The sequence below is a fragment of the Gastrolobium bilobum genome, unplaced genomic scaffold, assembly GCF_033153095.1.
Source record: "Gastrolobium bilobum isolate Gb01-03AN ecotype WA unplaced genomic scaffold, APGP_CSIRO_Gbil_v1 utg44336, whole genome shotgun sequence".
NCBI lineage: Eukaryota > Viridiplantae > Streptophyta > Magnoliopsida > Fabales > Fabaceae > Gastrolobium > Gastrolobium bilobum.
In genome coordinates, this window is record NW_026896514.1 from 150,845 (window position 1) to 222,050 (window position 71,206).

Sequence of the window (71,206 nt, forward strand, 5' to 3'; positions counted from 1 at the left end):
CAACCTATAATAATTAAAGCAATAAATGAATAACCAATAAGCTAAAAGCAAAATACCTTGGCCCTGCCAACAACAGGAAGGCGAAGAGTGCTAGCCCTTAGCGCTTCAATAGCTCCTGAAAGAGAACTAGAGTACACCCGATCCAAAATGGCCCAATCTTCCAAATACATCATCTGCATAAATAGTTTCCATTAAGAACTTACAATGAAAGCTGAACACCAAAAACCAGATGCCATGGGATGACAGCTGCACCATGAAGGACTGAATGACATATTGACATGACTTAACTACTGGAGAAAAAATAAATTCTGTAATCAAATCAAGCCAAAAATACACCAGTCAATTTAGCTCAGGGTAGCTATAGATCTTACTTGCTCCTTCAGGATGGATATTAGCTTATACTGTTGCTTCAGCAACTGTAACTCTGTTCTTTTGGCTCTAACAGATTCTCGTAGTTTCGAGGTAGCTATCCATGCATCATAGAGGCTTCTCTGATACAAGGAAGAATATTTCGGCAAAATTAAAACAAAATAAACTAAACAAACACTAGCAAATAGTATGATAAATACAAAATCTCTCTCTGATATCTATGATTGAACATTTACATTGCAACTACGAGGCTGGTGTTTGTTGTCGGATACGGAAATATAACTAGAATCAACATAAACATATCTATTCACTATCTTTCTTCTAACATCCATACCATCAAAATAAGACCCAATACAGCTTTCGAAGAGTGATGCACCGGCAGGTAGATTATTACTAGCGTTTAAATACAAAACAAAATTTCAAATTTTGAAATACCTCGGCATTCAATGTTTGTGCATAGAGGGTAACATCGGCTCTGGCGTTTATAAAACGCCATTGCATGAGCCTGTTATGAAGGAGTCTCAGTAAATGTGCATCATTAATCCGGTTCTCCCCAATCTTTCCCCTTGGAACATCAACAGCAAAACTCAAAACAGAAGGCTCAATGCCGAACCTATTACTCAGACTACTAGCCACCCCGTTTCTGGCTCGAGAGGGGCTCACCCCTCTGGAAGGAGACCACGCAGAAGGCGTGGCTAGCTTATTCGGAGAAGCAGGACGAACAGCAGAACGAATAGGAGAACCTTGTAACCGGCTATTCACAACTCCACGTGGAGACGATACAGGACTATCCAACTGTAACTTTTTCGGCGCCAGAAGCTTAGGAGGAACCATTGCTTTATTTCCAATTCCACCATTTCTAGATGATGGAGGGTCCGTTTGGCGCCTCAATCGATTGTTAGCCTCTTGCCAGAACCTCGCTGGCACTACAATCGCTCGTTTGGCTCCGCATTCCTGTGCTCCTGAAGAACTACCAGAAGTCACACTTTCGTTATCAGAAGGAACAGCCTCAGGCTCAGGCTGCAAATTAGATCCGCCATTTTTGTTGCTCTCCGATCTCATTGTCGAATCAAGAGAAGCTCGAACGTCCACCATTGAATTCTGCAACGACCGAACCACATTCCCCGGTCCATCCGATTTTCTCACGGCATCAGCACAATCCAAGCTTCTGTTCATGCAATTTGCCTGCTGCTGCTGCTGCTGCAATTTTCCCGGCCATCGGTGCCGATCCAGCGTCCTCGGATTCTCGGTCTGAACCGAATTGCCGCCGTTACCTCCTCCCCTTCCCGGCGTCGTTGTCGTGGCCTTCCTCCTCTCCGGCGTGTTCTTCCTCAAACTCTGCGGCGGCTGCGGCTGCGGCGCCGGCTTCGCCTTGCTAACCTGGATCGAGAACGACTCACCCTGGAACGAAACGGACAAACTCCTCGTCGAAGTGAAAAGCATCTTCTGAGCAGCCGTTGCGTCTGTTCCACCAACACTAGGTCGAGGAGTGCCTTGCCGCCTCCGCTCCACAGACTGTGACCGCTTGACCGCCGGCGTCGACGGCGGCGTCGGCGTAGCCTTTTGTCTAGTTGAATTCACCGCCCTGGTTACCAGCGGCGCATGGCATCGTCTCGGAGGGGACGAAACAGAAGAAGAAGAGGAAGAAGAAGAAGACATGTAGCGAGAAGTAACTTCTCGTGCTTTGGGCCTGTGAGGAGCGATTGCATTGTCCGTTTCAGAGGGTAACAGAGGAGGCCTCGTTGGAGTTTGAGCTCGCTTGGGGTTTATCGCAGTAGAAATTGCAGCTACCATTGTTAATTCCAAAATTCTAATTCTAATATTCCATAATCATCAACAACAATAATAATCATTTCGAAACTCGAAACTCATCATTGGAATTCACGCTCAGTCTCAGAACCCTAAAAATTAAAGCCCTGAACCCAATCGGAAAAGAATCAAGGTAATGATGGCCGTTATTAATTTATGAGTAAGGTTGAACGAATTGAAAATCGGAACGTAAATATGACCGTTACGCTTCGCCGGTGCGTGTGGCGAGTAAGGAGTGTAACTGTCGTGTTAGTGCGAAAATTAACACCGAAAATTTGTGGGATGAAGCTGAGGCACTATGAGGGTGACGCTGACGCTGACACTGAGACACACGTACGCGCGGTGTTGAAGAGAATAAATGCCACTCGCCGTGACGTGAGGGGCAAAGTGAGTTAGTGAGGTCTAGGAGGGTAGTTTCGTAAATAGAATCATAAGTTCACGTCATTTTGTGGGGCTAGAGGCTTCGTTGACACGCCATTCTTAATTTTGATAAAATAAAGATAGTAAACGGATCAAAACGACGGGAGACGGAGGAGGAGAGTAAAGTGCAAACCTTTAAGTGGAGCTTGGATATTTGCGTTTCGCCGAGGGAATGAATCTTCGGAGAGACGTTACGCAAACGACATTGCTGAATTTTAATAAAGGGCCGTTAGCGAGACAAAATAAAAAATAGCCGTTTCACTTTTCAGAGTATGGTAGAGGACCAAGGTACAAAAGTTCGCATGAACTTAAATAGCGTCCATTAATCGCCAAAGTGGGTATAAAATTTGGGTTAATGAAAATATTTTTTCTAAGAAACACAAAATAAGGTGTAGTTCACTTTATATTTTTTCTCTCTTTTTTTTTTTCTTATTTTTTTTCTTACACACATAAATCAAAGGTAAAGTTTACTTTATATTTTTTTTTTCTCTCTTCTATTTTTTCTCCTCTCTCTTATTTTATGTGTATAGAAAATTAATCTTTTCTTATCTAACCTGAGAAAAAATTAACCCATAAAATTTTCCTTCATTGCTGTTTGTTTCTTGAGTAAATACTTTTTTGGTCCTCAGAAAATTTCACAGGGCCCGTTTTAGTCCCTAACAAATAAAAAGGCTCATCGTGGTCCCTAAAAAATTTAAATTGGACACATTTTAGTCCTTTTGAGGACTAATATGGGTCTTTTTTAAATTTGTGAGGGACCACGATTTCAACTAAATGAGTTCTTTTGAATTTTTGAGGGATCACGATGAGCCTTTTTATTTTCTAGAGACTAAAACGGGCCTCGTGAAATTTTCTGAAAACCAAAAATGATATTTACTCTTGTTTCTTTGTCCCGTGGTGGATTGCATTACGGTAAACATAATTGAAAGATTATACAGTTTTTGTTTTTATCTTGAAAACTTAACAGCTGCATGTATTTATGTGTTATTGAATTTAATTAGAAAATAGTTTATATGATACACATAAAAAGTTAGTTTTTTCTAAAGTTATTTTAGAAAAATTTATCTAATGTACATCAAAATAACAATATTTTAGAACAAAAATTATGATATATTTAAAATTTTAATTTATTCTAAAGGTATAATAATCTTTATCATTCTAATTTTTTAATCTTTTAACTCTAAAACTACATTATTTTAATGAATATTAGATAATTTTTTCTAAAATAATTTAAAAACTTTATTCTATATATAAAAGTACACTAGAAAAAGTAGATTTAGAACATACTAATAGTACTTCCTATTGTATAACATAAATTATTAGGTTCTTTTTCAAAAAAATAATAATAATTAGGTTTGTTAACAAAAAAAATATTGAATGAAAAATTAAATATTTAATATATGTTGAGAATTCAAATATTTTCCTTTGTATTTTTATTTCTTTCACTCTTTAAAGCACTTGTCAGTCAAATTTTAAATAATTAAACCGTTTAATATCGTATATAAGTTAAAGTTTACATTGTTACCAAAAAAAGGTTTAAATTAACATTTATTCCTGTCATTATAAACTTCTCTTTTTACCTGTGTGTAATAATTATTACCTTATATAAAAAGTAAAATTGAAGATAAATTGTGTCATTTCACTCTCATAAAAATATGGACCAAACTTCTTTTTTATCTACTCTCTCTCCTCATGATCTATCTCTTTCTCTCACTTAAAAATGACAAAATTTTACCTCCTTTAAAATAATAGCGGTCCTAGAAAATTTTATTTATGTCTGCACATTTAGTGGCGTTGATTTTTTTTTATATTTTTTAAATGCATTAAAAAACAAAAAATATAAACAATAAAAGAAAAAAAACTTCAACTTAACATAAAAAAATAATAATCAAGAGTCAACTAAGCTATCATAATTTCAAGCAATGATTATTTGTAAAGTTTTTTATTTGTATAGCAATGCAAAATAATCTTGTCCTATTTTTTATTATTATTTTAATATTAAATATAATTATAATTGAGGGTGAAAATTTTTACATTATGAGTTGTACAACATTTCATAGAAACTCCAATAAATTTCAATATTTTTGGGTGTAAAGTCAACTTTATACCTAAAAGGTGTATGGCTAGACATTTCCAACAGCACACTAGCCAACTTAACAGCACACTAGCCAACTTTTCCATGTGTCTTTAACACTAATTTTAACTTTGACATATTTTACATTATGAATTGTTCAAAGGGATAGGTTATTCTACATATTCCTATTTTACCTACCTTTGCCTACTTCTTTCAACATCGTTAGATTACAATCTCATCTAACGGTGGATATCTATGGAATAAAATAAACTATTTTTTCCTTTTTTTTTCTTTTCATTTACTTTCACAACCTTTCTCTCCATCCACGACTAAGAAATCTCTTTCTCCAAAAACAAAAAACACATATAAAAAGAAAACAAATAAAAAACAAGCCCTCAAAATTGGGAGATTGTTTCAGGGAGATTGTTTCAAAAGCGATTCATGAGATTGTTTCAAATAAAAAACACAGATTGCTTCAAAAGCGATTCGTAATGAGATTCCTCAACATAGGCATTCCTTTCTAAACAAAAAACAAATATCTTAATATTATCAAAAGCGATTCCTAATGAGATTGTTTCAATGCTTTCTGAATATTTTTATTGTTTTTCAGATTTGACTACAATATAAATCGGAATACAGTTTTGACTACAATATAAATCTGGTATTTTTCTGGTACAATATAAATCTGATTATGTGTTTATCATTTTGAAAGAAGTGATTTTCGTTTCCAAAATTTTCTGTCTTGGTCGTCGAAGAGAGAGAAAGGGGAGTAGAGAGAAATTGTGTGGGAGAAAATGATAAAAAAAGGTTTATTTTATTCCGCAAATATCCACCGTTGGATAAAATTGTAATCTAACGGTGTTGAAAGAAGTAGGCTAAGGTAGGCAGAATAGGAATAGGTAGAATAACCTATCCCTTGTTCAAATCACCCCTTAATTCTTTGCAAAAAAAAAATTTCCACAAGAACTTGTGTCTGCAAGTGCCCACACTTGTAATAGTGTGGGTTCGTCATTGCTTTAAAATGATGTACATTTTTCTCTAATAACCCTAATACATATTATTCATAATAGGTGCAATTAATGCTTTACTATACGAGGGAGAATATTCATACTACCTCATTTTTATTTTTATTTTTGATAACATACTACCTCATTTTTTCTACTACTATCTACTATTATATATTATAACTATGTACTTCGGAAATTACATAATTATAATGTTAAAGTTATTCTCTCTCTCTCAAAAATTTACTTCTTGTCTTGATCATAGTGAATCTTACTTCTTTCATCCCTCTCACAAAATTTTCTTGCTACGCCATTGTGTACTTACCTCCCTAAGAAATGCTAGGCTACGTACAAAGTAAGATGCAATACATATTTTTCATATCCTTAAAATCTTTTGGCGTTGTTGGGGTAGAAATACTTGCTACCATCGAGTACCAACTAGGACCATAACGGTTCTGCCTGTATTTGTTTGTTAAAATGTAAAAGTGATAATTAATTGTAAGGTATGGAGCTAGGTTGCAAGATAAAGCCAGGGATAGCCACTTTAACATTTAATAGCAGGAGCAAGAGTCACTGGCTTCTGTCCTTTGTGATGTCTAAACTTTACTTATTCTTTAACTTGTGACCATCATCTTCAATTGCTCAGCATTTCATTCGCAGTTAATTAGAAATACGAAATCTCTTGTGTGGTATATGTATGTTACAACTTTCTTGGCCATAAGTTAATGGTTCCCTGTTCCCACCGGTTAAAATGAAGGACCATCTGCATGCATTTTGGATGTGGGGGTAAGTATGGCAAACACTTGAATTGACAAAAATATTCGAAAACCATAATTTAATAGAAATAATATGGACCGCTACACATGCATGCCTTCACTTTTAACGCGTATATAATGTATTGCCTTTAGGACCACTTCGAAAAGCAACTTCCTTCTTGAGCACTCAATTTCATTATGGTTCCTTTCTTTTCCTTGTAACAATCAGCAAAGAAATGTTATACCATTTATAAAAATAAAAATTCTTCAAGGTAACCTTTAGCTTTCGTAAGTCATTGCAAATTTCGGTTAATTTGAGAATGTCTGCGTCAGTAAGTAGTACTCATTCTACTGGCCATTTTGTTTATTTCGTTGATATGTTTGAGTTTATAAAAATAACAATAATAATAATGTTGTGTACGTGAACCTAGTCATCAACCACCCTCACAGGCCCATCACCTGCACGAGACGGGTATTAATGAGAAATGATGATAGCTTTCTAGAATATTTTGTGACAAGAATGTGCATAAACGGATCAAGAATGGAGAACTTGACCTTCAAAACTCTAATTGTGTACGAAATAATTATGGCTGTTTGTCTAATGAGAATGCTAATGATGGCGTTATCACTGTTTTATTGCAAAAGCAAATCATGTGATCATTGTTTACTTCAATTGCAATTGTCATTAGATAAATAAGCACCCATTTTTCCAACAAAGGGACATCTTTGATATGATTTTGCAAGCTAAGCAAAAAGCATCACTTTCCAGAGTATGCGCCGGCCTGTATTGTCTTTGTTCTTCCTCTTTATATCTTTCCCTTTGCTTTAGTAAGGCTTGAGCTCAGGTAGGTCCTCGGTATTTCCTAAAGCACTGAATTGATTAACAAGTTCATACCTAAAAAAGTTTTCATCCTAAGCAGAAGCCCCAGCCTAAAAGTGGAGTGCACTTTCAGTAATACGGTCGTATCTGTTGCTGTACATAGTATAGAAGTCTCACATTGTGTATATGTCTTTGTATTTCTTATTTGGTTTAATATATAAATGAAATCTCCTTCGTGTAGTTGACACAAGGATTACAGTCAAATGCCTTTTGTATTTCTGATAGTTAACATCATATCCAGAGCCAAACAAGAAGAATCCTAATCCGCGTTTTTTCGGTGAACCACTACTCGCTGCGTAATTTTTTTTTTTTTTCGGAAACTGTCATCTCTGTCAGTTTCCGGTCATCATCTTTCCGATCATCGTCACTGTCAAGAACCACCGTTGACCACCGTCTCCGGCGACTTTTCCGGCGAATTTTCCAGCAAACCATACACGGTTGTGATCGTCCGGACAAGGCGGTCTTATCTGTGCCGGACCCATCCCCATCCTCTTCTCCACGCGCTCTCACGCGCGTGCCAAAGGGGCTGCGTCCAGATTTTTTGCAGCGACGCGTGGAGGCGCGTGCGGCTGCTTCTTCACGTCCGACCACCACCTTCCATCTCGTTCTGACCTTGCGCACCTGGATCTGTCCTCGTTTTGTGTTTTTTGACTTCGTTACGGCTTCCCACAGAGTGTTTTACTTCACTGGTTACTGTTTACACGATCTTTTTGTGCTTTCCGCTACTGTTATTTTGTTTCAGATGACCTATGGCTGATTCGTCACCCCACGATGCATCCAAGGGTTTTCAAAAGAGTGACACGCCTGTTTTTTCTAATTATGTTAATGTTCAGTTGCACGTCGACAAGTTGGATGGCTCTAATTATGATTCTTGGGCTTCTGATCTCCGACTTTGGCTTGATGGACATGATTATGCTGACCATCTCATTACTAAGGCTGAGTCCATCTCGGTAGATGTACGCCCTCATTTGAAAAAGGTTGATGCTCAGTTATGTAGCATCATCAAGTCTACCATCCACTCGTCGTTGAAGCAAATTTTTCGTGCTCACGTCACTTGTGAGTCTGTTTGGCGTCAGACCAAGTCACTTTATACCAATGACACTCAGCGACTCTATGGTGTTTGTCAAAATTTGATCACTATTATTGCTGCTCAACACCTTGATGTCTCTATGTCTGCTTATTTGGGAAAAGTTCAGGGTCTCCTTCATGATTTCAATGAATTTTTGCCGCCTACTGCAGAGCCTACTAAGGAACTTGAGCAACGCAGCACATTCTTCATGCTCATGGATCTTTATGGCTTGCCCCCGGAGTACTCTGTCAACTGGGATCAGATCTTGGGCTCTACTACTGTTCCATCCCTGGACTCTGTTTGGTCTACATTGCTTCGAATTCCACCTAAGTCTGCTATGGAGCCTACCGTATCTGCTCCCTTTTCAATTGACCCATCTGCCCTTGTCTCCAAGGGTTATGCACGTGGACGAAAACCCTCTACGAGACGCTTTCTCTGCACTCATTGCAATAAGTCGGGCCATACTATTGATCGTTGCTGGGATCTTCACGGTCGCCCTCCTCGCTCAGCTCATTTTGCTCAGAGTGCTGCTTCTGCCTCAGACTCTGCTTTGATTGCTGGGCCACAACCACCTCCGTCTGTTCTCACTGACTTCTTGCAATGGTATGAAGGAAAGCGTCCTTCTGGTACCACTGCCTCTGGTGCACACACGGGTAATTCCTTTGCTGTGTTTCTCACTCGCTCTCTCTTGGTCCATAGATTCTCGATTCTGGTGCATCTGATCATATTTCTGGTAATAAGTCTTTATTCACCTCTCTCTATACGTATGGTCCCCTGCCTAGTATCACTATGGCTAATGGGTCACTGGTTCCGTCCCAAGGGATTGACATTGTTCTCATTTTTCCTTCTATTCCCATTAAGAATGTGCTTTATGTTCCTAATTCTCCTTTCAACCTTATTTCCATTAGTCGCTTGACTCAATCCCTTGACTGTATTATTTCTTTCATTAAAGAGTCTGTCATTTTGCAGGATTGTAGCTCGAGGAGGACACTTGGCGCGGATCTGAGTCTAATGGCCTTTATCAGCTTTCGACTTCTGTCCCAGTGTGCTCTGTTGTGGATTCTCCGCTTACTATCCACGCTCAGTTCGGTCATCCAAGTCTTGCTAAGCTCCAGAAGATGGTCCCACGTTTCTCAAATTTATCTAGTTTGTCTTGTGAGTCATGTCAGTTAGGGAAGCACACTCGTAGTTCGTTTCCTGATCGTGTTAGTCGTCGGTCTTCGTCTCCTTTTGCTTTAGTTCATTCAGATATTTGGGGTCCTAGTCGTACCGTTTCCACTATGGGGTACAGATATTTTGTAACTTTCATTGATGATTATTCTCGATGTACTTGGTTATTTTTAATGAAAAATCGGTCTGAATTGTTTTCTATTTTCAACAAATTCTTTAATGAAATCCTTACTCAATTTGGTGTTTCGATTCGCATTTTTCGAAGTGATAATGCTCGTGAATATTTGTCTCATCAGTTTCAAACCTTATTTGCATCTCACGGCATCCTTCACCAGACATCATGTTCACACACCCCTCAACAAAATGGGGTTGCTGAACGCAAGAACCGTCACCTAATTGAAACTACTCAGACACTTTTGTTACATGGTTATATCCCCTTCCAGTATTGGGGCGATGCTGTCCTCACAGCTTGTTATCTCATTAATCGCATGCCTTCCTCCATACTTAATAACCAGGTACCACATTCTGTGTTGTTTCCCCATCAACCTTTGCACCCACTCACTCCTCACATATTTGGTTCTACTTGTTTTGTCCACAATCTCAGTCCTGGTCTTGACAAGTTATCTGCTAAGTCACATAAATGTATTTTCTTGGGTTACCCTCGCTCACAAAAGGGTTATCGTAGTTACTCTCTCAGTCTTCGTCGTTATCGTAGCTTCCTGGGTTACCCTCTTCCTCCTTTTCCAGTGATTCTGTTGCTACTCATCTACCTTTACCCCCTGTTTCAGTTCAATATATACCTTCCCCATCTTCTTCTTTAGATGTCCCCATCCCTGTTCCCGCCCCTGTTCCCCCCTCCAGGTCTATCATCGTCGGCAACGTCCACCTGTTCCCCAGGACCCTGCCCCCCAAGACCCTGCCCCTATTGTTACTGAGGCTCCTATGGACTCACTTCCGTCATCATCTCCTCCGGCAGCTCTGATCCTTCCGCCTGACATTGATGTACCCATTGCACTCCGGAAAGGTACTCGTGATTCTCGTCCCCCTCCCAGGTATTTAATAAATTTGAGTTATCATCGTCTTTCACCATCCCATTTTGCTTGCCTCTCTTCTCTTTCTTATGTATCTGTTCCTGAGACTACAGGTGAGGCGTTATCACATTCTGGATGGTGACAGGCCATGATCGATGAGATAAGTGCACTTTAGAGCAGTGGTACCTGGGATCTGGTTCCCCTTCTCTCTGGGAAGTCTGTTGTTGGCTGTCGATGGATATACACGGTCAAAATTGGTCCTGATGGTCAGGTGCAAGGTAGTCAAAATTGGGATTTTACCTAAAATCGAAAAGGGAATAAAAAATCGTAAATCGTAAAATCGTAATAAAAATCGTAGATTTTACCTGCACTCTAAAATTAAATTTTTATACACATATGCTTATGTATAAAAAAATTTAAGAAAAATAGACTACCTGCCACCATCCTTATACATTTGTATACAATTGTCACACTCTAAGGGTCTAAGCTAATAAATCATTCAAGTTATTATCATCGAAGACATTCTGTTCCACGTGATCTTCAACTACATCATTCAAAATTGTCTTCATCTAAACTTTCATCATGAGATAAAGTTTCTTCATTTTCCACAATCCATTCATCTTCGGATGAAACATCAGCAATGTTATATTCAACAATTTTTCTAACTTACTTAACATCATTCCAATAGTTAAAATCGGGATTTAAATCTTAAAATCGGACTTAAGTAAATGTCTAAATCGGGATTTTATATTGGAAAGGATTTTAAGTGAAATCTAAATCGTTTTAGCAAAAAAATCGTTAAAATCGGGATTTTAAGATTTAAATCCTGATTTTAACTACCATGGTCAGGTGGACCGTCTCAAGGCCCGCTTGGTGGCTAAAGGTTATACTCAGGTATTTGGCCTTGACTATGGTGACACATTTTCTCCCGTGGCGAAAATGACTTCTGTTCGCCTCTTTATTATTATGGCAGCTATTCATCACTGGCCTATGTATCAGCTGGACATAAAGAATGCTTTCCTCCATGGTGATCTGCGGGAAGAGGTTTATATGGAGCAACCTCCTGGGTTTGTTGCTCAGGGGGAGTCTAACCTAGTTTGTCGTCTCTGAAAATCCTTGTATGGTCTCAAGCAGTCTCCCCGGGCTTGGTTTGGAAGGTTTAGCACTGTTGTACAACAGTTTGGCATGACTCGAAGTGAGGCTGATCGCTCAGTCTTTTATAGACACTCTGATTCAGGTTCTACTTATTTGGTAGTATATGTTGAGGATATCGTCATTACAGGTAATGATACTCATGGCATAACTAAGATAAAACAACATTTGTGCCATCATTTTCAAACAAATGACCTTGGAAGACTCCGATATTTCTTAGGGATAGAAGTGGCCCAATCCAAAGATGGCATTGTACTATCACAGAGAAAATATGTTATGGATATTCTTGAGGAGACAACATTGTTGAATGCTAAGCCTGTCGATACTCCTATGGATCCAAATGTCAAGCTTTTGCCAAATCAGGGGGAGCTATTTTCTAATCCGGAAAGGTATAGAAGATTGGTTGGGAAACTGAACTATCTCACAGTTACTCGACGAGACATTTTCTTTGCAGTCAGTGTAGTAAGTCAGTTCTTGAATTCTCCCTGTGAAGATCACTGGAATGCAGTAATCCGTATCCTCAAGTACATCAAGACTGCTCCTGGCAAAGGTCTTCTCTATGAAAACAAAGGTCATACCAGAGTTGTAGGATACTCAGATGCTGATTGGACAGGTTCTCTTATTGATAGAAGATCCACTTCTGGGTATTGTGTATTCGTTGGAGATAACTTGATTTCCTGGAGAAGTAAGAAGCAAAGTGTAGTTGCTAGATCAAGTGGTGAAGCAGAATATCGCTCCATGGCCACAGCTACCTGTGAACTCATCTGGTTAAAACAGCTACTGAAGGAACTCAAGTTTGGAGACACTAGCCCAACATCTCTCATTTGTGATAATCAAGCTGCTTTTCATATTGCTTCAAATCCAGTGTTTCATGAAAGGACTAAGCACATTGAGATAGATTGTCATTTCTTTAGAGAAAAAGTTCTCTCAGGAGATATAGTCACTCGTTTTGTCAACTCAAATGATCACTTAGCTGATGTATTCACTAAGTCTTTGAGAGGACCTAGGATAGACCAGATATGTAACAAGTTTGGTGCATACGATCTATATGCTCCAGCTTGAGGGGGAGTGTTGCTGTACATAGTATAGAAGTCCTACATTGTGTATATGTCTTTGTATTTCTTATTTGGTTTAATATATAAATGAAATCTCCTTCGTGTAGTTGACACAAGGATTACAGTCAAATGCCTCTTGTATTTCTGATAGTTAACAATATCTATGTACTACTGGTAGTATATAGTGTAAATTATACACGTCACTTTTTTTTCTTCAGTACAAAAATAGCGAAGGTGACATACTTCTATTGGCTGGGCACACCTACGTCGGTTGTATTATAGATTTTTTGCTAAAAGTGATGGGCTACAATTTTGACAGAAGACCACTTCACTATTGTGGGCAAAAAAAACAAAATATGCTTATTAATTACTTCATACTATTTAATTTGGTTAATACGATCAGACATTCGGCTCAGCTTACTACATTAATCACTAGAGAATGTCGCTTGGATTGGATAAAAGGAGGAGGAAATTTCTGAAACAACCAACTAAAGCAACCATGATTTTCCAACTAACACCAACTCTTTCATAATGTGGATAATTTAGTAATAAAATATCAATAGTAATAGACTAAGAACCCAATTAATGGTTGCTACCGGAATATCTTCTAATTAACTCAAATTGACTAATTACCCACATCTTGCAACATAATAATAGTAACAAATAACAAAAACAAATATACTTTCATCAAATTCAAATATAATTTTCTCCTCACCGATTAAAGTATATATTTTTATTTAAGTATAACTTTGCCATTTTCCTAAACTTTGTGAGTTTGAAAGCATATCAATATGACTAGAATTACTAAGGAGAACTGAACTGATTTGACTAAGAGGTTGAGCCTATCGTGAGAAAAGGAAAATAAAACCACATGGGCATAGAAAAGTAATATATGCGTAATTGTTAGTTTAGAGGTCCACCTAAAAAGCGTGTGTTACTAACATTATGATTCGTTAAAACCAAACTCAAACTACGAAATTACATTAGTTAGAAGTTCTGAAAGCATCATTACTTGAGAAACACTTCAAACAATAATTAAAGAGTCTCTAAAAAAGTGACTTTTCCTTAACCTTAATAAATACTGTTTGCGAACTTAAACATGGTCCCATCCCATTGATATCAGTTGGATAATTGAGACGGCACGGTAGGGTTTGACCCTACAGCTGTCATGTCTTTAGAAGACCAAGTCACCAAGACCTGCTAGGTACTATTTGAGAGTCAAGAAAAGCGAATGAGAAAAGAAGAGGCAACTTGATGGGATGGGAATTGATGGGCCTCTTTACTTATAGCATTCATTGTGGCTGATGACATTTTTTGGTGATCAAACTATATGAGCGGCAATAATTTTAGCTTAAGCAACAAGAAACTGAGCAAAGTCTAGCCCAAGTATGGTATCATTCTAACCATTTAATGACTAGAAGTCCTATTAGATTAGACAATGATCATCTTATTATATTTGACTTATTTTATATTATATTTCTAGCATTCCCGAAAGATGAGAGCTCATTGAGTTTGATACGAAATGAATAATGCAAAAATTTATCTATTTGTGTGTTAAAGAAATTCTACAATACCTTTTTAAAGAAAGGTGGACGATCATTTTAAACAACCATCGAGCTCTCAATCACTTGAATCATGGAAATTTTGATACCATATCACACCACTAATTAAAGAGTCCCAAAAGTTAGGCGATGTGAGATAAATGATCTTATATTTATAACAGATATTGTGTTAAGAAATCATCTAAAACTAAGGGTTTATTGTGTGTCCTTTTAAAGGATGTAAGTTATGTCATTTCAGTGATTTATAAAAAGTCTGACCGGTCATACTTTGTGTAAATCTGAAAAAAAAAATTTACTTTACACGTCAGCGATGTGACTGAAGAGAGAAAAAAAAAAAGTAATTTTTCATATTTACACAATGACCCGGTCAGAGTTTGTGTAAATTACCTAAAAGAACACAAGCTTGTGTCCTTTTAAAGGATACTTCATTTTTCCTGAAACTAAAGTTGTTATATGTAGGGGTGTGCAAAATAACAAAAAAATTAAACCGAATTATGAATCGAACTGAATTGCACTTAAAATAACCAATTTTTAAAAATGAGTTCATGAACCGAACGAGTTTCTAGAATCAGTTTAAAAACCAACCGTTTTGAACCAAACCAAACCGTTTGTGAACTGAACTGGACCATTTTCGAACCAAAACAAATTGATTTTTCTAACTTTATTTTTTATATTTTTAATTTTTTTTTTCAAAATAGAGTCAACTCGAACTTAACCGAAACGAACCATTTTCGAACCAAACCATTTAAATCAATTCGGTTCGGTTCGAACCATGCACGTCCCTACAGTGATCTGCAAATCCAAAATCATTTTTATCACCAACGCTATCATTAAAAGCCTTCATTGTCTCCTTGATGATCTTGTGCAACTAAAAATAAGACAAAGCAACCAAAGTTACTAGCTATCCCATGTTGATAGAATTCCAGATAAAAGTAGTAGTTGTCAAGGGTAAAGGCTGGCTAGCTATATCAGATTCGCCAGTTTAAAAGTATGCTTCCATTGCTTTTGGGACCATCTACCTCTGTTTTAATGAGAAACAAACAGTTAAGAAAAAAAGGAATCATTGCTAAAGTTGCATAAACACTAATTAAAATTAACATAGGGATTCGTATGATCCTTCCAAGTACATACAAGGCCACTTAATATGATGCTAAAAGCCACATTTTTTTTTTTCACAACAAGCACATGAGAAAACAAGGATTACAGAGCCTGCAAAGCAGAATAAGCATGAAAATGCACAAAAAGCTGACTAAACAACCTGTCCAAACTAATGAGCATGAGAAATGCTAACAACATACTCTTTTGAACATTCTTTTTTGCCTAATAACAGAGACTGCGTTAAAAAAGAGTGTTCAAAAAGGGTGTTTAGCAGCATTCCTCTTTTGAACATAGCCACTAGCATTCTTGAAGAGTAAGGTAGGTGGTTACTCAGAATCTCCAGGCTTAGGATGATTATTAGGTGGCGGAGGTTTTGGAATATATGGCATAAGAGGAGTTCCATGCTCAATAGGTCCTGGATTTACACTGGCCTTGGCACTTGGTACAGGATCAATGGGATTGTAATCATCTAGAGTCACGTGACCAATATCACCCTTATTTTTACTTCTTATATTACTGCCATTTTCCTGAAATTTTATGAAAGAGAACACTTATAAGATACAATTTAACTGAAATAAACTGTCATCCCATTATAATTAGGTCCATTGATTATACTATAAGCATCAATACATACCTTCAATTTCCTGCTTGTTGCAATCAGTGTTGTTCTATCACCACAGTTGGTAGCAACCAAATCTGGGATGGCATTAAAAATGTAAGACGAGGTAAATACATGAAGGCTTCACATTGTTAAGAATCTAAACAATAGAAGTATCTAATAAAATCTACTCTCGTTAGGCCAGCAATGTAATTAATGCATGCAATATTTGAATTGAATTACACTATAAGCATAATCAAATGCGGAAGAAGCTAAGAGGAACTCAATCATCAAGTCACTTTAACCAACTAGTATGAAAGATACAACACCTAATCGAGTCTTATATTTGACAGAATGTCCAAAACAAAAGAAACGCATTAAAAATAGGTGCAAACTGGAAAACTAGAAAATACATTTCACTATGCTCTGTCAAATCAGAAATTTCTTGTTCCATTTGAAAGACTCAATTCTTGAGCTTGAAGATTTTGCGGAAAATTGTCTCAAGTCAGTGTTTTCTGTTAGAATCAACATAATAATAACATAAACAAATAGTAAACTACGGAAAATCACACACATGGGAAACAAAAGTTATCTTTCTTTGTACCCAAAAAAAAAAAAGTTATCTTTCAACAAAAAGAATTAAAAATTCCGAGAAGAAATTTTTTCTCTCAAAGGGTGTGGATTGGAAACTGACATCCCCAATGCATGCAACCTGTTCTCCTCAAAGATCAAGTGAAAAGAAAATTTTAGAGGAAAAACAATGCTCAAAACATTCCATGGGTTTTTTAAATCATAAACTTGACCTTTAAGTAGGGATAATAATGACATATTTGACTAAGACTGAAAAGAATTCCGTTGTTGGAATAGATATGATTTTCTCAAATGAAATAAAGAATGGCAACAAAAAATAATGATGGATAGAAGATATTACCGGGAAACCAGGAGGCACCAGTGGGACTTAAGAAGTTAAAGAATGTTAACGCTGTCCCAACCAACAAGAACAAAGCACAAAAGCCAGAAACCTTCATGATATCAATTATTGCTTATCAGTTATAACAAAAAATAACCTCAAGTGAACAATGTCCTGGATTTGGAGTGACTATTATCACACTATACTAAGTTATAATAACTTTCTCCAAAACAAGGAAGCAAGAAGCGGGTTCTGGTCACTGCAGATTAATGAAACCAAAGTCTACCTCAAAACAAGTAAAAGATAATAAGTTTGAAGAGGAGAAAGATGAGCTTCCCAAACAAAACCCAACCATGACCATCAATGTTTTTTGCATTATTTTATTATTAAACACTTTCGTATAGTTGCTTTTCTGTCAGCATAACGTGACCGAGGGCTCGCATTTCACTACAACCTTTAGTGACTGCATTAAAGACTGATCAGACTCTTCATTCCCCATTGTCATGCACAAAAGCAATAACATCTGTACAGGTCAGCAATGAATGATATTGAAATCCCATGCTGCCCTTTATTACTTCTACTTACCACGATTAACCCCCCCCCCCCCCCCCCCCCCGTTATTATTATTATTGGTCCATAGTTTTGGTGTTAATTTTTTCTTTCCACTTCTGTGCCAAAACAATCATAATCGTATTCATTTTCTTTCTTCTTCTCGGCAAGTAACAAGCGTGCATGTTTAAAATTATTATCCATTTATTTGTATTGTTATCTATTCCCATTATTCCTAAAATACCAATATAACTGTTCTGACAGAGATGTCCAGGCCCGTGGCTGGTATATTTTATGTAGGATTTATGTGTCCTCTCTCAGGTATATATGAACGAGATACCCTTTAATGGTAGGCTAATCACTATGCACAATAATAATCGACATAGTCAAGACGTGGAGTCGACATAGTCTAAGACGTAGGGTGTGTGCACAATGACAAGCTAAGAGAGAGAAGGTTGTGAGAGTGTGTACCTTATTAGTTTAACCCTTTATTTATAGAAGGGTTACCTGATAGGAGTGTATTGTCGAGCCTCTTAAGAGCCTGTTTGGATCCTCTTATTTTTAAGCTAGAAGCTAAAGCTAAAAAAAAGAGCTTAAAAAAAGAAGCTAGAAGCTGTTTGGAAATTATATAAAAGTTTTAGCTTAAAAATGACTTAAAATCACATATTTCAAGAAAATTATCTCTCTCTATCTTTATCACTCTTCATTTAAAAAAAAAGCACACAATTCAAGAAAAACAGATAAGAGATTAAAAAAAGCTCCTCCTAGGAGCTTTTAGTTTTCAGCTTTTTTCTTCATTATAAAAAAAAGAGCTTTTCGTTATAAGAGTTTTTCCCAAAACCTGTTTGGCCTAGCTTATGCTTATAAGGAGCTTCTAGCTTTAAAAAAAGAGGATCCAAACAGGCACTAAGAATATTGAAGGCCCAAGTTCAACTACTTAGCTGTCTGGATAAGATTGTCATTAATAAAAGATTCTCTTCATTTTGTGTTGTCCTTTATTGATCCTTCTAGAATATGGACATTTGTCATGTACATAACAATAACTATTTAAAACAAAATAAATAATGCACACTAATACCTGTTATAAAAATGTTCAACATCTATGTACCCAAAAAAAATGTTCAACATCTTACATAATTATCATCACAAACAGATTATTTTAATATGTAATAATACATAATTGAATTATAACAAAAAGAAATGCCACGTGTTAGTTTAGTATAAGATGAGAATTTGATGTATGAGTAAGTAAATTTTCACATATTTGAATCTTAATTACCAAATTTCTTGAAATCAACTTATAAGAATTATTTTATAATTTTTTGTTTCAACATAAATGACCAATCATTAATGGGATTAAAAATACATTAAAAAACTAACCTTAAAAAAAAAACAAGAAAAAATATTGACCAGCATATACTAGTCTTATTTACTTATAGGAGAATTATTTTTTTGCAAGCGTAGAATCTAAAATTTAAATTAAAAGTTTAAATATTTTCTTTCTGAACCGCTAAATTTCAACGAGTTTGGGCCTCGCACAAAACAACACTGGTTTTCAAAAATGAAAACCTAGGCCCAGAGGCCCAAAATAGGAAGGCCAAGAAAAGGGCTAGAAAACTTGACAAGGTGCGCAAGTTCATTTGTTACAGGGAAATAGATGTATCATGTTGTAGGAATTTGGTTGTGTCATGCTATAGACACAATCAATGTGGATCCCACCACTTTTAAAAAATAAAAATTTCTCTTCTATCAAACATTCCCTTAAAGCTTTGTAAAAAATGCATATAACAAACGGAAATAGATGTATCATGTTGTAGGAAATTGGTTGTGTCATGCTATAAACACAATCAATGTGGATCCCACCACTTTTAAAAAATAAAAATTTCTCTTCTATCAAACACTCCCTTAAAGCTTTGTAAAAAATGCATATAACAAACGGAAATAGATGTATCATGTTGTAGGAAATTGGTTGTGTCATGCTATAGACACATGGATCCCACCACTTTTTTAAAAGGAATTGGTGGGATCCACATTGATTGTGTCTATAGCATGACACAACCAATTTCCTACAACATGATACATCTATTTCCGTTTGTTATATGCATTTTTTACAAAGCTTTAAGGGAGTGTTTGATAGAAGAGAAATTTTTATTTGTTTAGAAACAATAGATTATTGGAATATAATAGGAAATATATTTTGCTGGGATGTTACTAAAAAGTTGTTTGGTATAGCTAAACTTTCCCGGAATTTTGTGGTTTATTTTACTGAGTGTGTGTTTGGTTGATTGTGAAATATTAGTGAAAATGTGAGGTTATTTTACGAAAATAAGTCCACTTTTACTTTTTAATATTATATTATATTCAACGATAAACATTTGACGAAGTTGTGGTACTTTTTGCTTACAGATAGTACACCAAAAAGCAAAAAAGCAGAACGGACGGATAATACACTTTTTACAGGGTTATTATCGTCCACAATATTGTGGTACTTTTTTTTACTTACCAGTTAAACCAATATACCAACTCATCGATGGAGATATTTTCTTTTCTCCGTACCATTTTTTACACATTACTGCAAAAAAGGGACAAAATCGATCCATAGAAAAGTGTTCTGTTTCGCGCTACCAAACATGGACTTCCAAATTTCCATACCTAGCTTTCCAAGAAAGAAAAAAAAATCTCAGTACCAAACGTCCTCTAAGTTTTTCTCATAAAACTTTCAAAAATGTCTCTCAAGCCAACCTTACCTCTATTCCACAACTAATACATATATAGGGAAGGAAGAAGGTTATAGGGCCGACAAGTTGTAGTACAACTTGGTTTCAACCTCCCTAAGTGTTGGCTGATTGTGAGCCATTATTTGGTCAGCAATGGGATTGAAGTTTTCTTTATTCTTTTACTTTCTCATATTGTATCTAATGTGCAAACAATAATTGAAATTTGCAGCTTCAAGGAGCACTAGGATTGTGAATACACTAACAAGGCCCAAGCTAAGAAAATGATGTTTCAAAATAAAGTTTCATATAAGAAAATCATCATAAACTTGAAATTTTTTAAACTCGGTACAATAGTCTATATCGGATGAGCAAAGATTAAAGCAGTGTACCTGAGGTTTAAAGCAGTGTACCTGAGCATATTTGCAATAGCAATGCTCCCATCTTCTAGATGGAAGCTTTCAACTTTCTTAACTTCATCCTATGCAAATTCATCACATAGGAAATTAATAGACGATTCACAACTTCAAATCCATGGGACATGTATAGAAAAGCCACTGAAAAATTGAGCATGGTTTGAGATGTACTTATAATCTGAAACAAATAAAAACTAATATGAACTTAATCTTGATGTACTAGTTAGCATAAAACTTTTTATGCTACATCCGATTCCAATCATGCATTAAACCTTTGCAACTATTGAACCAATGTATGTAACAAAACTCTGTATTGCACAGCCCTTGCATGGCTTCTGAGTTTATCCTCTTAAGATCACCTGTACAGACAGCAATGGCATACTAAGGGTATGATAATTAAGGAATAGTATTCAGGCAGTAATGTGACTCAGAATCAGATTACCTAAGGGCATGAAAATTAAAGTCAATCATGATTTTAAGCCATCAAAAAAGAATAGCATTACACAGATACTCACCTCTGTACTCTTCAAGTTTTGGTAGAGTCACAGTTCCCTCAATACTTTTTTTCTTTCTTTGATTTTATGTTTTTTTAGATGATTTTCCAGTCCCAATTGCTGAAAAAAATAGAATACAGAAAGAGTGAATAAAATATAAACAATATTATGTAAATTGCCCATTTCAAACCGTAAACACTGTTCCTTCTCTTCTTTTACTTCAACCTACCTTCTAACCTGATGATGCCTCTAATGATTTGTAGCTTCTTCTTATTTATTTATGGAGGTTAAAAGCATTCTCAATTAATTAGCATAAAGTTTATCTTAGACACCAAGAAAGAAAAGCGACAGCGAGATAGATAAATTATAAGATAGAGAAAAATCGAGGGTTGCTATGTGGAACCATTGATTTATCTATTTAGTTTTTTGTTTGGTTTTTAAGTTTTTTGAACTGTTTGTTTGGAACCACAATTGATTAATGTTCTTAGATTTGAGTAACATATTTATAGTATTATTCTTTTACTCAGGTATTCTTTTGTAAATTAATAATTAACTATTTTATTTATTCTAAAATATTATTCAATTAATGTTTTCATAAGAAATTAAAAAATTTACGAAATATTTTTAAAATTGAAACAAACATAATTTTATTTAATTAAAGTACCTTTTACTGCATAATTTTTTTCATTACAATAAATGAAAATATTAAAAACCAAGATTAAAATTTAAAAAATAATTAAGACTTTTTATTTTTTGAAGGAATGTTTTTTTTCAACAAACAAAATAATATTTTTTTTTTCTATAAAACAACAAATATTTTGAAATAATGAAGTAATTAATTTAATTAGAAATAGGATAATTTATCCCATTTAATTATTATAATTTCTTAAAATTATATCAAAATTAGGGGACCAGTGAAATTTGTTGTTCGGGCTTGTTTCTCGAGACCAAGTGCGACTCTGTTGCCATCTCTCTCTCTCTCTCTCTCTAAAACTTGTCTCAAATCTCTCTCTGTGTTAACTATAATCCAATGTCAGTGATATGTAGATGTTGAAAGGGAGCCGTTGCGGATCTGAATTTTGTGTTAGGGTTTAAAAAGGTTTTTTTTTTTTTTTTTGTTTCTCTTTTGTTTTCTTCAACGGCCACACCATTTACCATTCCCTTCACTGCATTGAACGATATATAGAGTTTGTACTTTTTAAATTATGCCTGGAATGTGTTATTTTTTATTCCTTTTTATTATCTGTTAGAATTGGAAGTTCTCTCAAGATGTTTTGTACGATGGAGTGATTTTCTTATTGGTGTCTGAAACACAATTGTTATATAACAATCCTCATCTTATCAATAAAAAGAAATTTTTAATGCAACATCCTTGGAGTGAAACTGTCCGTATAGCTAGTATTTTTCAGGCGTGGTTATTGATTTTTATTAAATTTTAATGAAAGTCTATTTCCGTTGTTTGTAAATTGGCACCATGTGTTTGATGAATTAACGAATATGTATTTTTTTTTTTAGTTGTTTCATCCGTGCTAGCCCTTGAACAACCCCTAATATGAAATTATGGAAGCCTGTGAAATTAATTGAATTCTATTATGTAGTTATAAATGTTTTGGTACAAGTTAGAACACACTGTGAAAAATGCTTATAGCCTAATACATATATGGTGATGACGCCATTTCAGTTCGTGTGCTTCCTTTATGAGCTAAGATATGGTATGAAGAGAAATTTCTGAACTCCTTTTGGTTAAATAGAACAACCAAGATAACAAGTGCAGTGAAATTGCTATGGACCCGTCTATTGTGAAGCTTCTTGAAGATGATGAGGTTTTCTCCTTTTCTTTTGAGAAAATAGATATGGTCTTATACTGAATTGGGGCTTAGCTTATCCTACCACCATGTTTGGATGTTCACAGGATGAAACAATGCATTCAGGGGTGGACGTGGAAGCCTTCCAGGCTGCCCTAAATAGAGATATTGGAGGAGCTGCGTCTACTTCTCAGCTTTCTGGTTCAGATGCAGGTGTCCCTCAATTTCGTTCATTATTTTCTGAGTTCAAGTGTTCAATACACTCTCACTCATTCTGGTCATATTTGATTTCTTTGTTGCCATTGCTTATTTTGCTATTCAGATTCATCTCTTCTTCAACCATTGTTTGAGTCCATTGTGTATATGTAAAAAATCAAAATGATCAAAATAAACTTCATGTTTGAAAGGAAGAATTTGCATCTGTATGAAATCTAACAATTCTCTATATACTTTTGTTTATCATATTTTTTCCTTCTAATTCTTGTTTTGTATGAAAGGAAGAATTTGCATCTGATTCATTAGTTTTGAAATATTCCGGGGTCCAGTTTGTATATAGAAGCTGAACCTAAATCACAAAAGTATTAGTTTTAGTTCTAATTGTGTGTTGGGTCATGTGATTTCTTATTTCTCAATTGCACATGCTTTGTGCTGCTATAATTTCTGCAGTTTTGACTCAAGCAAGCAATAATACATTCAGTCAGTCATTACCACAGTGGCCAACTTCTGGTCATGACAGCCGAACTGACAGTCAAAATCAAGAGCCTAAAACTGCACAGCAGCAAGAACAACCTTCATCTGAGATGGAGCTGCAGCAACATGGATCTCTTGTGGAACAACTACAGCATGTTGCTTCTCAGGATGTAAATAATCCTCCTTTGTCACAGAAACAATCTCAAGATGAATGTCACCAAGTGCCGACTGTGCAAGCTTCTCTCCAAAATTCCCAAGTGATTGGAATTCAGAATTCTGGTAAAGATTCAGTCCTTACTAATGAGGTAGTCAAAACTCATAACCCCAGCAGTGAATCTCAGTATGCAAAGCTGCAGCAGATGAGTAATCAACAGGCTACAGTCACTGAACAGCCAAGCAGCCAAACTAACCGTAGTAAACAGGCACCAATGGGTAAACAGGTACCATTTGGCTTGTTGCTACCCCTTTTGGTTCCCCAACTTCCCAAAGACAGAGCCATGCAGCTTCAAACTTTATTTGCTAAATTGAAGGTGGGTTTCTCAAACCAATCTAAGTAGCAGGTCCTTTGGTCCCCCCCCCCCCCCCCCCCCCCCCTCCTCTTTTTTTTTTTTCTTTTTTCCTGTGCTAAGTTTTATTTTTTGTGGTGGTAGGATAAGACCAACTTATGAACAGGTATCACATGCTACTAATTTTCTGTTTTGCCAATTTTGTTATTTTTTGTTCTAGAAAGATGAAATACCAAAAGACAATTTTGTGCGGCATATGAAAGCTATTGTAGGGGAACCGATGCTTAGATTAGCATTAACAAAAGTGCAATCACAGGTAGGAAGAAATCATATTTTGTATTGTATACTTGTGTTATGGTTTTTACGAAGCCAGTTAAACATTGATGTCATGGACATGCTAAGATTCTTTTTTTCCTACTGTTATAGACAAGACCCATTCAAGGACCTGCTGGGCAGCAGCACCCTGTAAGGATGCCAACTGTTAGTTCCAGTGCAAGACAATTGAATGATCCCAATGCTTTAGCGCACATGCATCAGAGAAGTATGAATGCTGCTGCCGACCAATCTCGTATGAATTCTTCAGCTGTCCAAACTGTGGAGAGCAATGCTAGAAAATCTCAGGAATTGGATGTTAAAATAGAATCTCAAGGATTGCAACCAAGCAAATTGCCATCTTCCAGTTCCAATGCTGTTAGTCAAGAAACAGAAAGATCATCAGTTCACATGCAAGGGCTTAATAAGCAGCAGCAACAACATCTACATATCCCATCAGCATATGGAAGTAGTAGTGGTAATTATAACCCTTTTTCTGGGACAACCAGTAATTCTACTTCATCTAGCAAACCGCAAACACATGATTCACACATGAGTCAAATTCCACATCAAAGCATTGGTTCAAATCACTTAGGTGGGGCAACACAGGGTTTGAATGTGATTGGTATGCCAAAAGTTGAACGGCAGAATTCTTTCAATGATCCCAAGAGACTGCCAGGTGGATCTATGTCTACTGCTGTAAATAATACAGCATCTCAACATACTTCTTGGCAACCATCAACAAACAAAGAACAAAATTTGGGCTTGTTATCATCTGTTTCTTATGTCAAAAAGGAACCTGGTGACTTGTCTACTGAGCAGCAACATAGGCATAATTTATCTAAATTGCATGGATTACCTTCTGTTAATGCTGCGCAGATCGAACAGGGTAGTGCTAATCAAGGAACTGTAAAGGATGAGTTTTCAAGAGGTCTTCCAGCATCCACAAGCATGCCACCTACAACATCTACTAGCTTTCTGCCACTCAATTCTGCTTCCCCTTCTGTAATGACTCAACTAGACCCTACTGTCTCGGTAAGTTTGAGACTGGTATACATGATTTTGTCTAAGATATAATGGCTAAATTTTTCTGAATTATATAGTGTCCAAATTTATCTTTGTTTTCTTGGGCAGTATGCATCCCTCTTAGTGCTATGTTATATTGAATGTATATTAAATGTAAATTTATGAAACATTAGTTCCCTTTTTGTATTCAAGAAATTTCATTATTTTTGTTAATTTGTTTATAGCAAATAATATCTTTCACTTATAGTTCTGTGAAACTTTTGTAACTTAGTTTCGAGTAAGCACAGGTAGTTCTCAATCCTCCCTCCCTTTTTTTGGGTAAAGTATTAGTTTTACATTAATGTTGAACTAGGTATCCAAGAACGGAAAAGAATAATTCTGAAATTTCTTTATTGTCAATATTCAAGCAAAAGGTTTTGAAGTTGTGAAAAGAGAGATATTTTTGGACCTCCACACAAACTTACCCCCCACCCAAAAAAAGGTTGATAACCATACTGGAAATAAAGTAGGATAGGAGTATCTCTTCTTAAACAAAGGATGAAATCCCTAACTGGAAAAGTTAAAAATCCCCTTAAAAGCCACAATTTATGAGAAGTTAAGAACCCTAATCAAAATCATCTCCATTCTGTATTTTACTTTCTTATAGATTTTAACTATTCCACATATAATGCAACTGTTTATATATATATATATATATATACTACACACACTCTCCATGTAAGTTGTAGATATATTGCCTCTATATATGGTGAGGTGCTAGTTTTTCTTACACTTGAAAATTCAAACTGGTTTTTTTGATGCTATAAATGGTATCCATAAATTAATACATGATTCTTGCTCATGTTCTGTGTGCCAATTTTTTAAGGTCATGCTTGGCTCAAGTTAGAGTCAAGAGCTACTTGAGCTGGCTCAATGAGCTCATTCAGGTTGCGCCAAGTGAACTCACAACATTAAATGAGCCAAATGAGTGTTAAAAGAGTTCCATATTGCATAAAACTGGCTCAGTACACATAATATACTGTGCAATCAACACTCATGGACCAAAAAATGTTATTTTGTAACATTTTTGTGTGAAATTCTTTGAAGATATGTATATTATGCTAGTTCATGAGCAAATGAGTTGAGCACTGACTCATGCTTAGCTCATATTTTAAACCAGTCAATCATATTATAAGTCATGCTCAATTGTTTTGCTTATGAGCCAAAACTGAGTTGAGTCATGAGCCACCTGTAAGTGCCTTGACTCATTTTCATCGTTGCTGTCTTGATTTTGCACCAAGTAGGACCCATCAACCCTGAATTTCCAATTTTGTTAGCCTTGAGATTTGGCTGTATACCCAACCTATTGTATGCAAAGTTGCTCTATTAGAGTAGTGTATGATTGTATTAATTGTATACAACTATAAATATATTATATACTGCTGTGTAAGTCAATCAATCGATTCAGTTTTCACTCTGAACAATTCAGAGGAATATCTTTTTCTGTCTCTGCACTTTCACACATTTCCTCATACTTTCTGGGAAATTTCTGATTCCATTACATGTTTATAATGATATCTTTAAACTCTCAGATCCCATCAAACGCTTCTGGAATTATTGCAAGGACATCTCTTAAAAAGCCTTCAGTTGGCCAGAAGAAACCACTTGAAGCACTTGGTTCCTCACCCCCTCCTCCGAGGTTATATGTCTTAGTCTACTGGATCATGATTCACTTATTTTTTCGGTCAACTTTGTAATTTCTAACTCATTTTGATATATGCATATTGTGACTGTTATCCTACAGTAAGAAACAAAAAGCATCTGGGGGATCTGTTGAACAAAGCATTGAACAGCTTAATGATGTCACTGCTGTTAGTGGAGTTGATCTTAGGGTATGATACATTGTCATGTTGAACTAAGCCAGATTGCTCAATAAGTAGGGAATGTTTACTCTTCTATTTCAAAATCTGGAGTCATTTCTAATGTATCTCTCTTTTACAGGAAGAAGAAGAGCAGTTATTTTCAGGGCCCAAAGAGGACAGTCGAATTTCAGAAGCATCTCGAAAAGCTGTGCAAGAAGAAGAGGAAAGGCTAATCTTGCAGAAAGCTCCATTGCAAAAAAAGTTAATTGACATTAGTTAGTTTCCTTTTCATGCCTTACCTTTGTCCATATGTTTTAGTTATTTCTTTTTGAGCTTATCTGGATATGTACTAGACCCACGAAGCCTTATATCTGTTTTATGTTGTTACTCTTGCAGTGGCCAAGAGTGGCTTGAAGGGTATGAGCAATGATGTGGAGAAATGCTTGTCACTGGTGAGATTCAAGCAAATTTTCACTTTTCATTTTTTGTAGGTTTGCATGTAATCATCTTATGATTGAAAGTAAATGTTCAGTGTGTGGAGGAAAGGATGCGTGGACTGATAAGTAACCTGATTAGACTGTCAAAACAGGTCAGTTATTTTTTCTAGCTCCTTGTACGACTAGTCTTTCATAGTTGTATAATTTTCTCACAAGAATTTTCCTCCTAGCGGGTTGATTTTGAGAGGACAAGACATCGGACTGTTGTCACCTCAGATGTTCGGCAGCAAATCATGACAATAAATAGGAAAGTAAGGGATGAGTGGGAGAAAAAACAGGCAGAAGCTGAGAAGCTTCGGAAGCTAAATGATGTGAGTTCCAAATCTTGAAATTTTGTTGAATTACTGACAAGATAAAAGGCTTGTCCATGCTCATTTCGCATGCATACATGATTTTCGTATGTTTGCATTTGAAACCTGTGTGCCTATCGTTTAAAATACTATTTTTAAATATAGGTGGAGAGCAATAATGGAGTTGAGGGTGACAAGGAGAAGGATGATGGTCGTTCTAAATCAACAAAGGTATTTATGTCATTCTTATTTCACCTTTATCAAAATTGGAAATCTTTTCTTTTATTAATAATAATGCTGCAGGTGAACAAGGAAGAGGATGACAAAATGAGGACAAATGCTGCAAATGTTGCTGCCCGTGCTGCTGTGGGAGGAGATGACATGCTGTCAAAGTGGCAACTTATGGCTGAGCAAGCCAGGCAGAAACGTGAAGGAGGGATGGACATGTCATCTGGTTCTCAACCAGCTAAAGATGTGAACCGCAAATCTTTGTCAACTTCTGGAAAAAATACGAAGGATAATCAAGAAGGGGAGAAAAAAGGTCCAACCACTTTTCTTGCAACTTCAGGTGAGTTTATTTTAAGCTGTTTATCTAACATTTCAGTTGTCAAATAATTCAACTGCAAGATGGCAGTCAATTTTAGATATCGGTTTCACCAAAGTGGCATCCATAATGCTGTATCTTAATTTATGCATGAAAAAAAATTGAGATATGATAGAAGGAAGCAGGCTCTTAGATTATGTCACATGGAATGAATATAAAACCACTTCCCGTTAAACCCGACTAGCGAGTGTGGGTGGAGGTAATCCTTGTACGCAGCCTTACCCTTGCATAATTGCAAAGAAACTGTTTCCTGGATTCGAATCCATGACTTTTCAGTCATGAAAGAATAGTTTTAACACTGCTCCGGTTCGCCCCCTTACACTTGGAATGAATATACTAATAAAATATATGTTTTGCTTAATATTCTATTTTTTCGGTTGATTTTTTTTTTTTGATAAATATCGAAATGTAGAACATCCTCCACTTCCCACTTCTTTGGGGCTGAAGGGGCTGTATGATGCTCCTGATCGCCTGCCTTGGCCAGTGTCCTGTTGTATGAAGTGTAGAATATGGTATCAGAATACCCACTCCTCATCATCTTCATTATTTGCTTTATGTATAATTGAGGAATGGGTTTTCATTCCAGCATGGGTTTCCATGTTAGTATAGGTCTCCATGCTTTTCTTTATTAAAGTTCTTGTACATTATTGCTGAGTGTATTGATTATAAATACCATAGAGCTTCAGAGAATTCTCTAAGCTATTCCAATATCTCTTTCTACATGGTATCATGAGCTAGGTACATTCAGGAACCAAAACCACAGTGAAGAGAAGAAAGCTTCACCACCGTACATGTTCAAAAGCTTAGAAATTCACCAACAGACCCCAAAACCTTAGTAAATCGAGATGGAAATACTCCCATTCAAACCAGAAATTTCCGACGACCCAATATGGAGCTCCCCACCGGCAGAAAATCCCTCACGCGCCGCCACAGTCAGGGAGTGTGAGGCCCACGCGCAGTCCAACTTCGGGCGAGTGAAGGCCACACGTCGCCTTCCACTGCTCGTCTCCGGTCACCGTTAAGTTCGCCGTGCTCGCCCCAGCCTCCTCTTTCTGTTCCAGTACTGTGTTTGTTTGCTAGTTCCTTTTTTCTCACATGTCTAATTGTTTCTTCATCTCTTTATATGGACGCCATTTTTTTGCTTCCAGTACTGTTTCTTCATCTCACAGGCCAGTAAACATGACATTTTCCTTTCTTTGACTCCATATACCTACAGTACTGAGTTTCTCTTTGTTTTAATAGTGGATCATCCAAATCCACTTCTTATTGTTTGTTTGTCAATCATTTCTGCCTTGTTTTGTTCCTTTGGTTATGTTTTTTCCTGTATTGGAGTAAATATGGCTTCAAATGATGAAGATTTTTTGTTTTAACAGTGGATCATCCAAATCCACTTCTTATTGTTTGTTTGTCAATCATTTCTGCCTTGTTTTGTGCGCTTTGGTTCTTTTTTTTCCTGTATTGAAGTAAATATGGCTTCAAATGATGAAGATTCTTCTGGTCCCAAAGATCCTGTTTCATCCGAAGTTACCAATCCGGTATGTCATGCTCCAGTTGCTTATGCTTTTTCAGGTTCACCAACAATTACATCTGAAAAGTTAAATAGTAAAAACTATTTAGCTTGGTCCTCTTCTGTTGAGTTGTGCTTTCTTGGTCAAGGTCTTTCAGACCATCTTGAAAAGTCAATTTCTGATATTCCTCAAATAGAATGAAGTCAACGGGAAAGGTTTGACTATCAGTTATGTGCCTTGTTATGGCAATCTGTGGAACCCACAATTTTAATTAATTTTCGCACTTTTAAAACATGTGTCACTTTTTGGAATAAAGCTCGCGGCTTATTTGCTAATGACATTCAAAGACTCTATGATGCAGCCCAAAAATTGGCTTCTCTTCACCAAAATAGTCATGATATGACAAGTTTTGTTGCTCAGGCACAGGCAACAGTGGAGGAACTAAGAATGTTTTTACAGGCTGACAGCCATCAAGGCTTGTTGGGAAAGTTGGAAAATCTATATGTAGTCCTGGTATTGCGTGCTATGCATCCTGATTTCAATCACATTCGAGATCAACTTTTGACTAGTCATGAAGTACCCACCATGGACTATCTTACCACTCGCCTCTTGACGGTCCCCAATTCCACTCCTTCAGACCCGCGTCCCAACATAATTGACACTTCAGCTTCCGCTTTGGTCACTAACTCTGGCTTTCGTGGAGGACGTGGAGGTCATGGTGGACGAGGATTTCGGGGAGGGCGAGGTGGTCGTGGTAATCGCAACAACAATCCTCACTGCACATACTGTAAGCGATCAGGCCACACTCAGGAGACATGTTACTCTCTACATGGTTTCCCTGATAAATCTGTCAATCTCACTCAGTCTGAACCTGGTGTAGAAGAAGGGACGAGATTTAACAGATCTGGTGAACAGTCATTTTCTCTTACAGAAAAGGAGTTTCAGGAATTTCTTCAGTTGAAAGCAGCAAAGCCAACTCAATCCTCTACTACCACTGTTGCTCATTCGGGTAATCCTACAGTTTGTATTTGTCATACGGGTAATAATTCCACACCCTGGATCCTTGATTCAGGTGCCTCTGACGATGTAGCTGGTAATCAGTCTCTCTTCTCTTCTCTTTCTTCACCAACTTGTCCTCGTTTTGTAACTTTAGCTGATGGTTCCAAAGTATCTGTCCGAGGCATTGGTGTTGTCTCACCCAATGCATCCATGTCATTAAATTCTACTTTATTCACCTGGTTGTCCATTTAATTTAATTTCCTTGAGTCAGCTTACAAGATCTCTAAAGTGTTCTGTAACTTTTTATTCTGATTCTTTTGTTATCCAGGACCGTGGTATGGGAAAGACGATTGGCATAGGACATGAATCACAAGGACTTCATTACCTCCAATCAACCTCTCATATGGCATGTGCTACTGTGGAATCTCCTAGTCTTCTCCATCACCGTCTTGGTCATCCCAGTTTATTAAAACTTAAAAAAATGGTCCCAGGTCTTGAAAATCTAAAGTCTTTCAGTTGTGAGTCATGTCAACTTGGCAAGCATGTTCGGTCTTCTTTTCCTAATAAGGTCAACAGTCAAACAACATCTATTTTTCCTGTTATCCATTCTGATGTTTGGGGTCCTAGTCGTGTTTCTACACCAACTGGGTTTAAATATTTTGTGACTTTCATTGATGATTTTTCTCGATGTACTTGGTTATTTTTAATGAAGGAACGTTCAGAAGTCTTTCCCATATTTCAATCCTTCTGCAGTGAGATTCACAATCAATTTGGCAAAACAATCAAAGTTTTACGTAGTGATAATGCCAAAGAATATTTCTCTGCTGACTTCTCATTGTTTATGTCATCTCATGGGATTTTGCATCAATCATCATGTCCGTATACCCCCCAACAAAATGGAGTAGCTGAAAGAAAAAATCGTCACCTTATTGAAACTACTCGTACATTGTTGTTGGATGCTCATATGCCACTGCAATTTTGGGGGATGCTGTCCTAACCGCTTGCTATTTGATTAATCGTATGCCTTCCTCTGGTATCAATCATCAAGTCCTTATTCAGGTGTTAGACCCTCAAATTCCTTTGTATACAGTTCCTCCTCGAGTATTTGGTTGTACTTGTTTTGTCCATGATCTATCTCCCAGGCGCGACAAGTTGTCCCCTCGTGCTATCAAATGTGTCTTTCTTGGTTATTCTCGGTTGCAAAAAGGGTACCGGTGTTATTCTCCTATCACTCATCGTCAGTATATCTCTGTCAATGTCACTTTTTTCGAAGACACACCTTACCTCACTTCAACCACTGATCCTATAGTAATCTCTGAAGCTTTACCGGTACCATACTTTGGTAGTCTCCCTTTGTCTTCTTTACAGGTACCTATAGATACTCAGCCTGATCATGAGGAACCCATCGTTTCTCTGCCAGATCATGACCAGCTTGATTCTCCCCAACAACCAATCATCACTTACCAGCGACGTTCCAAGGCAGCCATTCCTACAACCGAGGTAGTCACTGAGGATCCTTATACATCATGTCCTATCCCAACGGCTTTTCCTACTACGGACCTACCTTCCTCTACTGCACCGACATCAACTCCCGGTAAGTCTGTCAGTGATTCTCCTATTGCTATTCGCAGAGGTAGTCGTACCACTCGTAATCCTCATCCTATTTATAACTTCTTGAGTTTTCACCGTTTGTCTCCGTCATATTATGCATTTGTATCCTCTGTGTCCTCTATTCAGATTCCTAACACTGTTAATGAGGCTCTTTCCCACTCTTGTTGGAAGCAAGCTATGATTGATGAGATGACTGCCTTTGAGCACAGTGATACATGGGACTTAATTCAACTTCCCCAAGACAAAAAGGTTGTTGGATGTCGTTGGGTATATGCAGTTAAGGTAGGCTGTGATGGCAGTATTGATCGACTTAAAGCCCGTCTTGTTGCTAAAGAATACACTCAGACTTATGGTCTTGATTATAGTGAGACATTCTCTCCAGTGGCCAAAATGGCATCTGTTCGTCTATTCCTAGCCATCGCCGCTATTGGGCAATGGCCTTTATATCAGCTAGACATAAAGAATGCCTTCCTTCATGGTGATCTAGATGAGGAGATTTATATGGAGCAACCACCTGGTTTTATTGCTCAGGGGGAGTCTGGACTAGTTTGTAAGTTAAAACGGTCTCTTTATGGGTTGAAACAATCTCCGGTTTGGCAAGTTCAGCACAGTTGTACAGAAATTTGGGTTATCTAGGAGTGAAGCTGATCATTCAGTTTTCTATCGTCACACTCCCTTTGGTCGATGTATTTATCTGGTGGTTTATGTTGATGATATAGTGATTACAGGTGATGATAATGAGGGTATTTTGCAGTTGAAGGAGCACTTGTTTCAACACATTCAAACAAAAGATTTGGGACGACTCAAATACTTCCTCGGTCTTGAGGTAGCTCAATCACAAAGTGCCATTGTGCTTTCACAACGAAAATATGCTCTAGACATTTTGGAAGAGACTGGTTTAACAGATTGCAAGCCTGTTGACACTCCAATGGATCCAAATCACAAGTTATTACCAAATCAAGGAGAACTGTATTCAGATCCTGACAGATATAGAAGGTTAGTTGGTAAACTAAACTACCTTACCTTAACCAGACCAGACATCTCCTTCCCGGTAAGCGTAGTAAGTCAATTTATGCAAGCTCCGTGTATTGAGCATTGGGATGCTGTGGTTCGAATCTTACGATATATTAAGAATGCTCTAGGAAAAGGATTGTTGTATGAAAATAAAGGTCATGCTAAGATTATGGGATACTCTGATGCTGATTGGGCTGGATCACCCAGTGACAGAAGATCAACTTCAGGATTTTGTGTATTTATTGGTGGTAATCTAGTATCTTGGAAAAGTAAGAAACAAAGTGTGGTTGCAAGATCCAGTGCAGAAGCTGAATATCGTGCAATGACAAATGTTACATGTGAACTCATATGGGTAAAACAATTACTTCAAGAGTTGAAGTTTGGAGATACTAATCAAATGAGACTCTACTGTGATAATCAAGCTGCATTGCATATTGCATCAAATCCCGTCTTCCATGAAAGGACCAAACACATTGAGATTGACTGCCATTTTATCAGTGAGAAAGTCCTTTCTAAAGAAATCCTCATTGAATTTGTTAACTCAAGCTATCAGCTTGCTGATATTCTTACTAAGTCACTGAGGGGACCAAGAATACAATTTATCTGTGACAAGCTTGGTGCATATGATATATATGCTCCAGCTTGAGGCGGAGTGTTAGAATACCCACTCCTCATCATCTTCATTATTTGCTTTATGTATAATTGAGGAATGGGTTTTATTCCAGCGGTTTCCATGTTAGTATAGGTCTCCATGCTTTTCTTTATTAAAGTTCTTGTACATTATTGCTGAGTGTATTGATTATAAATACCATAGAGCTTCAGAGAATTCTCTAAGCTATTCCAATATCTCTTTCTACATATGGTATGCTTACTGTTGCCAACAAAAACGCTTCAAAGAAGTTTCTATATTGAGTTGCAGGCATGTCGTGTTAGTTATCGGTTTGAATCTAGTAAATTAGTGCTGTTTTGATTGGTTGTGCTATTTTTTCATTGCTGTGTTTCCTATTTTTATTCTTCCAACAGGGGCTGCTCGAAAACATGGGAGAAATCATTCCCTTGCACCTCAAACTAGGGTAGCTCGAAGCATCTCTGTTAAGGATGTAATTGCAGTCCTGGAGAGGGAACCCCAGATGTCTAAATCACCACTCATACATCGCTTGTATGAGAGAATTCATTCTGATTCCCCGGCTGAATAAGGTCAAACGGAGTGCGTTGGTGATCTTGGCTTTCTAGTTTTAATGGTGAGCTTATTATTACATTATGCTTACCAACTGAAATTGAAAGGTTTCCTCAAGCTGGAAATAAGCTGTATTGACGTACACTTCACTATGTATAACCCATATAGTTTACTTGTTAAATTTGATTTGCTCCCATTATCAGTAGGCAAATTTGGAAATCAGTGCAATTAAACAGAAACTCTCACTGTGCAGGCTTTAAGCTACAGTGATGCTACTAACATAACTGCACACCTGGTTCCGTCTGAGTTTTATGTGAGTTTTACTTGCAGCGACTACAACTTGATTTCTAAACGACATTCAAAATGCCCTTTCGATCTTAAAAAATTTGACCAAACCAATCTGTCAAACAATCCAAGCTATTGTGAAGGGGTGGTAGATTGTGAACAATCAAAGTTCATGATCTGCTTAGTCAGTGAATTGATTCTGAGTTTGGCAAGTTTATTGTTAATTTACAACCGTTAAATAAAATTGACTTCCAACAAATCACACGCAAAAAATAATACCTATAATTGAAGTTCCTGATAATATTCTATAGGTAACTTGTATGCATTAGACTTCATATCACCAGGTTAGCTTAGAGATGAAACTCAAGGAGGAGCACTGCGGAGATGTTTAAGGAACTACATTTATCCACAAATTAGTTGTTAAAGTTGAAATCTTTGTATGCCTTTTTGATTTAGCCACAAATTACACCGATTAGTTTAAAATTGAGATTATGTTATATGTGGTAACCAGCAATTTTACTAACCTCTGTAAAATATTGATAAATATGACATGACTTGCCCACATTTTTTTTGGTTTGTTTTTTCGGACAACGCAATACAATGTTTAGGTGACAGTGATGGAATTAGCTTAATTTCAATATATTTTATAAAACTGTTTAGGGGTTTATTTTAAGGGTTATATTTATTTATGTGGTAGGAAAATAGTTATTTATAGAAATAAAATTATAAGTGAGATTCACGTGTAAGAGGAGAGATAAAAAGTAGATGTGGGACCCACACCTACTTTTTACGTGTAGGAAACTTGTTTATTTTATGTAAAATAAGATTAATATAATCCTTATTTTAATATTTTTTATTATTCCATAAATAACATTTACTATAAAATTTGTAATTTAAAAAATAGATAATGCCGATCTTTTATTATCTTTTACAAGAATGAGATAAAATTAAAGGTTAATGTTTTTCTAGGAGAAAATTTTATTTTTTATATATATAAAAGTGTAAAGATTTTATTTTTTCTTTCCCTTTTCTCTTTGTATGATTTGGATTTCATGTTATTTTATGTGTCGAGATAAAATTATTTCTCGTAATATAAAAAATATTAACGCCTAAAATTAAACATGTGTGAAGATTATTTTATTCAAAAAAGGCAAAAACAGAGTGAAGCTAAACATGTGATACAGTGTCATAGTGATGACTATTGATATGAGAAAGGCAAAACGTGCGTCGGTGCGTGGACCGGATAACGATGATGGCGCCCGTGGCGGAGAGGTGGGAGCAGTCAGCATGATTGTGGATATACGGTTACGATTTTCACCTACAATGGGACCCACACTACCCTTCCTAAACACAAAAAGTTCACAAAAAAATAAATAAAAAATAGATATATTGTCTCAACAACACAAAGCATAAAGTAAAAAAAAGCCGCGGAATATGCTTTGCTCTGTTCTACAGATTACCCTTTCCTCTCTTGTTTCATCTCTTCCCCGTGTTCCTTCCTTCTAATCATTTCCTTCCTAAATTCTCTCTCTCACTAATATTCTCTCTCTAAATCAACCACCTTTTAATCCTCTTCTTAAACCTTCCCTCTCACTTCACCCATCACAACATCACCGTTTTGGTGGATTTTTTTTTTTAGAATAAAAAAGAAAGAGAGAAAGCAAGAAAAAAGTGTTATGGAGCTTGTAACCGCAAGTGATCTCTTTGTCACTGCGTCGCTGGCGATTCTACTCTCTTTTCTTGTTGCAAAGCTTGTTTCCTTGGCCATGACCGACACTCACACCACAACAAACTATCATGACCACGACGAACCAGTTACCCTTCAGGAGGAACGGTTCACGGTTCAGACCGCTCAAACAGAGAGCAGAGTCGGTTTTATTAGTCCGGTTCAAGTCACTAATTTAGAAACCGAACCCGAACCCGAACTACCCGAGCACAACATAGAAGAGACTGCGGTTGAATCCAAACCCGACGTTGTCGGTGAGATGCTGGTGACGTCAGACATTGCCGTCGATGTGACTAAAGAGAAAATCGCTGATCCCGATGATGAAACAGAAGAGTTTGGCCCACAAGCAGTTGAGGAAACGAGGAACACGGAGTTTGTTGAAGAAATCAGCGTAGAACCTTCCACTGAGAAGTTAATTTCTGTTGTAGAGAACGATGATGGTAATGATGATGATGATGATGATGATGATTGGGAAGGGATTGAGAGGAGTGAGTTGGAAAATGTGTTTATGGCGGCTTCGGAATTTGTCGGTGGCGGCGAGGATAATCGATTATCAAGCGTTGGAAGCGATGTGCAGATGGAGCTTTATGGGCTTCATAAGGTTGCTACTGAAGGGCCTTGCCGCGATCCTCAGCCAATGCCTCTCAAGCTCTCTGCACGTGCCAAGTGGTATCAATTTCAATATTCCCTAACTATCTTTTTTTTTTTTTTATGCCCTAGTTTTAGCAATTTATGGTTCTTCGTGTTATGCTTTGTTGAATTGCCTAACTTGCATTCCCTTTTTCTTTACTCTGCGTTTGTTGAATTGCCTAACTTCACTCACTGCCAAAGTTTGTTTCGGCACAAAATAAATAAAAATTTTAGGGTTACAGGATAAGTTTGAATCTTACTCTTATTGGACACAAAGCAAAACCAAAGTGGGTACGTAAGTTTATGAATTTCACTTAGGCTGTTATGTTGTTAGCAGAAGTAATGAATGGGTAGTTCTTATGCATTTAATTGGTATTCCCCAAGACTTGGTGTGCATAAAATTCGAACAGATAATGAACCAGTCATTAAAATGAATTGTAAGTTTGTCTTTGTCCTCTTAACATAAAATACTCAAGGATTGTTCAAGAGAAGAAAAAAGATGTATCAAACCCTCAAACTTGATGAATAAATGTAAACAAAGCATGCGGCCGTGCTGTACAAGTTACACGGTATAGCTTGATTGCTAGTTATAATAACAGGGTTGAGAGCTGCTTTGTATGAGTGATCGACAGTACTGATTCCGTTGTGCAAGGAATGCTTGGCAAAAGCTGGGGAACATGAGTCCTGAGGTAGCTATGGAGCAGTATATCAGCCTTCTTTCGGATAAAGTTCCTGGATGGACGAAATATACTTCTGCTGTGAGTTTATGCTGTTAATGCATATTGTGTTTTAATATCTTTGAGTCACATGAGCATTGAAATTGAAGCAAACCTTTTTACAGGGTATGTGTGAACATGAACACACAGCAGGATCGGAAGTTTCTGAGTCTGTTGCTCCTGATTTGAGTGCATCTTTGTATCATCAACAAACAATTGTAACTGAAAGGTAGTCAATAGTCCTTGTTTTAATACTATTATTCATACCTGGGTTTTGATTAACAATTTGGTCAATATTATTGTATTTAAATTTTGCGTGGTTTGTTTCTGGTGTATGTGATTTTATGGTGACTACATCTCTCCTGCAGGGAACTTGAACAAGAGCCAGGTGCCCAGGACCGCAGCCCACTTGCAGAGTCTGATTTGGAGAACAATGTAAGATTTTAAAATCATTCTGAGTGATACATTGACGAGCAATCAATAGTTTAGATGGTATTGAATCTTATTTGAAAAGATATTATCTGATAATTGAATCCCAAGCAAGATCCTTGGTGTTTTTATTCAGTTGAAATCATTAGTTAAGACACATGCACTAATATAAGGACCCAAAATAGCAAATCATCACGGTGAAGGAATTTTTAATGAAACATAAACAAAGGGAGAGTTATCATTCATCTTGTAAATGCAGATTGGTTTCTGAAGCTATCCCACCACCATTGTTTGATTTACTTATGTCACTTGCCTACTCTTCTAAAAGCTTAAAGCAGATAGGTGGAGGTCCAAATAAATTTATATCTTTGAGACTGTTACTTCATCATAAATGATCTGCTTGCCCCAAAATGACCCGGCCCATGTGTAAAGCGTGCCGCGAGCATTCATCCTGAGCCAGGATCGAACTCCAAATCTTCCTAATTAAATTAAATTAAATTTTAGTATAAGATAAAGTGGGCATTTGGGTTATTCACTCTTAAAGCTCAAAGGATTCTTGCTTGGGGAGCATATTATAAACATAACATCGTTCTTAGACCTCTATCTAACAGCTTAAACTTTTAAATATTTAGTTTGTAACAGCTGCAAATAACTAGAATGATCCTTTTTCTTTCTTGACTAACAATCTGATCTTCTATGCTGTTTTTCTTTTTTCTTATTTTAATTGTGTCTCCCGGCAAAAATTTAACGTATGAAACCTGTAATCCTTTTAAGAATGAAAATAGATTTGATGTTGTTGTCAAAATTTTCCATGCCATATCACCGTCTACTGTTTCTCTTGACATGGTTAGAAATATTTCAGTAATTGAAATTCGTAAGTGGGTTGTAATAAAACACAAGTTAGCTTAGCGTGGAAATTTTCAGGTTAAGAAATGATGGAAGCTTTCTGCTTATATCCCGTGCCATGCTGCATCTATTTCAGCAAAAAAGAAGACCGATTCCAAGAATTTAAGTTTGTTTCGAAGTATGCGGGATTCTTGGGCTGTTTGTTTTCTCCTTGGTTCCTTAAATCATCTGCTGATCAAGATGTTCTTCAAATATCAAACTGTTAATATATATTTAATGTACATAAATAAATGCATGTATATATGACCTTATGTGCTTCCGAAGATTGCGTACTTCCTGATTGTTAAAAACTAAATTAATAATATCATCTCACTCCTGTGGCCATTTTAGGTAAATGTTATGCTATCTATTGCTATATCTCAATTTGACAACTAGTTCAATTTAAGGCGCCTATTTTTAAATTTCTTAGTAATTATGTAAATCCGGTTATACAAACTATTGTTACGTTTACTATCTTTTGAATTTTCATTCTGCTATGATTTTGTGCTAAATTCTTGGTTTTATATGGTACTGAAGTCTGCTAGTGAAAAAATCAAAATTATTTCGGTGAATTTCCTCCTGTATATTATTCCAGCAGTCCGTGCTTTACAATGTTACTCTTCAATGCAATTTGGTATTGCTTTTCACTTAGAAACCCAAGCTCGATCATATACAAGTAGAAAATAATTTTCCAGTGGCATTGAGCTACATAGTTAGCGTTAAATTACAGTCCCTCCTAAGTTTATCAAAATATAGCATTGCAATTTTCCCCTCTAGGCGATAATCATACTTTCTTGAAGCATAGGCATATGTCGAGATTAACGGATATGGATCCCCTGTAATTGAAAAAAATAAATAAAATTGCAGGGATTGTAGTTAGTGATCTATTCATTGAATTTATCAAACTAAATTTCTAAAAAGAAATTTATGATGTAATAAAACATATTTAAGAAAATAACTGAAGATGATCCTGGTCTTAGATTCACATGTGGTATCTGGCAGGCTTTTTGTTGAAGCCCCCATTAAAGGTAATTGACACCTGGCATTTGCAATTACACATTGTTGCTAGTTTTGTTTGGGGCCTATGATGTCACCTCTTAAATTTTATTTGAAAAAATGAAAATTCGTGTCAACTACCGAGTACTCTCATGCATTTATTTAAAGTACTAATGTTTATTATAATTTAAAGTCTCTTCGTATGCGCACCTTCTAATTTTTAGAACTGCATGGTATCAATCAGCAAAAGGGCTACTTATGAAAGATGTAAAGAAACATTTATATGAAACTATCCATACTGGATGCGAATGACAACTAGAATAGAAGGAAACAGGGGATACCTATCGAACTGTACTCCTCTCATCTCCTGTACTCCTCTCATCTCAAGGTGTACGTTTGCACGAAGAGTTTATAATGTGGGCTATGAAGGACTACATATGATTTGCTTCTATTGTAGCCAATATTGTTGTTTATCGGGCTGAGAGGTGCTTTGGAATAATATAGGAGCAAAAACATGTTGGGAGCAAAATTTACCACAAGGAGCAATTAATCAAATGAGGAGCAACTCTATCCGAGATGCGTAAGCGCGCACGTCAAGCAATATAGGGTTTAATGTGAGTCCCAGATTATCATCCTCAGGAAATAATTATAAAAGTGACGTTTAAAAGAAGTGTAAATAAAAAAAGAACAACTGAGAGCACATAGTAAGTAAGGAGCAATTCGCTTCAAAGTGTAGATTCGTTCTCAAACTAAGGTTAGCCAACAAGCACTTGTCACCAACTGATTGAACAAAGTCAACGAATCTGAGTGACTAAGAGCTGACTTTTTGCCTTAAGTTTTATTGAACTTTGCCTTGAAGAAAATTAGAAAACGTGGGAGTTGGGAGCAATAAATAGGAGATAAAGAGATCAGGAGAAACAACGATAGAAACAGAGAGCAAAATAGTAACAGTGACAACAATAATATAAATAGAGAGCAAAATGAGAAATATGGTTGAAAATCAAGTAACAAAAAAAATAAAAAATGTAGACTCCAGACTAAAAAAATCGTAGGCTTAGGTTGGTATTTTCGCCCTCTTGGTCGTTCCTACAATGTCATAGGTTTTCAAAAATAAAATGTGCTTCCAGCATCCTTTCAGGCTATAGAGATAGATTGCTCTGTCATCACATTTCGCTCCCTAAGTAAACTGAAGCAAACATGCCTTGCTCCAAATTACGTCAGAAGTCTCAAGTTGAAACTCAAGGGAGATCATATTTTCCTTCTCAGAAGAGCATGGTTGAAGGGATCGCTAGCAAAAGCGATTTACATATGAAAGTGCTCCTCCTTTTGGGTATTCCTCTGACTCAGAGCCAAATACTATAAGACTTCTAATGTTGCTCCACACTGTCTTGTGAGGGTCTCATCGACCGAGTGGTCCCAGGATGACGCTGCAAATCAAGGGGCATCACAATATTAGAACATTAAACCAAGAAACAACACACATTTCATTAGAGAAAATAATTTTTCATTACAAGTTCAACCTAAGACAAAGAGGGATACTTCTACTTCACACTTGCCTACTAAAATTTACTAGCTCATACTAAGGAGCATAATGAAATCCTAAATACAAAAAGAAAATAATTAAAAAAAATAAGAGAAAAAATTCCTAAGGAGGACGTCGAGTCCTCTCCAAGAGTGCCAAAAGCTTTTGAAAATGGTGATTTCTTCAGTATTTATAGGTGAAAGGTTCCTTAAAGTTGCTGTCTTGGCCATTAATTTAATCAATGGTGCAGATTTCGTCAGTGCTCCCCTACTCAGTGACGTTGCTCCTGACAAATTAGCCCTAAAACCTTCTTTTGCTGAATTTTGGAGATGTAGTGCTGCAACAATGGGAACTTTCAAACATTTAATGTGGCATATTTTCTTGTTCTACTCATTAGAGGAGCTGTGTATTTAGGTACGCGTGTTCAACTTGAGTTTGTTTTTTTTTTTTTTTCATAATTGACCCTAATAATTATTATGAGGCTCTAATAATTATAGTAAGTGATAAAGAATGATGAAAGTCGCTTTTCGGAAGAAAAGTGCAGATACCGGTTCCGCTAGTCGGTATAAATGCGTACCGATAAAGTATCCCAGAAAATTATAATAAGTGCATGATAATTTCTAGAATTATATATAGGACTTGTAAAACGAGTTTCAAGTTAAAATAATGAGAACTGGTGTCAGAAACTGATACTGGCTATGAAAAGCGCGTACCGGAAAGGTGCTTCGAAAAATATAAGAAAAATATGATAATTATTTTAAAATTGTGTAGGTTAAGAATCCTAAGTTTGGAATTAAAATGCTAAGCGTAGCAATTAAAGTTAATACTGTGTGTTAAATGCTTAAGTGACTATATATATGCTTATTAAGGCACAAAATCCTAGACACTCAGATTTCCTATGTGACTTGTTGAGGGTGGCTGACCAGAATACTGTTCCATTGGTCTTCGCCTCCATTTCTTGAGCCAAGTTGTCATCTTTGCTCCATCTCTTCATCTCTAAACACCATTACCTTGGGTGGGTTGGTCTTGTGAGGTTGTGAATCCCTTGCTGAGTTGTAGCCCCTGGTTGAGGGTGAGGAGGTGCTGACTTTGAGAGTTGGCTTGTGGGAGCTTGGGGTTGGTATTTTGAGCTTCAAAGTGCCACCTTTGTGAAGAAAAAAATCTTCTTGTTGTGCATTTTTGTGGCCCTTGGTTGCTGCACAGTGGAGTGGTGTAGGGAGCTCCTTTTCCCTGCCATTTTCTGTTTTGAGAAGCTTGGTATGCATACTCAACCTTTGATCATGAGTTTTTGGTTAAAAATGGAACCTTGATGCATGTAATGAGCTTAAGATGATAACCTAACGTTGGGTAATGCTTAACACACTTAGAAATGCATGTTTAAGCTTCTGTAATCGGTAAAAGTTGGACCTTTGGTTTGGATTTTCGCGAAATGCAGAATCTAGGTTCTGTCGCGAAATATTCGGATATTTTGTTGTGAATATTCGGATGTTGATATCCGAATATGGGTATCCGGATATTGATATACGGATATGGGGATCTGAATATCCGGATATGGATATCCGGATATTGGAAGAGAGATATCCGGATATGCCCCGACGAATATCCGGATATTCTGGAATTTCGAAGAACAGTAGCTGCACTGTTCATACAGTAGGATAGTTAAACACACATGACATGAATATCTGTTGCACTGCATAGTTTTGGAAATTATATTAAATTACTGCTTTTGAACTTATATAGCACATGTAAGTGAGCTTGGGGTGGAAGATTATTGAGGACCCCTTGTCTTACTGAGATTTCTGGTTTAGAGATCTCACCCCGCGTTTGGGGAATGCTTATTTCAGGTTCAGGTAATGCGGGGGTTGAGACCTCTAGTGGCAGGAGGTCAGAGCTTAGCTGATAGATGTTACATGTTTATGCTGCTTATGCTGATATGCTGTTATGATTGGATGTTGGATCCTATTTACTGTCTTATGCATTTAGCTTCAGTTTATGGATTTCTCTGTTGAGACCCTGTTTGTTATGATGTTGATTTGGTGAGCATGGGGATTGTCCATGCCACTTAGACTTGATTATGTCTTGCTTTATTTGGAGTTGTAATAACGTATCAGGATATTGTCCAGACTATGTGTAGTAGATCCGTGACATAGATACTCACTTTATCTATATATATAAGGTATTCCAGTTAGATATCTTTTTGCAATTTACATACAGACGATATTTTATGAAATTGATTAAGTAATCAACTCGGCTAAGTATAATGACGTCATAATTGAAATGAAAAGATATTCCGCATTTTTTTTAATTAAGCGCAGCTTAATACGATGATATGTTAACAAATCGGGTATACACGGGATGTTACATCTTGAGCATTTGGCAGGACGTTTTGATGGATCATAGATTAACTTGAGCAATGGATTTCAAAAGGAGTAGACAAAGGGTCTATGATGATGGCCAAAATTATCTGGTGAAGAAGTTAATCTTGAAACCAAAACAAGAATATCATTTATTCTGGACCAAATTCACTATCACTATTCAATTAACCAGCAACAATGGGAATTTCCAAACATTTAATGTGGCATATTTACTTGTTCTACTCATTAGAGGAGCTGTGTATTTAGGTACGCGTGTTCAACTTGAGTTTGTCTTTTTTTCAAGCGGAGTAAAATGACCTAAGACTCTTATTAGGGGTGTCAAGAAAGGTCATGACATGTGAGTTGACTTACAACACAATACATAAATTCGTGTTCGTGTTGACCTGCTTAAAAAATTCGTGTTGTGTCGAGTGTCAACACGAATTCGACTCCTTTTTTATAATTTTTTTAAATTTTAAATTTCTTTTTAAGTTTTATTTTTTGTAAATTCTGAAGACCTCCTAAGCATAATGGAATACATATTGTGATGACGACAAAGGGTTTACAAAAACTCTCAAATTGAAGTTGGAGTTTGAAGACACAAGTGGTTAGACATTTTTAGAATTTTGTTACACACAATATTATATTATATAATATTCTACTAAGCTCCATTGCATTTCATTACATAACATGTATTTAGATATTTTGAGTGACTTGTTAAAAATAAAAATTAAATCAACAGGTCTTTAAAAATAAAATCCAAGTCAATTAAAAAAATTTGTTTTAATAAAAAAATCAAAAAGTAAAAGTAAGACATATATAAAGAAACAAAGCTAAATCTACAGCGTTCTTTTTCACGTTGGTCTTCGTTTTACGTTGATTGATATATATATATATATATGTGCGCGCGCGCGCGAACTTTTGTTTTTAATATATAATATATGAATTTACTGATTACTTTTTCCAAGGCACAGTAGATAGTGATTCAACTTTCTTTAAAAGTAATATACTATATAATAATAAGATGAAAGAAGAATCATTTTGAAATTCATTTTTTACACAGACTTGTGATTAGAAAAGCGTTCTTTCTCTCCGATATTTTCGCGTGAAAACAGAGCTCGCTTTCTCATCTCTGAAAAATTGTTGTTCATTCTTTCATCTTTTATCTGCACAAAATAACGTGTATTGGGTGATTTGGAGTGTTGTTCATGATTCTACAAGTTTGAAGGATTTAATTCAAGATTCTTGGAACTAAGGTTGAAGAACCCTAATCACATTTTCTGTTTTACTTTGTTGAAAATTTGAGATTTTTTGAGATAATATTTTAATTCCTGTTTTGAGCATCCTTTGGTATATTCTTGATAGTTGATATTGTTGAATTAATTTTCAGTTTTCTTTTTGATATATTGTGAGCATTCTGATTTTTCTGTTTTGATTTTAAGTGAATATTTTAAAAATCTTGATGCTCGTAAGATTTGTGTTTCTAATTTTTGTGAAATATTGATTAAAAATATCAAATCTGAATTTATTTTTACACCTTGTTATGCATTGTGTTAATTCATATTTTTGTGTGAGATTCACTGTTTAGGAGCCTAATCTTGAATTGTTCTAAAAATTTTATTGTTGGAATATTAAATCTAAATTTTCTATTTTAATTGAGGTATGTAGTGATTAAAATTCAAATTTCTTGTGGTTTATTAATAAAAAATTTAATTATCTAGAACTAATTCTGAATTTTATTTGAAATTTTGAGATAAATTTCAAATCTGATTTTTCTGGTTATGATTGTGATATTTTCTGTTTAAATCAGATTTCTTGGTGTCCATTGAGTAGAAAATTAATTGTGTAATATCCAAGCTCCTTGGTGCATTAATTTTAGAGATTTTGATATATATATATATATATATGTCATTGTTTTAATTTTTTGCATATGGCAAAATTCGTGGAGCTTAGTTTGATATTACCGTTATATATTTGGTGTGATAGGACACTGTATTTTTGGGTTATTTCACTTGTTACAGTTCTGAAAAATTCTGTATTGGTTGTTAAAGTGGAGTAGTTGGGTGCTGTAAATCTGTCTTAGGTGTGTGGGTGCAACCGTGTGGGTTGACAACCTTGTGCTTGGCTTGAGAGTGTGTCTCAAGGCCTGGAACCTCAAGAATCCACTAGGGAGAGTGGAGGTCTTCTGTGAGAGGGGTTGGTGAACTCCGTAGGTTCGGCTTGAGAGTATTCTCAGAGCTTGGAGCAGTGTAGGCACTATGAAGGTTTTTGATATCTTGTTTGATTGCTTGTGTGACGCGTGTTTGTAAAACAAGTACACTTGTAATAAATAAAATATTTGCAACGACTTCAGTCTGGACGTAGCACCCTACTTAGGCTTAGTGAGTGTGAACCAGGATATATCGTGTGTCTCTTATCTCTCTGATTTAATTTCTGAATATTCTGTTTAGAGACTTAAAGTAACACTGGTTTTTGGTTTAAAAGTGCTGTAACAGAATTAATATTTTTCTGTTTTGTTTAAGAGAATTACATTGTTGCATTTATACTCTAGAAATTGCTAATGTACGCATTTTGTTACTACATTGTTCTTAGCTATGAATCACCGACACTTCAAAAATCTTGACGTGTCGTGTCCGACACTCTCGGACACTCCGACATCCCCCGACACTCCAACACGCGTTATAGAAATTCAAAAAAGGTTCAAAGGTTACGTTGCGTTGAGTTTTTAGTTCCAACTATTAGATTTGTTGGATTACGATTACCATTTTATTGAGTTTAATATAAATATTTGGGATATCTTATGTTTCTTTGCAAAATTTATGAATATTATAAGTTTAGATTCATTTTTTTGTTAAATTATTGAATATTAAATATAATATATACTACATAAATTAAAAATATTATTTAATATCAAAACGTGTCCTAATGTGTTGAAATCTAACATTTTTTAGAATTAACGTGTCGGAGTGTCGTGTCGTATCGTATCACGTGTCCCGTGTCAGTATCAGTGCTACATAGGTTCTTAGCATTGTGAAAAATTATTTTGGGCATATAGGGACTGAAGAAAAATTGTGTAATTGTTTACTGAATACAAAAAGTTTTTAAAAAAGTTTAGAACACCTATTCACCTCCTTCTAGGTGTTTCGTAAGCGTCCTGTGTAAGAAGCCACTTGCCCAACAAATTCGACCATTTTTTTAATAATTTTTTCAATTACCGTTTTACCCATAATTTGTGTGTTATTCGTGTTATGTCATATTTATCCACAAAATTTACATATCATTTTCGTGTTGAAAGTTTTAACACGAACAAAAATTCGTGTCATTTTCGTGTTAATGTATTCGTATCGTATCAAATTTGTGTAGTGTCGACACGAATTGACATCCCTACTTATTAGAAGTTACTTTGTGTGGCACAGGATGATTCCTTATAATAATTTTACTTGATCAGTTAAGCTGGTTGACTAACTCGTAAATTATTTAGGCAATTATGCTAATGAAAAAACATTGTCTCTTAGCTATAAGTTTGCAAATAAAGAAGATGCTGAATTTGCTGTGTACTTATTAAATCAATTGTTAGTTAAAATAATGAGATCAAATAAAAAATAATTGTGATAAAGATGCAAGTAAGATAAATGTAAGTTAACAATAACTAGCACGTACTCTGTATCTTTCACATGCTTCCAACTTTTGTATTTATATGGCTATGTTATATCATCATTTGAGTTCACCCTCGAGATTTCTAATAGAAAATTTTAAATGCTATTAACCAGTACTTAGCAAGATTTTTATTTTATTTTTTTACTGAAACTAACGTATCATAAATACTTATAAAAGTGTATACTTTTTTTTCTTGGCGTTTGTCCTTGTCTCGATACCCTTCTCGCTTATTAAATTATTGGGTCCTCAACTTGTTGGGTATCCCACTATCCCTTATGTTGTCTCATTCGAAAATACTGTATAATACATAGCAGCACCAACCGGAATGTAACTGTTTTGAGGTCGCTATACATAGCCTTTATGCATGTGAAATGTCTTTTCCAAAAGAAGGTCCCTGAGGAACGAAATCAATTTAAATATGAGGGTTCCAAATGTTTTGTCGATTTTCTGGTGTGGGAATGTGACTTTTTAGCTACCATATATTGATTTTTTTATTATATAGATTCTGATATCTTAATATCACTGTGCATAGATGCATTTCATATCTGATGAATGACATTTTTAACTAAATTTTGTCTTTATCATGAAAAAGTCATTTTTGAAGGTTGAAATTTCTACAGTTATTCATTATTGATAGTTAGTTAACTTCTCAAGTATATTAGTTATTTTACCCTATGCACGGATGTGTACTAAATTTAATATTCTTTTACGATGATATATATTTTTTAAAAAGACTTATATTTAGAACATTTTAAACATAACATTTGTCAAAAAAAAGGTTTTCATTAATGTAAAATAAAATAATTCGAACATATTTTCAATCATATAATAGAATAGAAAGACTCAAGTTATTAATTTAATAAATATGTGTTGATTTCAAGTTATTTATATATGATATTATTATGGGAAAAATATTTCTCCTATAATAGAAGATAAAGTTATTTCCTGTAATCTTAAAATTATATTATTTTGAGGTTTTGAAGGTTGTATTATCAAAATACTTTTTATTAATTTCCTCAACCCTCAAAACAATATAGTTTTGTGATTGTATGAGATAATTTTATTTTCTAAAACAAAAGAAACGATAAATTTTATTATTATTTAAATGGACCTATATTAGAAGTCATAAAGGGTCAAATGAAACAACAACCCAATATAAGTCAAAAGTCAAAATTAAAGACTTAATCGATAAGGAAATGCATTGGAAACGCAAATGCGCAATCTCGCGGAGACATGTCATAAATCAAACAATTAGATTCCAGCAGCAAGTCTGATAAACCTCTTCATTAGCCAATCACTGAATGACAAAGAGAAGTTTGTAGCTAAACCTCATAATATAAACCACCAAGACAGCGGTGGACACACATTGTCCGTCATAGTCTGCATTTCCACACATAAAAGTTTAAGAATTTTTTTTTTCAAAGAGTGGGTGATTTAGGTCAAGTAAAAAAAATAAAAATTAAAAAGATTGAAAAAAAAAAAGTAAACATAGGTCCAAACCAACCAATTTCTATAATTAAAAACTTAAAACTTAAACCCTACCTAATTGCTTTGTCTCTTATTCTTTTTTTGAAACATAAATCTTATTAGCTCCAAATCTTAATAGACATCAATGATTCCTAAAATTCAATCTTCATCAAGTGGAGGAGAATTGCACGGAATTTTTCATGCTTTTTTGTGAAGCAAAAGTGGCCAACTTTGAATCAAATAGACATCGACGGAATGAAGAATCGAAGAATGCTTTTGTGATCGTTCTATTGTAACAGTTTAGTTGACTCACTACTAGAAATGTCTTTATTTTTTACGGAATTTTTCGACGGAAAAAATTCCGTTGAAATTATTGACGGAATTTTCCACCAAATCTGTTTTTCGTCCAAAAATTTCGACGAAAATTTTATTCCGTCAAAGATTTTCGATGAAAAAGGAATTCCGTCGAAGATTTTCGACGGAAAAGAAATTCCGTCGAAAACTTTTAAAAAAAATAAAATAAAATAGAAATTATATTTGTGTACTTTTCGACGGAAATGGAATTCCGTCGAAAATTGTGAAAAAGATAAAAGAAAAAAAAAATATATTTTGTAGACTTTTCGATGGAAATGGAATTCTGTCGAAAAATTTGTGAAAAAATAAAAGAAAAAGAAATTATAAGTTAGAGATTGAGCTGAAGAAGGCTAATTGCCGAGAAAAGGCTTTGAAGGTGAGTTATTGTTCTTACTAAAGATGTTCTTTCATAAAGCTGACATATCATTAGATTTTTATTTTTTTAAGCTACATGCTTTTGTTATTGACTATTCAGGCTACAAATTGAGGGAGAGAAACAATTCATCAAATTATTTTTGTTTTACAATTTTACTTTTGCTGACAATATGTTAACCATATAAATATACCAATCTGATTCTCTTCTTTTAGATGTTGGTTTCTCAATCAAAGCATCTTAAAATATCTTTGGAAGAAAGAAGGATGCTTGAATTAGCTTTGAAGAACTGCAAAATATGGGAGCATGAAGCATGTTCTGTACTAAATGATGCTAGGTGCCTCTTTGAATTAGATAACACTGGCCATGGAATAAGCAGCAGATTAATGTTTAAACTGAAAGATTTCGCTGCAAGGATCCAATCTGCCATAACATCTGGTGTATCAGTTGGTTTTGACTTCAACAAGATTTTAAAACTTCAACCATCTTGTTCCACACTACAATGGTGCCAAAGATATTTAGGGAACTTCAAGCATCATGTATAATGTATCTAAGGATTTGACAGGGACTTTTGTATATGTATGTCCCTTTTCATTAGTATATAATAGGGACTTTTGTACACATAATTATATTAAGATCATATGATTTTGATATGTTATTTACTTTCATTATATTTGTTTATCAGGTGCGAAACATAAATTGATATTAATTTTGTAGAGAGAAATTAAAAAAAAAATTGAACGAAAAGCAATTTTGTCAAAAATTGAGGTAATAGTTTTTGACCTATTTTTATAAAAAATTTCAACGGAATTTCATTAATTTTTCGTTGTAAATTTTCAACGGAATTTGTTTTTCGTCGAAGATTAATAAGAGATTTTTAGACGGAATTTTATTTATTTTCCGTCGAAATTTTTTTACGGAATTTATTTTCTATCGAAAATTAATACAAGATTTTTCGATGAAATTTCATTCATTTTCTGTCGAAAAATTTCAACGGAATTTGTTTCCGTCGAAAGTCACTATAAGATTTTTCGACGGAATTTTATTCATTTTCCGTAGCAAAATTTTGACGGAATTTGTTTTCCGTCGAAAATTACTACAAGATTTTTCAACGAAATTTCATTCATTTTTCGTCGAAATTTTCCACAGAAATTATTCTATCGAAAATAATTTCCGTAAATTTTTTTCGACAGAATCTCTAATTCTGTCGAAAAAATTGTTAGCCACGAAGAGAAATTCGACGACTTCATTTTCGTCGAAAACTCCATTTTCGACGGAATTTTTCCGTCGAACAAAATGCATTTTTTAGTAGTGACTCTTGATTTTTTTTTACGTTAAGTTAAAATTTTCTTTTCTTTTCTTGTTTATTTTTTTTGTTTTTTAATATAATTAAATTTTCTTTAAAAAAAATCTTCGAAAGCGCTGCCCTTGAATCCCTCCCTAAGTATGTAAATATAAAATTTTTTTCTGAGTCCGCCACTACACCAAGAAGCATGATGAAGGGTAGGCAAGAAAAGCCATATAACCAGCCAATTAAAGAAAGTATCAATTATGACGGCATACTAAGGCAGTATATTAAACCAACAAGCAGGGAATGTCATATGTTATAAATAGAGAGACCAAGACCAAGGTATATTTACCTTTTCTCAATATATACTTAAGTTTAGAAATTAAAACTGACTTGAGCATCGGAATATCTTACATATACATACCTCATCTTGATCTTGTCAAAATACATAACTACAACATTGAAGATCACATCCCGCAGATATTATCGCACAAGAGAGTGTAGATTTTGTAATTTTTCATATTCCATCAAAACACTTATATGGATCAGGCTCACTCGTATGTGGTTAGACCCAACCCTTGTGATTCAATCAATATATAAAATTTATAATTACTTATATACAAGTAGTGCAAATGATGTTTTAATATATCTTGACATTTTAAGTATTTTTCTTTGGAAAAATGCTTATTTCCATGAAAACAATTTCTTAAAAGTTGTATAAATTGATATAGTTGATTGGATATCTCCGATAAGAGGGGGTAATTATTTTTAAAACTTTTCTTTTACTCTTTGTCTTCTTTCTTAATTTTATAGAATTTTTAATTCAATAATCATATCATAATAATATTATTCTCTGTAACACACACATATAATCATTGATTTATCTCATGGTTAGAGTATTAGATATAAATGAGGTCAATATGATTGAGAATGATGTAAAATAACTCTGTCCCCATATAATTTAGTATTTATAATATGTGAAGTCAATCCATAGACAAATGCATTTATGGTTTGAAATAAAAATACACGTATAATTTGTCTAGACATCGAAGTCATTTTCTTGTTGAATGTGTGGCCATTAGCTTAGAGACCTCGAAGCAAAGATTAGATTCCATTGGACAGGAATCGAGCAAAATTCTTTACTACAATAACTATTATTATAGTTCTTTGTTCTTTCCTTCTTAATTGGTGATTCTTTCATTTTCTCTGCCAACTCACCCGTTTATGGTTGAAACTGATAAGGCACCTATTGGCCACTGTAGAAAAGAGCTATCAGAATTGAGAAATCATGAGGGAAGAAAGGTCTAAGCGTCACACATGATTCTCATTCATCAGTGATTGTTTTTAGAATGATGCTGACCTCCAACAAATCCATCATGGTAAGAATTGACTAAAAGTATTGCCTACAAAATTTGTTGTTTACCTCGATGATTAAGGTCCCCTGAACTTGATTGTGTATTGCTGTAATTTGGGACCCGATGTTATTCTTATTTGGATGAAATGTTCAAGTGAATGGCAAAAAGGTGTGTGCAAAAAAATTGGTTTAATTGCTCTGCCCTTAATCTGATCTTGACTTGACTCATAAATACTTTTTTTTTTTTATAACAATACTTATTTTTTTTAACTGGTTTAAAATACTGACCCACTTTTATTTGGGTCAGTTTTAGACCTGACTTGTTTTAATAATTACCATTGACCCATACTCATTATGTGAAAAAAAAAAGAAAAAAAATCACAATTACATTAAAAGAAAAATTCTAACGTAAAACAATTACGTCAAAATTTTTTACGGAAAATATTTTCATCAAAATTTTTTGACGAAAAATATTTTCATCAAAATTTGTAACTAAAAACATTTCTGTAAAAAAATTTGACGGAAATTATTTTTTGTCAAATTTTTTTACAGAATATAAATTTCGTCAAAATATTTCAAAAAAAAAACATATTCATCAAAAATTTCGACGAAACACATTTTTACAGAAATTTTTTTGACGGAAAAAAATTTCATCAAAATTCTTTACAGAATTCAAATTTCGGCGAAAACATTTTCGTTAAACTTTTTGACAAAAAAAAAATTTCGTCAAAATTTTTAGCGAAACACATTTCCATCGAAAATTTTCGACTAAATATTTTCATCAAGTTTTTTGATAAAAAATATTTCCATCAAAATTTTCAACGGAACACATTTCTGTCAAAACATTTGATGGAGGAAATCATTTTCGTCAAAACTTTTGACGGAAACTAAATTTCGATAGAAAATTTATTTTTGTAAAAATTTTCATTAGAGAAAAAATTCCGTCGCTTTTTAACAAAAAGTATTCCGACAAAAAAATAATTTTGTGACGAAATTTTTGTCGTTTGCAACGTAGAAATTTCGACGAAATTTTGTGACGAAACCAAGTCAAAAACGGGTCAGGTCATATTTGACCTACTTACTTCAGAAACAAAGTCAGACCCACTTCAGAAACCAAGTCAGGTTAGATCCGACCCAGTTCTGAACTAATTCAAAAAATTCCAAACAAAGTCAGACCTGACTTGGATCAAATTAAAGCGCGGATCGAGTCGAAATACCTGACCTACAAAATCCAAGTTGAGTCGAGTCAGCACAAAAACCTAATCCGATCTGACTCATGCACATCGCTAATGACAAAGAAGGCCAATAAGTAAATTACATTGATTACCAATTATTGGTGAAGTGCTTGTAAACTCAACATGTTCAATTGTTTAAACTTGACAGCAAGCAAAACTTAAGTACAGAAAACAGGTTGCTTAAACCTTTGTGGTTATTAGCATTTAAAAGTGGTAGGTCCATTCCAGCTAATAGCCAGAATAAAGCAGAACAAACAAGCTTACAAGTTGGAGAAACTGCAACTCAAACGTATCTACTCTCAATGATTAAACGACTTTCTCCCTTTGTCTATTCAGCAATTCCTCTTCTTATCTACAACTTTTATCCCATAACGATAATTGTTATGAACAATGCCTTGGCAATTGTGACTTAATTCCTGCCTTTACAGTTCACGGTCACAATCGTGCACAATTCCCCATGAATGATGGTAACAATCTGAAACATGAACGCTAAATAGCAGTCCTCGATGTAAAATCATTTAAGAGTTCTCCGTATAAAATCACGGAAGCTTAGTAGCTTCACAACTTAAATTTTTAGGGGAGATAATTGTTTATTATAGTATTAGAATTTTCACGACCATAGATACCGTTTATGAGTTCAATTCTTATCACCTTAATTTTTAGTGGAATTAAATCATCACAAGATAAAAAAAAAAAAGATATGTTAGGTAAAATGGTTTATCAAAAAATAAAATAAAATTATGTCAATGTCTTCTTGAGATCAAAGGGCGTTTGAAACTGAGTGATTCTTCCAGTATAAATCTCTGTGGAGTATTATGTATGTATGTTGGATTAATTGGTTTTGTTTATAGAATAGTTATTTTTCAAAAAAGATCTTTTGATTTAAAAACTGATTTTTAGTGCAAAATCAATGGATTGCTGTTAGAAAATGCATATGTAATTAGTAATGTCTTAACTTTTCATCGTTATTTTTTCTTTACCTAGGTAACTAGATTAAAGCGACGTTGTCGCCATTTTTTACACGCCTGACCTGACCATTAAGGGTCAATTATATAGTGCCAACTGATTTCGATGGTCCCTTTTAAATTTCTTTGTCCAACTTTCAAACGAAGAACATATGCGTGAGACTGTCTAGTCAGTCTACATAATTTATATAAAAAGAAAAAGAAAAAGAAAAAGCAGGGTCAATTATTGTTAGAGATAAATTTTGTCTATATTGTGGTCTTCTGTAACCTTTTCTTTTTTTGTTGCAAAACCAAGCCACTTAAAATGGTATACTCTTTAATCGGCTTAGTCTAGCTAAATTGTGTAAGTAAGTAACTGAGAAATTTTCAGCCTAAGGATGTTTAAAAAAGAGAAATTTGATACTTGAAGTCTATCAAGGCTTAAATAATTAGATTGACTACCCACTCGAAGTGGAAAATGCTTACTTTACCTCGTTAAATCCATCACATCTCCATATATATTGGATTATTGGTGTCGTTCAACATAATATCATCCAGCTTTAATCCATTGCTCGCACGCACTATGTTTAAGATAAAGGGATATTAAAAGGGCACTATTACTTGTATGAAATGAATCTCTTTTTCTCTCTCAATTCAATAAAAAGTTACAAAAATAAAATAAAAAAATCCGAGCTTTGCTAAGTGGCTTTTTATAAAATTAAAGTACGATGATAACGTCAGTGAAAAAGCTTCTTGTCCCCTTACGGCCTTTACCCACATATATTATATAAATAGAGTGGCCATAAAAGAAAGGAATCATAAATAACTTTTTTATAAAGAAAAAAAAAGATCGTACAATTCCTTTTCTTGATGCTCTAAGCACTCACAAAGATTATTGCTCCAATTTAGCAAATTTTTTCTTAAATCATTTTTTATAATTTGTTATAGGAATTAACATTAGCAATTTTAAAATCACATCGTTTTAGAATTTAAAAATAATTTTAGAATATTTTAATAAAATTTATGATATAAGAGCAAAATAAAATTTTCAAAATATCCTTATTTTTTTTCCTAAATCCAAAAGCAAATTAGCAAAACTTTTCTTAATTGTTCTTTATTATTTGTTATATTTTTATTCTAATTGTTTTTTTTATATATATAAAGTATAAACCACTACATAATAAATAAATAAAAAATTTATTACAATCTGAGCAGATTCAACAGTTCAAAATCAACAACAATAAATACCTTACATCCCCACATCTCCTAAGCAAAAACAAAAGAAGCCAAAGATTCAATTAACCAAAAATACTGGAGACACAGCACGTACGGTGACAAGATGAAGACGCTGATTTTCAAGTTTCTTCACATCGTTTTGCTGCTGATATTCTGTGGCAGATACACCATAGCAGAAAAGAAAGCACAGCAAGCTAAAAATACATACATAATTCACATGGACAAATCCACCATGCCATCAAGTTTCAACGATCACCTCCACTGGTATGACTCATCACTAAAATCAGCATCAGAATCGGCAGAGATTCTCTACACTTACAAACACGTAGCTCATGGATTCTCCACAAGGCTAACCATCCAAGAAGCAGACACACTTGCAAAACAACCAGGAATTCTCTCTGTTATCCCTGAAGTTAAATACGAGCTTCACACAACTCGAACACCAGAGTTTCTCGGGTTGGAAAAAGCTAGCACTCTTTTACCTGCATCAGAGCAACAGAGCCAGGTGATTATAGGTATACTCGACACTGGTATATGGCCTGAGCTAAAAAGCTTGGATGACACAGGACTTGGACCAGTTCCTAGTTTCTGGAAAGGTGAGTGTGAAACTGGGAACAACATGAATTCATCAAACTGTAACAGGAAACTTGTTGGTGCAAGGTTTTTCTCCAAAGGCTATGAAGCTGCTCTTGGACCAATTGATGTTAACACAGAATCAAAATCAGCAAGGGATGATGATGGCCATGGAAGTCACACTTTAACTACTACAGCAGGTTCTGCAGTCACAGAAGCTAGCCTCTTTGGTTTAGCTTCTGGGACAGCAAGAGGAATGGCTACACAAGCACGTGTTGCAGCTTACAAAGTGTGTTGGCTCGGTGGATGCTTCACCTCTGACATAGCTGCTGGAATTGACAAAGCCATAGAAGATGGTGTCAATATCTTATCCATGTCAATTGGTGGAAGTTTAATGGAATATTACAGAGATATCATTGCTATTGGAGCTTTCACAGCTACATCTCATGGAATTCTAGTATCAACTTCAGCTGGGAATGGTGGACCTAGTCAAGCAAGCCTGTCCAACGTAGCACCATGGATAACCACAGTGGGAGCTGGAACTATAGACCGTAATTTCCCTGCTTATATAAGCCTTGGAAGTGGGAAGACATACACTGGAGCGTCACTTTACAGTGGCAAAACCTTGTTTGATTCTCCACTTGTATATGCTGGAAACGTAAGCAACTCTTCCGTGGGGTATCTTTGCTTAGAGGATAGTCTGATTCCATCACAAGTTTCAGGCAAAATCGTGATATGCGAAAGAGGTGGAAACCCCAGAGTGGAAAAGGGTCTCGTGGTTAAGAAAGCTGGAGGCATTGGAATGATTCTAGCAAACAATGAAGTGTATGGAGAAGAGTTAGTTGCTGACCCTCATCTCCTACCAGCAGCATCTTTGGGACAAAAATCAAGCGAAGCTTTAAAAAACTACGTTTTCTCTTCTCAAAATCCCAGAGCTAAAATTGCTTTCGGAGGGACAAAGTTAGAGGTTCAACCTTCGCCAGTGGTAGCAGGTTTCAGCTCAAGAGGACCAAATTTTCTTACACCAAAGATTCTCAAACCAGACATAATAGCTCCTGGGGTTAACATTCTAGCCGGTTGGACCGGGGCAATTGGACCAACCGGTTTAACCGTTGACACAAGGCATGTGAAATTCAACATCATTTCAGGTACATCCATGTCATGTCCCCATGTAAGCGGTTTGGCTGCAATACTTAAGGGTGCTCACCCTCAATGGAGCCCTGCTGCTATAAGATCTTCCCTCATGACAACAGCATACACGTCTTACAAAAATGGACAAACCATTCAAGATGTTGCCACGGGTCAACCTGCTACACCGTTCGATTTTGGTGCTGGACACGTGGATCCAGTTGCTGCCCTTGACCCTGGTCTTGTCTATGATGCCAACGTTGATGACTACCTCGGATTCTTCTGTGCCTTGAACTACACTTCACTTGAAATCAAACTTGCCGCGAGGAGAGAGTTCACATGTGACTCGAGGAAGAAGTACAGAGTGGAAGATTTCAATTACCCGTCTTTTGCTGTTCCTTTGGAAACAGCTTCAGGTGTAGGAGGTGGTTCTGACGCGCCCAACACTATCAAGTATACGAGGGTTCTAACTAATGTGGGAACTCCAGCAACGTATAAAGCTTCAGTGTCATCACAGTCTACCTCAGTGAAGATTATGGTTGAACCAGAAATACTTAGTTTCACGGAACTGTATGAGAAGAAGAGCTATACGGTGTCGTTTACTCATACTTCAATGCCTTCTGGAACAAACAGCTTTGCTTATCTGGAATGGACGGATGGAGAGCATAAGGTTCGGAGTCCAATTGCATTCAGCTGGACATGATTATGATATGTTGTTATTGATGGGTTGGGCTTACTCAAAATACCAAACACGGCCTTGTGAAAGGGCTCACATCAGGATCACTTTTAATGCTCTGTTTATGGGCCCTGCAATAGGACTAACAGAGCTTGTTATTATTATGTATCGCTTTGTTGTTGTTGTTTCTTTTTTTTTTAAAGCTCTTTTTGGGTCCTTAAAAAAAAAATACAGACCTCACTTTCATCTTTTAAAAAAAAAGTTAACTTTTTTTTTTGTAAGGGACGAAAGTGAGGTTCGTATTTTTTATTAAGGACCCAAAAAAACTTTACTCTTATTTTATTTTACTTTTGAGAAAATGCTTTGTTGCTTTTTTTGTTAGGTTAAAGTTCGGGGGAACACTTGGTAAAGAATAATAATTGTAAATAATAAAAACAAAATAATCACACGTATTGTGTAATAATGTCTTTGAATTGTTGATTGAATCTTTAGGAATGATCCTCTCATGTTAAAATTTTGTATAATTTGATCATGTAAAATTTTTATGTCTATCTCTCTCTTCATTAATTTATTAATCTATAAATAAATATCAATAATTTGAGAATTTTGCCTTGTTGATAAGCACAAGTGAACAAGGTTCTTGAATCGCAATAAATATCGTATATGTTCGGCCGATTTTTTATGTCGTGAATCGTATCGGATCATAAGATATAGAAATATAATAAAAAATAATTTAAAAATATATAATATAATTAATATCATATAAATCAAAATTCCAAAAATGATCAACAAGAAAAATACATGAGTAATTAAAGTACAAACCAGTTATTCTCTTACTTATCAATCATTGAAAGTTGAAACTAATATTATCACACTATCACTATCAGCATCTATCAGTGACATAACTAATCCATAATCCTTTTTCAAAAAGGATCCTTTTAGATTTTTTTAATTTAAATCGCAAATCAAATTTTTATTTCCTTTTTTATATTAAAAATTACAAATTTTGATTTAATTTTTGTATCGTATTATGCACATATCGTATCGAATCACATTGTATCGTATGATGCATATATCGTATCGTTGGATACAAATCCCTTTCGGATACACCCCACGATATGTATCGTTGGGCTTGTGAATCGTATCGTATCATATGAACCGTATCGTATATAGTAAGATACTAATAACTATGCAAATGAAGACTAACAAATTAATTTACTTAAATAAATATAAGACTAACAAATCAGCTTATTTAAATAAATATATAATAATCAATTGATGAATGTTATATTTACAACCTATTTTCGCTTACAATCTCTTACAACCAATTTTTAATTGTTGATTTTCACCGATCTAACGGTTATAATTTATTAAATCATATTTATTAATTAATTAATAAATGTGATTCAATAAATTATAACCGTTTAAATTGACAAAAATCAACGATTAAAATTTGATTGTAAGAAGTTATACGAGAAAAAAAAAAATTAAATATAAGCTCTCACTAATCATTATTGTATATAATTAGTAATAAAATGAATTGTGATGCTAAATTGTTCAAATCACAAATGGCAAATTGCAGAGGTAGTTGGCAATGGCATTGTCCCGCTGGTTATGAGAATGACAACCTTAAGAATTATTAATCCATATAATTTTTTGTTTGTTTGTAAATTTAATCCATATAATTTATACTGTATATTAATGTATGTTATATTATAGAAAATAAAATTATTTTTTATATATACATAAAAATATGTGAGACTCATTTATTTTTATTTTTTTCTTCTATTCACATGATCACATAAGAGAGCTCACATATTTTTATACATACGTAAAAGATAATTTTATCTTACATAAAAAATTATTAAATCCTTTATACTGATACAAAATATTTCTTATATAATAAACAACATGACTGTGTTATTTTTAAATATTATATATTAAAAAATAAAAATTACATACTATGTGGTATTTCTTGAACCCCTGATTAGAATCAAATACGAGAACAGATAATCTGGTCAATTTCATCAACTACTCAAAACGGAACATTCCACAGCCCACTTTGATGTTCCGTAGCAATAGAAAGTTAAAGAGGATGAGGCAGAACTTTGTTGACCACCAACATTGGCAGCACTGCAATATTACGCGTTCGGCTCCATTTCCTTATCCACATATGACCGTATTTTCCCTTACCCGTGAGAAAATCTCGTTGACTGCACTTCCCAAAAACAATTTTGGTGGAAAAACAAATAATAAACAAAGGTCACCAAGAACTACCTTTGTCCTATTTACATTTCGAACCCGCATCCTTCTCGTCCAACTAACTAATCAGAACTCTTCTCACGGATCCATCAATTTTTTTTTTTCTCTGGTATTTAATTGACGACCCACAATCCATTTTTATTGATTGGTGACTGCAACAGAGATTTCCTCAGTTAGGGTTTATTATCGGGTTCATCGTTGTTCTCAACTTTTTTTTTTCTTCATATTTTGACCATTATTCGAATTTTGAATCGACCCATATTAATTCATGGCGTCGAGTTTCGACCGGTGGAAAAAAGATCCTTTCTTTAACGCTGCCGAAGAAGTTCAGGAATCTGCAGACAGGTACCCATTTACATATTTTTTATCAGTTTCGTTCCGTTTTTGGATATGAAATGTAGGGATAGAAGTGGAACTTTTGTATTTTGTGTCCCTTGAATATTGAATTTGTGTGCACAATCTTACTGTCTGTACTGCTCAAAATTTCTTATTGATTTGTTGTCATTGTTTTTTCAAGGATGGAATCTACGTATAGGACATGGATACATGCAACCAAAGATACGTCCAACATGTGGAACTCTGATGAACTTCGCAGAGATCTACATACTGCCCTTGGCACAGCTAAATGGCAGGTAATTCCTACTCCTGATAAATATGCTAAATAGCTAGTTGATTTAACATATTTTATCATCATAATGGTTGCATCTTTGGTGGGCAATGCAGTTAGAGGAATTTGAACGTGCAGTCAGATCAACTTATAGCAAAAGCTCAAGTGAGGAAGCAAGAAATAGGCACCAAGATTTTATAACTGCCATGGATAGCAAGATAAAGAAAATTGAGCATTTGTTAAATGAATCAATCCTTCCAGATGGCAAGGAATCTCTGCCTTGGGTGCGTCTGGACGAAGGAGAACAAAATGAGCTTGCTTTGTTTCTTTCAGGAAAGCCGGCAGCTGAAAGCCACAATCCCCCTTGGCCTATCACAAGGGACAGTGGGAATCCACAATTAAGTGATAAGGATTCAGTCAGTAATTGTTTACATAATTTTCATGTTTCATCTGGGTGGGGTGAAGCAAAGGAGGAGATATCACATGGGCATCGTAGGGCAGCTAGTGCTAGCGCTGATATTGGTTCTTGGAAAATTTTGGTTTCTGATGACCCACAGCAATGGAGTTCTTCTAGTGGTTCTTCTGGTCTAATGCATAAGGTACCCAGTTTATCAGGATTTCTTGGTTCCATGAAATCCGTCTCTAAGTTGAAGTGGCCTAGGAATGGTTACAGAAAGCTTAAAGCAGTGGATCATCATAAAGAAACTGATAGTTCACTGCTTCCAACAGCTGACACGAATAGGGTGTGTTCTTAATCTGCTTTTGTTGTTTCTCTCATAATGCAGACTTGCTTGAGTGATTCTTATTGCATTTATTGAATTACTAATAATGTAATTTTTTTTGCTTTTATTGAAAAAAGGGAAACAATGCATGCTTTGAAAGAAGTAAGAGTAGCCTTGATAGTTGTGATGAATGCTATGACAAGCAACTCTATGGATGGTATGGTGCTATTCAGAGACAGCTTCAAAGATCTCAATACCAAATGCAATACAGTCAGCCTGTTCGAATAACTGTTTGGATTGTTTTTCTCCTCTGTTTGATTGGTAAGCTGTTGGTATGAGTGTATATGCGTACTGTATTCCTACATACATGTATGTACTTGCATGCTTTGCAATTTCTTATGAGCAACTTCTTACAACTTTGGAATTTGAGGAATTTTACCTTGTTACTCTATTTTATTATTATTGTTATTTCAATCATTGATAGGACCCAGAAGGATAGTTATAGAATTAGTTAGATAGTTAGGCAATTGGAAGTTGTTAGGGGCAGGGGCAGGGGCATAGCTTAAATAGGAGGAAAGGTGGAAGAGGAGGGATTCAGATAGGTGTGTATTGGAAAAAGAGCAGTTTTTCAGTTGTAAAAGACTTCTTTGTTGAAATGGAAAACTTTGGAAGGAGTTCTGTCTCCTTTATTATGTGGAGATTCAGTTATCAATAAACAGTCTATGTTCATTCTTTCTCTCTTCCATGCTATCTCATTATTGCCACGAGCGGTTTTTATATTGCTAAGCTTCCTTGAATTTGTTTAGAATACTAATAATATTGAAGAAATTTTTGAATGCTATATTTGAGATAATTTTTGAATAAATTATTAACTTTATTAAGTGGAACCACAGTTTGAGAACTTCCGTGACCACAGGTTAACAATATAAGTTTAAGAAGATGATAATAACATGCTTTCCTCTAGCATTAGTTTAGTTACTTGATCACTAAAATTATTAACTTTTGGCCATGGAACGGTCAGATATTTCCATGGACCACTTCCCCAGTATGAAGTATGGTTGACTTTCTCTCCATGTTAAAACTTCAGGGATGTTTAGGACTTCAAAACTGATGTAGAAAATTCCAATGGATCGTTGACAAAATGGATTGAACCCGACGGGTCAACCGATCCAAACGGGACGGGTTGAGTCGTGTATGCAGGGTGAGTTAAAACGGGCGGGGCGGGGCAGGGCAATCCTCATATATTTTATTTTTTTGAAAAAAAATATGTTAAATGTTAGATTATGGATTATTGGTTTTTGTGAATGGCTATTATACGAATACTGGCAATAGGTTATTATTTGCTAATTTATTATTCCTTTTTGTTCCATAGACAGAGCTTTCTCACGTGCTTGAAGTATTCCTTGTTTTGTTTAAAAAAATATAATATATATATTGTGATTTACACAGTTACACTTGTATCTCTGCAGTTTTAATTGCATTTTGCGCAAAGCAGAAGGATGGTTTAGATACACGATCTATCAGTTTGTAGCTGACGGCAGCACGAGGGATAGAAAAGCTTTTGATACAAGTTCATATAACCTACGTTGTCTCTTAAGCAAGAGAGATAGGCTAGGTTTCCTGATTCTAGCTTAAGCTATGGATTGCTATTTAGAGTCTACATAGCACTTGCTCATTTTTCGTTTTTTGCTATTTAATCTCTTTTGCCCCTTCCAAATTCAAGTTGTTTATGAAGAGTTCTCTGTTGTACTGTATAGTAAGACAGAGATGAGTAGATGACATTGGGGATTGGCCTCTTGCATGTTGCCATGTATCATATATGTAATGTTGATGCTAGAGCTGTATTTTGTCCCATAGCATGTACAAATTCAAGGTGACGCTTCTTTATTCTTTACTCACTTTAATTGGAAATACATGACTCACTCCACTCAAATTTAAAAAAAAAAAAAAAAACACTGCATATACCCCGACAATTCAGTTACAGATATACAAACTCATCTTCCAACTACAGCAGAAATGGAAACGGCTGCATTATTATAAAACATACAACTTAAACGCAGGCACATAAAATAGCTCTTCTTCTCGTTTTTTATTTATTTCCAAAATCTGAAAAGAAAGCAGTCAAAGTACAAGAAGAGCAACTCAAGGCACAATCTTGTAAGCCTTGGTTTTATGTACCCAACTTTGAAAGGAATTCTTGGAGTTCCTAAATCCCAAAAAGCCATGCTCTTTAGCCTTGTTCATGCTATCCAACGCGGCCTCCACTCCCAAAATAAGATCCGCAAACCACCAGTCACCAACATCTTCAAGCTTGGTGTGCTGAAGCTGATTCTCCCTCACAATCTCCTCCCACACGTGGCCCTTATCCTTCGTCAACTCCGACAACCTCAAATTCGAACCCTCCTCGAAACCATATTCATCAATCCCAAACTGTTCCGCCAACACCTTCCACAAATGCTTCCACTTGAAAACATCCCCGTTGCTGCAATTAAAAGCTTCATTCTTTGCATTAGGCTCCACCGCACCCCAAATGTGCTGTTCCGCAATCAAATCAGCACCCGAAGCCGTATAGCAACACTCCCAGGCAGCTTTAGTACCAGGAAACCTCAAGGGAACATCCTCATGCTTGCAAACAGCAGCGTAAACACAAAGCGTACCAATGATGTTCATCAAGCTGTAAGGTGAAAAACCAAAGATGACTTGTGGTCGGTTAACGAACTACGTCAACCCCTCCTTATTGTTAATTTCTTCGAACAATATATCCTCTTGGGTGTAGTAGAAGTTTGGAGCATCAAAACGTGGCAAGTCCTCCGTGAAGGGTGGCTCGTGGGCTTTGATCTTTCCCAACAGCTCAAACGGTCTCAGGTAATGTCTGCCGCCTGTCTGAAGTGACACGTGGCGGAGATTCGGAGCTTGTGGGATGACGGCGCGTAGGACGTTCCTTAACATGGCACCATTCACCTCGCAGTTCTCGGCCTCGGTGGGTCTGCTGGTCCAGGACACGTAGAAGATGTGGGTAACGTCGGTTAATGGTGAGAGCTTTGATTCGGCGTCGTTTTGATCCGAAATATCGCACTGGATGTAGTGGACGGGGTGATCGGCGTTCCAGCTTGGTCGTGGTCGGCGAGCGACGCCGTAAACCTTCCATGGACCACCTGGTGTGTCGTGGAGAGGTAGAATCTCGGCTAGGCTGTTGCCCACTATGCCCGTCACGCCTATAACCAATGCAACATTCTGGAAGCTCTGTGGTGCTTCCTCGAGTTTCTTCTCCTGCATAGGCACAAGAAAAAAATGAGAAAGGCAGAACAAAAACCACCTAAAAAAGAAGGAAAAGGATCATTGAAATTGTACTAAAAAAAAAAAAAAGGTAATTAAAAAAGATAGAGCAAAGGCAAATTGGGATGGGACTTGCCTTGCCGGGGCCAGTTGCTCTCTCCCACCACCAGCTCATTTTTCAGTGCTTAAGTGTATGATAATATGTTTGATATTGCAATTAACAAAAAAGCAACGCTGAGTATATTGGAATGGTTTGATTTTGTACTAGGATGTTTGCTTCTTTAATGTGTGTGTGTGTGTGTGTGGGTGAGGAGAGAAGATCACAGACGTTCTTTCAATCGTTTACACCGACGACGGGAGCAATGACATCCTTCCCATGGACTTATGACTTATCAACGTGTATTTATCTCTGTACTGATACGCGTGTTTTTCTACAGATTATCTCCCATTAACTCGTGTGTGTGTGTGAGAGAGAGAGAGAGAGGCGAGAATATCACACACCATTTGCTTTGAATGGTTTTCACCGATGACGAGAGCCATGACATCCTTCCCATGGACTTATCAACGTGTATTTTTCCATGTGGAACATTGATCATATCTTTTTTTTAATATAATATATCTGAATGTTATTGTTTGAGACAGTCAGCTTCTATACATGAGACACGTGTCTCTTCTCCAATGGCTGGAATGTTTGATTGCACTAAAGTAGCTGATTACCTCTGTGACTTTGGGTTGAATGAGTGACGTGTCCAACCAAGGACGTGACATGTGTTCCATCCATAGGAACTGACTACCTCAACGACTATGGTACCGTAACAGTTTGAAAATATTTTTATTCCGTAACATTTAGATATATTATATTCAAAAAATGACACTACGGTCAATGTCCCTATCTATGTACTGATACGGGTGTGTTTTTATACAAGATTATCTCTCAACTGTTAATGTTCAAATTTATCACCCTTATATTGTTATGTTTAAAAAAAAATATTAGCCTGAAAGAAATAACGAAGAGCTTAGCTTTCCTATTATTTCCCTTTTGTTTTTCCGCCAACAAAGTGCTACAGAATACCTACTGCCGTATCAAAAATGAGAAAAATGAGATAGGGGAGAAAATAATTCTAAAGATATAAATAAATTGTTTTTTAACAAATTAAATAAAGAATTTATTTTTTCTGCCGTCAATAATAATAATTAGATAAGTTATCTATATTGAGTCCAAAATGACATTTTAAGATGAAAATTAAGATATTTTTACAGTTATAATTTATTTCAGGATTATAATAGTCTTTCTTATTATAATTTTTTAATTCAAAATGACATGAAAGCCTCTAATAAATGATATACCAAATAATCACAATTTCCAGTAGCACTGAAAATATCTTCCTACTAAACACGTTGAAATATTTGGAAGGCTATAACAAAGAGGATTAAAAAGAGAACATGTCGGGAGGAAATGCATACCGATCGACGGGATTATGTATCTGATGAGAAGTTTTTTGGATTTAGGAGTGAGGTTTCAAATAATAGATGGTCAAAAAGATGAGATTTGGAAATCGAACACCACCACCCACCTTAGTTGGTAACATAGGATGAGCAATTGGAAAAGTATCTGAATTCTATTCCCACTTGTACCGTTAGATACTGTGAGCCCACTATGTACCCTTGAGGATAATGTTATTATATGGATTATACCCCTAGCTGAGGTAAAGACCAGGCTAGAAGGTAGTATTCCAAGAGGTAGCAAACTGATATTAATGGCAGACAAATAGTAAGAGTATGACTTGGAAGTAAATGGGCATAACAACAGTACATAAAAGATAGATCCCCTTCCCTTGTGCCCAAGGGTGGTATTTATAGGAGTCCAGGAGTCTGATCCGTTAGGGCTTACGTATTGGAGGTCAACGCTCCTTGGGATTCGTTATGAGGAGCTGACACGCCTGGTGCTGCTGTGATGCAGAGTCTGCTCTTGGGCGATGTCAGCATGCGGTAGCAGGGCAGTTTCTACTTACGGTCTCTGGGCGACCCGTAGAGCATATAGGGTTCCAAGGTAAGACATTTTGGTGTCTTATCTTGGGAGGCGACCTGCCTTGGGGCATGCGTCTAGGGCCAACCGGTAGGGCTGACGTGTGTGTAACTTGGGGTTTTGGGCTTAGGCTGTTTGGGGCTCTGCGAAACTGGGCCATCCATGCTACAAGGCCTTTGGGCTTCGGATGTGGTTAAGCCATCTGGAACAGGAGCCCCCCAGCTTGGTAGCAAGCATTGCCTGGTGCAAAGATAGGTTGTCATGAACGCCTGACCAAGGCGAGACTGTTTATAGGGCTAACCTTGAGGCATCAGCGGAATTAGGTCATGGCCAGTTAATAGGCTGTCTGACCGGTTCGATGTCACGATTGTTCTCTGGGTGTCAGGTAATTATCAGAATGAGCTTACGGTTGATAAGACGTCCTTAATCGTGGGAGTGCAGTGGGATACTTGGTTCGTGTCGCTTGGTATGGGTTGTACACTTGTCAAAAGTGACAGTTAACTTTTACGGTTTTCAAAGAGTTGTAATGATGGCAGTTTCGCCATTGCAATAACTGCACGAAACCCTTCGTTGCGCAGTACGGCACATTAATTTCGACGTGAGCCTCGTCTTGTGACCCCAAAATTACCTAAGGGTCATCCATCAGGGCCACTTGTTGCTTGACGGTTGTCACGATCTGGCGGTTACCCTTGATTGACCTTCCACGTGTACGTTGATGAATAGTCCTTCTTCTCTTATAAAAATGTTAACCTTGTTATTATCCACCTCTTTCAAAATCTTATAAACTTTCTCTGCAACCTTCGTCAATCTCTGGTGTTGTTCATACTCAGCTTTCTCCTTTTTCGCCTGTATTAATCTTCGCAACTTTCCATTGGGCTTTGAGGTTTTACTTCTTGCTGCACATTCTCTGGTTCTGTTGTTCTTGTGTAAGGACTTCTGGTGGTTAGGACTCCTTCTTTTCTTCCTTCTTTCGGAAACTCTTTAGTTACAGGTACGTTGTTCTTCGCTCCTTTCTCTTTACGTTGAGATTTATTTCTTGCTTCTGCTTTCTTCCCTCAGTTATGGTTAAGTTTAGTGAGATGTCGGCTGAGGAGTTACTTGGGTTAGGAGGAACTGTTAAAGAGGAGGAGTTTGATGAGGCGTTTGATTCCCTTGACAGCCTTGAGGTTGGACTTGCTATGCGTAGGTATCTTGCCAACCGCCCTCTTTGGAGTGGTGATAGCATCCTCTCTCCTACCCCTTTAGTTCCTGGGGTTAGTTCTCTACCCTACGGTAAGGTACCTGAGTTGTTAGGTTTCAGTGAGAGTGAGATTTTAGACCTTCTGCCGGAAAGAGCTTTGGGGGCTGTTGTTCCCTATTCTGGTGAAGCTTCTGGGACTAGTAATTGTGCCGGAAGGGTCAGCAGTTGCCCCTCTGAGGGGGATCGGCGCGAGCCTTCTTCTCCCATTCCCCAGGATAGGTTCATGAGGTCCTCCAATCGTTCATCTGGTGGTCGCAGGCCCCGCCCTTATCGCCGTTCGTCGCGGCGTTCGTCCTTCGGTGCTGGACGACTTATTCGCCCAGTATCTTCTATCAACCATGATCCCCGGTATCGCCCAATGGAAACGCGTATCCAATCTCATTCGCTACATACATACTACTCCAGAGTTAATCCACCTGTCGCCTTACGCACCTCAAATAGTTATATTCCTCCGATATCCAATTCATTTCATCGCCGCATGTTCGATGAGTCAACCAACAACCGATTGGGTAGATTTCATCCAGAAGATCCTCGACTCACTCGCTATGGCGTGTGGGATGCCATCTTTGATGACATAGGATTGTACAAAATTCCACCCGCCTGGTGGCCCTCTCCACTTACACACTCAGATTTTTACACATCTGAGTCCGAAACTTCAGACTCTCCAGGTAACTTTCCACTTTGAATATATAGCGATTCTAGGTTTATTCTATTGTAGGGCACGCGCTAACGGGGTAGAGAGTGAACTAAGCATTGCGTGAGTTATGAGGCTGTGTGTGAGGCATGAGGGTGAGATGTAAGCCACGAGTAATTTGTCAATTGTAAGCTTGTAATCTTCTTTGATGCCGACTATCGTGTTTGGCGTTTGACTGTGTTTAACCCTCATCCCAGGTCTGCTAATAGCCGAGATTCTAACGGCGCATGGCGATTGTGGAAACTAGCGAGCGCTATTTGGCTCGTAACTGGGTGGATGATGACGTTTTGGAGGCGGAATCTTGTTACGTTGAGGGTGCTGCTTTGGTCAAAGATTACGAAAATGAGGGGAATTTTTACTTTACCGAGGGAGGAATTGATGACCACAAGTGGGATTTTAAGTCTGTGAGTTCAGACACTCGAGTTTGTGACAAACCTGGCCCCAAGGTGATTTCTCAATGGCGTTTTCTAACTTATAAGACTCATTTCACAGACCAGAAAGTTAGGTTTCCCTTTACTGCCTTTGAGATAGGAGTGCTATCTCATCTAAGGGTTGTGCCTTCGCAGTTGCACCCCAATGCCTGGGGGTTCATGCGCGTGTTTGCCAAAGTTTGCCAACACTTTGGGTGGGTGAATTCGGTGCGGTTGTTTTTCTACTGTTTCCAGGTGTCTTCTTCTAAAAAGAAACTGGGTTGGGTCTCAATAAAGGTGGCGACATCGATGGGCGTGATGTTCACCACATACGCGGATTCTTACAAGAAGTGGCGATCAACATTTTTTTGGGTGCAACCTAGCCTTGAGGAGGGTGAGGTTCCATTTTTTGTGGACCGGGAAACCAGTACAAGTCGCTTTCCGCTGTAATTGTCTAAGCAGCATTACGAGCTCCCTGCTAACCATTACTCGTATAACTATGGGGCTTTTTCTCCTGAGGACAAGCTAGTAGTTAATTGGTTTATTGAAAATAGAACGAAAGAATCTTTTAGCCCTTGGCCTACTAAAAGAGTTTTGTGTTATGGAGGTGGGCGAGAACCTGACGTTTCATTATTCCATTTTCTGTTTTAATCTTCTTGGTTACCTTCAACTTTTCTTTATATACTAACATGTAACTTCCAATTTGACTCTGCAGTCGAGAGTTTGCCTATGGATGCGCTGGCTATTGCTCGTGCGGCGGCCGAAAAGGTTCGAGGCGGGAGTGGTGTTCCAGTCGCTGCGTCACCCGCCCAAGCAAAGGGATGAGATAGAGGCAAGCGAAAGTTAGTGCAGGTTGCTAAGACCAAACTGCATTCTGCATCTGACATTCCCGCCGAGGTGTTGGCCCAAAGGAGTGGTGGTATAGTTATAAGGGATCCTCAACCGCCCAAAGAGTCCGCTCCCAGGGGGAAGCAGGTGGAGGCTTCTTGTGCGGAGCCCAATCCTTCTTCAGGTGATAACGATTCTACTGGGCCACGAAACTCTGGACAGAAGCGGGTTGCTGAAGGGGACTTAAACTCGTTACAAGGTCTGAAAGTGGCTAGGGTTGAGCGGACCAACTCTGGTCAGTCAG

At 36.1% G+C, this 71,206-nt stretch overlaps 6 protein-coding genes and 1 pseudogene across 7 annotated transcripts in view; 4 read left to right on the top strand and 3 right to left on the bottom strand.

The window, feature by feature from the left end:
- LOC133300197 (QWRF motif-containing protein 2-like) overlaps positions 1-2,401 on the bottom strand; it is a 7,541-nt gene extending 5,140 nt beyond the window's left edge. The window contains exons 1-3 of the mRNA XM_061499706.1: positions 805-2,401; positions 372-491; positions 57-173 (exon numbers count right to left, since the gene is read on the bottom strand). Of these exons, the coding sequence (XP_061355690.1) occupies positions 57-173; positions 372-491; positions 805-2,163 (1,596 nt within the window). The 5' untranslated portion in view covers positions 2,164-2,401. The remainder of the gene's footprint in view (positions 1-56; positions 174-371; positions 492-804) is intronic.
- Positions 2,402-15,774: 13,373 nt separating this feature from the next.
- LOC133300187 (uncharacterized) lies at positions 15,775-17,077 on the bottom strand. Its single transcript, XM_061499697.1, has 3 exons — positions 16,978-17,077; positions 16,083-16,144; positions 15,775-15,975 (listed from the first exon to the last, which is right to left on the bottom strand). The coding sequence occupies exons 1-3, from the start codon at positions 17,072-17,074 to the stop codon at positions 15,775-15,777; spliced, it is 360 nt and encodes a 119-aa protein (XP_061355681.1). The 5' UTR covers positions 17,075-17,077.
- A 5,007-nt stretch (positions 17,078-22,084) lies between these two features.
- LOC133300183 (transcription initiation factor TFIID subunit 4b-like) lies at positions 22,085-35,214 on the top strand. Its single transcript, XM_061499694.1, has 14 exons — positions 22,085-22,952; positions 23,042-23,147; positions 23,601-24,154; positions 24,351-24,446; positions 24,557-25,477; positions 27,040-27,146; positions 27,252-27,339; positions 27,449-27,584; positions 27,706-27,761; positions 27,842-27,898; positions 27,977-28,117; positions 28,262-28,327; positions 28,400-28,664; positions 34,856-35,214. Exons 1-14 carry the CDS (start codon positions 22,914-22,916, stop codon positions 35,026-35,028), a joined length of 2,805 nt encoding a protein of 934 aa, XP_061355678.1. The 5' UTR covers positions 22,085-22,913; the 3' UTR covers positions 35,029-35,214.
- A 1,499-nt stretch (positions 35,215-36,713) lies between these two features.
- On the top strand, positions 36,714-40,026 carry LOC133300191 (acyl-CoA-binding domain-containing protein 3-like). The gene is made up of 5 exons (XM_061499700.1): positions 36,714-37,689; positions 38,303-38,408; positions 38,492-38,595; positions 38,735-38,801; positions 39,720-40,026. Exons 1-5 carry the CDS (start codon positions 36,971-36,973, stop codon positions 39,729-39,731), a joined length of 1,008 nt encoding a protein of 335 aa, XP_061355684.1. The 5' UTR covers positions 36,714-36,970; the 3' UTR covers positions 39,732-40,026.
- Positions 40,027-56,442: 16,416 nt separating this feature from the next.
- Positions 56,443-59,334, top strand: LOC133300190 (subtilisin-like protease SBT1.7). Its single transcript, XM_061499699.1, has one exon. It carries the CDS (start codon positions 56,564-56,566, stop codon positions 58,862-58,864), a length of 2,301 nt encoding a protein of 766 aa, XP_061355683.1. The 5' UTR covers positions 56,443-56,563; the 3' UTR covers positions 58,865-59,334.
- Positions 59,335-60,918: 1,584 nt separating this feature from the next.
- Positions 60,919-64,306, top strand: LOC133300184 (uncharacterized). Of its 2 annotated transcripts, XR_009750027.1 has the most exons (6): positions 60,919-61,444; positions 61,617-61,731; positions 61,823-62,449; positions 62,566-62,749; positions 63,516-63,629; positions 63,898-64,306. XR_009750027.1 is itself a non-coding variant. In XM_061499695.1 (5 exons), exons 1-5 carry the CDS (start codon positions 61,368-61,370, stop codon positions 63,957-63,959), a joined length of 1,065 nt encoding a protein of 354 aa, XP_061355679.1. In that variant the 5' UTR covers positions 60,919-61,367; the 3' UTR covers positions 63,960-64,304. The 2 variants fall into 2 exon arrangements, 1 of the variants encoding a protein (XP_061355679.1); XM_061499695.1 differs by lacking the exon at positions 63,516-63,629 and having other exon boundaries at positions 63,898-64,304.
- Positions 64,307-64,459: 153 nt separating this feature from the next.
- LOC133300188 (3-oxo-Delta(4,5)-steroid 5-beta-reductase-like) lies at positions 64,460-65,879 on the bottom strand (annotated as a pseudogene).
- Positions 65,880-71,206: the final 5,327 nt, after the last annotated feature.

Excerpts from the sequence above, each read along its gene's own strand:
- LOC133300187 (XM_061499697.1), bottom strand. The coding sequence starts at position 17,074 with ATGAAGGTTTCTGGCTTTTGTGCTTTGTTCTTGTTGGTTGGGACAGCG. Across the intron at positions 16,145-16,977 it reads TGGTGCCTCCTGGTTTCCCG|ATTTGGTTGCTACCAACTGT; the intron begins GTAATATCTTCT and ends ATGCCATCCCAG. Across the intron at positions 15,976-16,082 it reads CAACAAGCAGGAAATTGAAG|GAAAATGGCAGTAATATAAG; the intron begins GTATGTATTGAT and ends ATAAAATTTCAG.
- LOC133300183 (XM_061499694.1), top strand. The coding sequence starts at position 22,914 with ATGGACCCGTCTATTGTGAAGCTTCTTGAAGATGATGAG. Across the intron at positions 27,899-27,976 it reads TGATTAGACTGTCAAAACAG|CGGGTTGATTTTGAGAGGAC; the intron begins GTCAGTTATTTT and ends TTTTCCTCCTAG. Across the intron at positions 28,118-28,261 it reads AGCTTCGGAAGCTAAATGAT|GTGGAGAGCAATAATGGAGT; the intron begins GTGAGTTCCAAA and ends TTTTAAATATAG.
- LOC133300191 (XM_061499700.1), top strand. The coding sequence starts at position 36,971 with ATGGAGCTTGTAACCGCAAGTGATCTCTTTGTCACTGCGTCGCTGGCG. Across the intron at positions 38,409-38,491 it reads GGACGAAATATACTTCTGCT|GGTATGTGTGAACATGAACA; the intron begins GTGAGTTTATGC and ends ACCTTTTTACAG. Across the intron at positions 38,596-38,734 it reads CAAACAATTGTAACTGAAAG|GGAACTTGAACAAGAGCCAG; the intron begins GTAGTCAATAGT and ends TCTCTCCTGCAG.
- LOC133300190 (XM_061499699.1), top strand. The coding sequence starts at position 56,564 with ATGAAGACGCTGATTTTCAAGTTTCTTCACATCGTTTTGCTGCTGATA.
- LOC133300184 (XM_061499695.1), top strand. The coding sequence starts at position 61,368 with ATGGCGTCGAGTTTCGACCGGTGGAAAAAAGATCCTTTCTTTAACGCT. Across the intron at positions 62,450-62,565 it reads CAACAGCTGACACGAATAGG|GGAAACAATGCATGCTTTGA; the intron begins GTGTGTTCTTAA and ends TATTGAAAAAAG. Across the intron at positions 62,750-63,897 it reads TTTTCTCCTCTGTTTGATTG|TTTTAATTGCATTTTGCGCA; the intron begins GTAAGCTGTTGG and ends GTATCTCTGCAG.